General features: G+C 37.8%; 2 protein-coding genes and 1 long non-coding RNA gene across 9 annotated transcripts in view; 2 read left to right on the top strand and 1 right to left on the bottom strand.

The window, feature by feature from the left end:
* The first annotated feature begins 13,669 nt into the window (after positions 1 to 13,669).
* LOC131948582 (four and a half LIM domains protein 2-like) lies at positions 13,670 to 25,044 on the top strand. The gene is made up of 6 exons (XM_059310176.1): positions 13,670 to 13,688; positions 16,034 to 16,234; positions 17,525 to 17,699; positions 22,498 to 22,667; positions 23,155 to 23,341; positions 24,086 to 25,044. The coding sequence occupies exons 2-6, from the start codon at positions 16,064 to 16,066 to the stop codon at positions 24,232 to 24,234; spliced, it is 852 nt and encodes a 283-aa protein (XP_059166159.1). The 5' UTR covers positions 13,670 to 13,688; positions 16,034 to 16,063; the 3' UTR covers positions 24,235 to 25,044.
* A 2,497-nt stretch (positions 25,045 to 27,541) lies between these two features.
* Positions 27,542 to 46,389, bottom strand: LOC131948591 (ATP-dependent RNA helicase DHX33). 6 transcript variants are annotated; one of them, XM_059310187.1, is made up of 22 exons: positions 46,288 to 46,389; positions 46,034 to 46,126; positions 45,205 to 45,271; positions 44,145 to 44,217; positions 43,857 to 44,029; positions 43,462 to 43,512; positions 43,207 to 43,278; positions 42,478 to 42,705; positions 41,921 to 42,019; positions 41,687 to 41,772; positions 41,225 to 41,393; positions 40,730 to 40,827; positions 40,315 to 40,488; positions 39,796 to 39,886; positions 39,248 to 39,322; positions 38,837 to 38,925; positions 38,169 to 38,235; positions 37,674 to 37,778; positions 36,821 to 36,954; positions 32,161 to 32,227; positions 29,506 to 29,615; positions 27,542 to 28,445 (listed from the first exon to the last, which is right to left on the bottom strand). In XM_059310187.1, the coding sequence occupies exons 4-22, from the start codon at positions 44,206 to 44,208 to the stop codon at positions 28,358 to 28,360; spliced, it is 2,040 nt and encodes a 679-aa protein (XP_059166170.1). In that variant the 5' UTR covers positions 44,209 to 44,217; positions 45,205 to 45,271; positions 46,034 to 46,126; positions 46,288 to 46,389; the 3' UTR covers positions 27,542 to 28,357. The 6 variants fall into 6 exon arrangements, with proteins under 6 accessions (XP_059166170.1, XP_059166169.1, XP_059166171.1 ...); XM_059310186.1 differs by lacking the exon at positions 46,034 to 46,126; XM_059310188.1 differs by lacking the exons at positions 46,034 to 46,126; positions 46,288 to 46,389 and adding an exon at positions 45,703 to 45,722 and having other exon boundaries at positions 45,205 to 45,272.
* A 15,278-nt stretch (positions 46,390 to 61,667) lies between these two features.
* LOC131948577 (uncharacterized) overlaps positions 61,668 to 62,918 on the top strand; it is a 3,078-nt gene continuing 1,827 nt past the window's right edge. Inside the window, exons 1-2 of one of the 2 annotated variants that reach the window (XR_009388029.1) lie at positions 61,668 to 61,739; positions 61,891 to 61,972. This is a non-coding gene — a long non-coding RNA (uncharacterized LOC131948577). Of the gene's footprint in view, positions 61,740 to 61,811; positions 61,973 to 62,918 lie in introns of those variants that run through there. The other variant, XR_009388028.1, reaches the window with a different exon arrangement.

The following is a 62,918-nucleotide window of genomic DNA, read 5'->3' as shown; positions in this document are numbered from 1 at the left end:
CTTTTACATTACATAGGTAAGGTGGCTAGTGTGGAAAGATAACTTAGTATGTGATTAGCCGTACACAGTTATCCGTAATGCTAGTTTAACAATGGGATAGTTATTGTCACATATGGTCATATCACATACTCAAACCATCGTCATGGGAACAAGTGGGTACGGCTAATCGATTGGCGCATTCTGTGATGTTCTGGCCCATCCATATGTTTACATATGCTATAAATAATTACAGCAGCCGTTCTCGCCCCCGCCTCCCTCCGTATCCGTGTTTACATAATACCGCAACCCGATCCTCTACAAGTCGACAGACATCGTCACATGAAATATCTGCTTCCTTATCCACAGGACTAGTTGATACGTTGTCATTCATCCACATGTGTTACATAGTCGGGTCGTTGCTCCACATTCTTGGTATAACAGGATATGTTATAGTTCTTACACTTTCTAATTACTCATTTTATATTCTGGTTATAGCCCTATACATTCTAGATATACCTGTGCACATCATAATCATAAGTATATTGTTACACATGCTAATCATAAATATACACACTCCAATTATAAATATACACATTCTAATCAGAAATATACACATTACATTTATACATATACATATTCCAGTCATAACATTGCATGTTCTAGTTATAATAGTATACATTTTGATCATAACACTATATATTTTTTAGTTTAAACATTGTAGTCTAGTTATAGAATTACATTTTTTGTGGTCGGTATATATTCTACAGCACGTATTCCGATTACATCACAATGTAATCTGCTTACACGAGCATACAGTGTCGCTACAGATCTACCGAGTTTTTCAGTGTGCTGCTTGTGTTAACATGTGTGAGCTAATGAGCCAGGACGTGTGTAAGAGTCGGCCACATACCAGGGTGGTGGTAGAGTGGGGGGGGGTGCGACCTGGTATCGGATGGTGGTGCCCCCATGAAGAGACGAGTAGCGCGCCCCTATCCGAATATTATACTCAATTTATGACTCAACATTATAAAATCATTAAACAAGTTTATATTTATTTACGAATTTTAACCTAAAACTTAGACAGTTAAATCGTTATTCAAAACTTAGTCGTTGCGTTACAACTAATATTTTGCCACTTCTTTTATTGTCGCCGCAATAGATTAAAGTATTTTTAGATCACAACGATCAATCAATGCTATATTTTATTTTTTACACCTAGAATTATTGTATCAATGTAAAAGAAACAACTGTTGCGGTTAGGTACAGTTGATAGATCACATAAGGAAAGGGACTCAATTATGTGTATTGTAGAAATGGGGGGGGGGGGGGTAACTATGTTTGTCCATGTGTGACGACAAGGATTACTTGCTCAAAATGCGTGACCAAATTTTCAGGCTTAAAAATTTACCTTTCGAATGTAAAAAAAATTAGCGTAAAATTATGTCACCGGTATTTTTTTTTTAAGTTTAAAAAAAATATTTACTCGTTTCTTTTTCTTTTGTTTTTCTTTTCTTTTTCCTCAATTGCATATGTTTACTTAGCTTCGTCTGTGCAAATTACTCCACTACACTTACGTTTTAATTGGTTGTTTCTGCACGGTGCGGTGTTTAGAGTAACCGGCAGACCTAAGAACCTAATGCTGACGTTAATACCTGCAAGATTTTAAACTCAACGTCTGGACTACGTCTGCTCCCAGCTGGAATGTAGCTACATCTGTACATCATTACGTCATACACAGTTTAAAAACATAAGTCTAATTGTGTAAACATGGTTGACTTTTCTAGACGCGGGCTAATGGTTGTGGGATGTATATATATATATATATATATATATATATATATATATATATATATAATACAGACACACACACTCGTAAAATGTTTACCTACCTTCAATTCCTACTTAGTGGGGAAAGTCCATTTTCATCCAAACAACATTAGTAATTTCCTTTTTAACAGACAATGTAAACAACGGATTCCGGTTGACTATAAATTCCGTGGCACTGATGTTTCGTGCCGTGCATAGCCCTCACAAAACTGCCGCCGTACATCAACCGTTATAATAATAATAAAAATATCATTTAAGTGAGTTGATCAAGTTAGCATAATTATTTATCTAGACGTGACTATTAAATGAAATATTCAACGACGCATTCAAATCTCGCAGTTATCTGTGTTAAACTGAAAAGAAATATTGATGTCTCGGATCAAAGAATTTATGAGATATGTCTAAATAAAACAAATCAAAGGTGTGCAGTAAGATTCCTTTCTAGGTAAAACGTGAACTATTATCTTTTTGTTGTTTTCCAAAAAAAAATGCCGTGTTTATGTGAAAATATTGGCCTTGTCTCAGATACCAAGCTAAATAAAAATGTTGTACTTCTCCCCACACTGACTGACAAACTATTCCGTTGTTTGACTCTCGAGTGCTCTCCCTGTCAGGAAGAAGAGGCAGAGGAGAGAGTTGCATCCCCTTGCTGAAAAGTTGCCATGAAATGTCTACCAAGTTTCTGCTGTTGCCGTGCATTTTAGGAATACCTGAAATTGTCCGTCTGCTCTTGAACTCACCTGGATAGAAAAAATTTAAACTTATCGCCGCCCTGGTGTGCAGGTGAAAAAAAAAGGCCAGTGAAAGAAGAAGAAAAAATTACTTTGGCTTCACATGCTTTAAAAAAAAACATTTTTTTTTACTACAAACGTCTGCGTATTTGAGTTATTTATTCTTAAGAAAACGTCAATAAAAGGGGGATAATTTTCAAATAACAAGGGCTAATCTTCTTCGAGTGGTCTACTTTTTTTTTCTCACGTTAAAATGAAATCAGGATTAATTAATTAAGATGGACGTAAATTGCTCCTAGCACACGTGTGTTAATTAACACCTGCAGATTAATTAATACCTGCACATGTTACCGAAAAAATGTAAATTTTTAAAAATCAATGTGATCTTTTAAAGTCAAATAGGTAGAAGTTCAATTTGATGAATATGTGACACACAGTGAATAGATGTGTGATTCAGTAGCGTGGCGGGGGGGGGGGGGGGCATATGTCCCCGGGCGCCGACCTTAGGGGGCGCCAAAATAGGTTGGAAAAATAAATTGAAAGGTAGAGGGGGGGGGGTGCAAATCGAAATCTCGAGGGGGGGGGGTGCTAATCGAAAGTTTGAGGGGGGGTGCAAATCGAAATCTCGACGGGGGGTGTAAATCGAAAAGTTTGACCCCGGGCGCCGGGAAGGGTCGCTGCGCCTCTGGTGTGATTAAATTCCTGAACACGTGACCTCTTCCTGCAGATCCTGACCTTGTTGTTTTAGCTAAGGATGACCTTCATCAAGGTGACGCTTCGACGCTGTTATAAATTACATTTGGATTCAACAAAAACATAAACGTATTATTTTACCAGTGGAAACTTGAGATTTTGTTCGCAATCGTGTGTGTGTTGGTATATGTCTTTTCTTGTGCATCTGTTCTAGTGTGCGTTTGTTCCTCTGTCTGTGTGTATATGTGTGTTCGTGTGTGTGTTCGTGTGCTTCATGTACCCCCATGCAGACTTCAACATTCCCCGTTAACCCCTTTGCTTTTTATCCTTTCTACTCCACACCCCCTCCCCTACCCCTTCACATCTCAACCCCCTCTACCCCACCACAACTTTTTTGAAAGTTGAAATTTTTATTGAAACCTTGGCACCAATTCTAGCCAACAGCTCATCATCTGTCTGCCTGCTACCCCCACCCACCCCCTCCACCTCCAGCTTCTCCTGGTAAAATACCCCTGGCATTGTGACTCACTCTTACCTACAACTGAAGGTTTGACTTACCTCCAGAAACCTCTAGAAACATTATCCAGGCCTTTAAAAACTTATATTTGACTTTTCAAACAGTTTCCGTTTTCTTTTCTTTTTTCTTCCTTTTTTTTAAATTTTTATACATTTGTCACCACATAAAAATTTTTCACTTTGGCGTTACTTTTCTCCGAGTCTCTAGCCAACGTAGCAAGACATAGATAAAAGTTAGCATGTCTGCCCCACCTTCCCCTGCACTTTCGTTAATGTATCTGCAGCACAGTGCTCTTGTCCTCATTTGTATTTGTTGCCTAAAGTTAAAGTACGTCCACTCTGTAGTTATTTTTAATGTCTTTTTTAGGTAATATTATGATTGATTATTGCATAAAATTGGGTTATCTTTTCCAGACCAAGCGATCAGTGGGGTAGATGAAGTAGAGCTGTTGTGTATTACGACTGTAATGACCAGTCTGTTTTACTTTTTCAGACATTAACTTTACAGACTGTTGACTAAGACATGTTGACTATCATCTTGTAAGCTAAAAATAGTTTACTGCATTACTCAACTACATGATTCTTGTTTTTTTAGGGGAGGGGGTGGATGGGCGATGGTGATTAAAATTAATTTAAAATATAAAAAAATAGGAGATGGCGTCATACAACATAGACTTCGTTAACGAGGTGGCAAGGTGCGTCGTGAAAGAAAAACACTTGCTAATTACTTCCCCTTAAATACGTTCATTTAATTATCTCGCATTTGCCAGAAAAAAGTCGGGTTTGTTTTAAAAACGGGAGAGAAATAATGTGTTTACCTTGTGTTTTGTGCTCGATAATTTGACTGGAGCTAAAACTTGTTATGTAAAGTATGTTAATCATTTATGATGTTTATGTATTGTTCCATTAAATCTCCTAAGAAAGAAAGCAGAAATTACCCTCCCACATAGCAAGAGCGGGTATGACCCCTGCCATATAGAAAGAGCAGGAACGAACCCCCCCCCCTCTCAGTTAGAAGAAACTACAATGACCCCTATCACGTGAAAAGAATAGGAATGACCACATAGAAAACACCAGAGTGATACATCCATGTATTTAATATCTAACGCTCTCTCGGTCCTACTTTGTAATCAATCGTCCCCTATGGCCAGAGGCGTATCCAGGTTTTTGTTGTAGGGGTAGCGAAAAGAGAAAAAAAAGGCGCCGAATTTTTAACACGTTCTATATACGTGTATTATATATATATATATATATATATATATATATATATATATATATATATATATATATATATATATATATATAAATAATTACTAGCTGTATGTCATTACTTTGCTATGATGTAAAATAAATTGAAAGTAGCACTCTGAAGAAATAAGAAAAAACACACAATGTAGGCCGACAAAACAAAAATTGTATCAATCTAAACAAAAAAACAAACAAAATATACACACACTACAACCAAAAACAATGAACGTAACACAATCTGTTTTGTAATTCTTGTAAAAAAATTTCTTACATAATAATTCCTGGGAAATTATTTAAGACAAGTGAAATAGGGGAAATAATCACTCTCTTAATATAAATATGTATATACTACACATTTAATTATAAATGTCAAAACAAATAAATAATTACTTTAGAATATAATGAATTTGTTTAACACTATTCGTGTTGACAAAATGTTTTTGTCTATAATCAGAATTAAATATATCGTCAACATAAATGCTAAAGTATTACAGCATAATGAAAGTTTTTGAAATCAGAGTTGGTATAAAAGCACGCTTTTCGATATTTAAGAAAAACATTCGGAATAACATCGCTTTTCGATGTAATAGAAAAACATTCGGAATAATAGCCTACGTATAACGACTTTTCGGTCTTTTAGTTCAGATCATATATTTTTTAACTACTGCTTCTTTGTGTTCCTTAATGATCATTTTTTAACATAGTGATAGGTATGGTTTAGAAACACTGTATTGCTCACACACCTTTTTACAGACCGGTCACTTTAGGTAAATTATCCAACCCAGTGTATACCTAGGTGTGACATTAATGTCGCTCTACACAATTTAGGTGGTTAGGTGTGTGTGTGTGGGGGGGGATAACCAACTCAGAGTGATCATAGCGACAGTTTTTAGATGACTGTTCTAAACATACATATATATTACACATGTATATCAGAAATAATTTAAATAAGTAGCAGTGGTATTATGACAAATTTTTTTTTACAGAGGGGTCCATGGGGGATGGGGGTTGTAACTGTTTCATATAATTTGTAATCGTAATCACTATCGCCCAAACTGTAAAAATACTACTACTTCATCGTGATGACGTTGTTGACCGTGTCAAAATTTCCCCACCGCTACGCAGCTTGCCCATAAGAAAATTTAAATAGAGGTGCCACATCTGTTGTATTTGTTTATGCATTGTAATTTTTTTTTTAAATTAATCACACGATTCAAACTGTATATATAAAGTAATTATGTGTGAAGTTTTTTGTATAACATTTTCTAATGCAATTATTCGTAAGCAAATACATTATACAGTTGCCTTTAACTTAACACCCCTCTTGCCAAGTGGTACTACCGGTAGAGGATTTTTAAAAATTCCAATGCATCGTAATGGTTGTTTTTAAAATGGCAAACTGATGCAGCTGTTAATACGTGTTGTAAACGTAGACACTACTTGACTAGTACAATAATGCTTAATTGCTGCATGAAAAGAAATCTTGTGATTTACATAGATGTGCCGACCAAAAATATTTTTTAACAAATATCATTGTTTAATACTTTGAGTTTAAAAAGTTTCCAAAAAGGCGCCACTTTGCTGAAAATGGCCAGAGGGGGAGCGGCCGCTCCCCCTGGTCCCCCCCTGCGTACGCTACTGCCTATGGCTGATACCTAACTCAACAGCAATGTTGACTGGTTCTATTGCGATTATACATCACGCGGCTAACGGAAATGTATCGCTTCCTGTTCCAACATGTAGATCTACTACATCTGGCGCTAACGAAAACTAAACTCCAACCCCTAGCTCCCCCACCCCACACCCTTCCCACACTCCCTCTTCCCCACAGACGTAAATTACTTTTCCCCATAAAATTATTCATCAACCATGTTCTCATTTCTCTCCTCCTCTGCCTTTATTTCTGAGGAAATCGACCCAAAACACACCCCCTAACCCTGACCCCTTCCATCCCTACCCTCCCCCCCCCCCCCCCACACTTGAACTACAATCATAAAACTATTCATTAACCATGACCAAATGTAACGCCGCATCTCAGCATCTCTTTTTTTCTACCCCCCACTCCACCCCCCCCCCTCTTCCTTCAAAAAATGAATGCACTTATCTCCCTTTCTCCCCCCCCCCCCCATCCATTACCTCCCTTGTTTGACCCCTGCATCTGTTTTACCCGCCGTTCTACCAGGAAGTGAAACTCTCACTTGGTCGCTCGTGCATGTAAGCTTAGGGTCACGTGACTCAACCTCATCTCCTCCAACGGTATGATGACGTAGATGGGTTGTGTGCGAAAAAAAATGGGGGGGGGGGCGGTGTGGAGAATCGTTATCTAAACTAACGTTAAATCTTGTTCGTTTTGTTAGGGTTATCTTTCCTTACGCAGTACGTTGAGATGGTAAGCAAGGAAGGTTCATATTCCCAGTGGGAGTAAACTAGATGGAGTTACTTCCCTGTTGTTTAATATTTTTTTACTTGTTTTAAAGTGATTTTTTTTCATATTAGTTTACAAGTTTAAACCAAAAAAAATACTGTAAAACATTAAAAATGCTGATTGTAAAAAAGATAAATGCCAATTGAAGACATAAAAATAAAAAAAATTTGACAGTTTGATTTGAATGGTTTATTCTTGCAACAACATCAGCATTAAGCTAGTTCATATCGTCTGCACAAATTTGCTGCACAGATCATCTACAGATACCGGATATTGTTTATCGTTGATTAAATTTTTTATGTTATATCAGTAAGGTAAAATTGACCGCTCCGACCTTTGGCCACTTTCCACACAGTCAGATACTGCGCTCACAATTGCTGAAACCACATCTTGATATCTGAATGCCGCCCCCCCCCCCCCCCGTGCCCCAACTCCTCCGCTGATTGTAGCTAGAGTACAGATCTATTAAGGTCAGAAAACACCTGGTCAGTGAGGTCAATCCCCGGGTCATTGAGGTCAAGTCTCAGATTCCAGATCGCCTTACAGGAGAAGTCTGAGAGTTCTGGTGTCTGGGATGGTACACGAGAAACATTTTGTTTAATGTGTTGTCATAAAATGTGGCAGTTGTCTGGTGGAGTGAGGGGTGTGTAATAGATTGAAATAATTGTGAGGTCAAGGGAACTCACTCTTCTGTATTAGTTATATTTATAATATTGTTATCTTGAGTGATGTCCCTTGTGTACTTCCTTCCGCCCTCTCTGTGTGTATTACCATCGTGGTAGTTAGACCCATTAAATGTGTTATATACAACCACAGGCTTCTGTCGTCAATCTATTATAACTGGCGACGAAGGATAAACATCTACTAGAAAGAGCACCTACTTACGCAAAAAAGAGGTTTGCTAGAGCTTATTAGCTAATTATTTCTAGAATTATGGCGCTGTATGGCCAAATAAATCAATTTGATGCGAATGATGAAATCATTCAAGATTACCTAGAGAGGTTAAGCTTTTACCTTGAAGCAAACAACGTGACGATAGAAGCCAAAAAGAGAGCTGTTTTGTTAACAGTCATAGGGCCTCAACAATTTAGGCTACTAAAAGACTTATCCGCGCCAGCTAGTCTAACTACCAAGAGCTTTAACGAGCTGAGCAAATTGCTAACAGACCACCATGCGCCTACCCCATCAAAGTTTTTATGTCGAGCCAGATTTGACAGTAGGACTCGTCAACCAAACGAGTCAATATCAGAATATGTTGCTGCTTTACGTCATTTAAGTAGATTTTGTGAATTCGGCGAAACGCTGTCTGACAGACTGTGTGAAAAGTTTGTGACAGGTGTAAACAGCCCTGATATTCAAAGAAAGTTGCTGCTCGAGTCAGATCTAAAATTGGAAAAAGCAATACAACTTGCAATGTCATTCCAGCAGTCATCAGATGCGGCGAGATCTTTAGCACCTTCAGGGATCCATGCAGTAAACAGCAGGTTAGTCAATAAACATCAACCCCATCAGAGCATTCCAACTTATGCTAAACAGCCTGCTCGTTCAAATCCTAGATCTAAATCTAGTAATAATTATCAAAAATGTCATCGATGCAAAGGTCCCCATGCATCTCATCGGTGCAAGTTCAAGTCTGCAACTTGTTATAAGTGCGGTAAGCAAGGTCACATTGCCAAGGCCTGCTTTGCAAAGTCTTCGTCTGTTGCTAAATCTAGCCAGTCAAGACAGTACCGCAACCAAAAGCAGCACTATGTCAACTCTCACCAAGACTACCTAACCCAACCAATGAACCACTCTACCTGTGAAAATGCTCAAACTGATTTGCAGCCGGATTTCAACCTGTTCCCTGTGAAATCAGAAAGTCATGCTCCCATCAATGTACAAGTTAATATCAACGGTAAGAGCATCAGCTTCCAACTTGACACTGGAGCATCTCTAACAGTCATAACAAAGAAAGATTTTGACGCTGTCACAGGAGGATCAGTGTCTCTACAGCCGTGTCACAAGTGTCTAACAACATACACTGGTGACAATGTTCCGGTAATAGGAGAGTGTATGGTTCATGTAAATTATAATGGTCAAAGTGTTAAACTTCCTCTTCTTGTGGTTGAAGGAAATGGACCGCCATTACTAGGTAGGAACTGGTTAAGTGATCTTAAGTTAAATTGGGAGAGTATTTGTTCATTGAAGAATGTAAAAGAATCTAGTCTTACTTCACTAGATAAAGTTATATCTGAAAATAAATGTGTTTTTGGTAATCCAGGATTACTAAATGATAGAACAGTGAAGTTAAGCATTAAAGACACAAATCCAAGATACTGCAAAGCTAGAGTTCCACCTTATGCAATGAGGAATAAAATTGAAAATGAGCTAAGTAGATTGGAATCTAATGGCGTTATAAAGAAGGTAGACTATTCCGATTGGGCGACACCCATTGTGCCAGTGTTAAAGAAGGATGGTTCTATAAGAATTTGTGGAGATTATAAAACTACACTGAATAAGCAAATAGAGCTAAATAGGTACCCTATACCTAACATTGAGGAAATTTCTTTGAATTTGGCAGGAGGAGACAAATTCACTGAATTAGACTTTAGTCATGCTTACACTCAACTAGAACTGCATCCAGATTCAAAAGTCTATACGACAATAAACACACATAAAGGACTCTACCAATATGAAAGACTATGTTTTGGCATATCATCTAGTCCTGGAATTTTCCAAGCTGTCATGGACAGTATTTTTAAGGATATTCCAAATGTTTGTGTGTACTTTGACAATGTGTACATAACTGGTAAGAATGACACTGAACATCTTAAAACACTTGATAAAGTATTGAAAATTGTTGGTGAAAAAGGTTTAAAGATAAACAAAGATAAATGTCAATTCATGCTGACAGAAATTAGTTTTCTTGGATATATATTAAGCAAGCAAGGCATCAGACCTCAACCTGAGAAAACAAAAGCCATTAAAGAAGCACCCAAACCTGAAAATACCCAACAACTAAGAGCTTTTTTGGGCTTGATAAATTACTATGCAAAGTTCATAGGAAATCTGTCTGGTAAACTATCACCACTGTACAAGCTGCTACAGAAAAATGCAACTTGGCACTGGGGTAAACAACAAGAAGCTGCTTTTAATACAGCAAAAGAGGCTTTGTCTGCTGACACCTTACTAACTCACTATGACCCAGGGAAAAGACTTATATTAACATGTGATGCTTCACCAGATGGTGTAGGAGCAGTCTTGTCCCACATGGATGAGAAGGGTGACAGACCCATTGCTTTTGCCAGTAGATCTTTGAACCAGGCTGAGAAAAATTATTCTCAGTTAGATAGGGAAGGCTTAGGCATCATTTTTGGTGTTAAGAAATGTCATAAGTTTCTGTTTGGTAGGAAGTTCACCATCTTTACAGATCATAAACCATTGCTAGGTTTATTTGGAGAAAACAAAACCCTACCTGAGCATGCCTCACCAAGAATTCAAAGATGGGCTATCACACTAACTGCATACAATTATGAATTGAAATACAAACCTGGATCTGAGAATAGTGCAGATAGTCTGAGTAGATTACCTTTAAAAAACCAAAGCCTGAGCTATGTACCAGAAGATGTATTTGTTCTCTTCACTATCATGGATAACTCCAATATAAATGTGAATGATATTAAAAGAGAAACACAAAAAGATGAGTGCTTAATAAAAGTATATGAGTACTGTAAGAATGGTTGGCCTGAAGAGTCTGTGAATGATGACTTAAGGCCATATAAAATAAGAAATAAAACCCTTTGTGAAGATAATATAAAAGATGGAGAAGATGCAGTCCATTATCAGTCAGAGTTGCCTAAACAAAGTATTTGTAACTTAATAAATGATTATGGTGATATGGCAATTTCAAATGTTTTAAAGAGAATACATTAGTAAGAAGGAATGTGATCATCAAACAACTTTGCTAACATCATTAGCACTTACAGAAACTAAAAGGGTAACATCAAAAGAAAAGAAAAAGATTTTTGCCATTTAATACACCCACTTCAAATACTGGATCACAGTTGCAAAGTGATATGGTCCAGAATATTACTTTAAACAGTATTTTTGGTTACCAGGAAAGCACTATCAGATTACCTGAGAAAATTGATCAATCAAAGAAATCTATGTCAATTAAGGATCTGAATAATAGCATAATATTTTCAGATGCCAATTTAAAAATAGTTCCATTAAATCATGACAACTCATGCATTGAAAGAGAATTTGGTGTTAATAAGAATGTGTATCTAAGAAATTATGGGAGAAAGGAAAAATGGATACCAGGTCAAATTGTTCAAGGTACAGGACCTGTGTCTTATAAAGTTAAAAATAACTTGTGCAGATAATAAGTGTGAATCTGTCAATCCCACCAAGTCTGATCAGTTCACACCAACTCAGTTTGTTCCACAACCAAGTTCTGTTGATATGAGTGAACCAAGTTGTCTGGAGTCAGAAAATGTAAATTCTGGAGTTAATGATTTAAATCCTAGACCTCCTGAGATAGAGAATCCAGATGGTCAGAATCTTGAGTCACCAAATCAAAAGCCACTGAGAAGGTCAAGCAGGACAATCAAAGTCCCAAATAAGTTAGACCTATGATTTTAAAGGTCAAAAGGACTTTGACATTATTGTTTTGTATCTTGATTATGTTGTAGCATATTGTGCATTGTTTGTAAGGATGTAATCTACCATAGTGTTCATGTTACAATATAATTGGTGATTTTAGGATACTATCAATTGTTCTATTGAGAGATGTGTTATTGTGTTCTAAGGGTAAAGGGATGTAATAGATTGAAATAATTGTGAGGTCAAGGGAACTCACTCTTCTGTATTAGTTATATTTATAATATTGTTATCTTGAGTGATGTCCCTTGTGCATTGTACTTCCGTCCTTGCCGGTTAACAATTAAAGCTGTTTACATACTCATGGCTTCTGTCTCCGTTGTATTCATAATCTACCTCAGGGTGGAGCTATGTAGGAGAGTTTAAGTTAGAGATTGTGTTTTTGTTAGTGTGAGGGTGTGTGTCAAGAGGTAGGGCGACTGTGTGTTATATAATGTGTGTTAGATGATGTGTGTGTTTAAGGGAGAATGTTTTTTAGAAGGTGTGTGTGTGTTTGTCAAGAGGGAGTGTGTGTTATATAATGAGTGTGTTAGATGGTGTGTGTGTGTGTTTAATTGTGACTGTTTGTTAGAAGGTGAGTGTGTTTCTTAGAGCGTGTGTGTGTGTTCGACGGAGTGCTTTGTAAGAGGATATATGTGAGAGAGACAGAAAGGGATATAGTTTTACAGTGAGAGAGCAAGTGAAAAAGTCTATACACATATCGATCCAATGTACAGCATGCATTAGGTTAAGTACCGAGAACCTCAGTTGATCTAAATATAATTGTGAGGCAACAATATAGATGTTTCTGGTTCCTTTGGCAACATCCCAGCTTACTATAAAGTCAGTCGCTAGACCTTCATTGGCCGTGATTATATATCAAATTGTACTAAAATTGTCGGAATTCCCTCAGCAGTTTGAATGATTCATCTATTTACCGAAAGACTGTCTTAATTACCAGCAAGAACATCACGCACTATGCTACTGTTCAATGTTGCCGTCTGTAATTCAACACGCTCCTATTTCCGACATACGTGCGCATCTTTTGCCTGAATCTGACATTCTATCCACCTCAGCTTTAAAGTCTTAGTGTTTTTGAAGTGTCAGTTTAGTCAAAGTATTGACATTACAACTCTCCCTACCCTCACCCCGTCCCTCCCTCTCCCTCACGCCACTGGTTAAAGAGTGAGGTAATGCCGAAGCCGTTATTCCTTCTGTAACACATCTTTATGCTTATCCTCAAGATAAGTAAATATCCAATATTTATCTATTCACTTAAACCTCGTTTTGGCGTAGAACAATCTATTTTTAGACTACCAAGACAACACGCCGTTGCCCATCCATTGATTAATTTTATTACTAGTTACATCCAAGGAATCCCCAGGCGGGTCTCTGTAAATGTCCGTGTTTGATGCAGTTCAGGGCAGCTCGCCATGTTCGGTGTTTGTCCGTGTTTTTTGAGCTCTAGGAGGGGCGGGTTACCCGCCGTGTGAAACGGGATCTTTTGGTTCTGACGATCAATATAAGCTTCGGTCAGCGATACTGGCTGTGTAGGTCAGTGTGTTGTTTGATGTGTAGGCTAGTGTGTTCGTGGCCTGCGTCAACACACAGCGTATGAACCTCACAGTGTCTAACTTTAGTGAAATGTAAGTAAAAGGCTAGAGGGGGACTTATTGTGTGAGATTCAATTGGTTTTTACTATCTAATTTTTGTTTTGATTTCTGAAATCAAATGATTTTTATCTAATCTAGGTGGTCTGTCAGAGGTTGTGTTTTCATTGCGAGAAGTGCTTTGGTATGGCATACCCGTCTACCATTGATTTCGATATGTTTCTAGCCAAGATTAGATTCTAGATCGTTTAGACAGTAAAAAAATATCTGCAAACTTTGGTTTACTTCCATAAGTTACACTGGAACCTCTGTCAACATAACCATAACAATCTAAAATAACAGCGACCTTTAGAATCTTTTTACTGCTATGAAATGTTTTTTAGGAGGGGGAGAGGGGACGGTGTGGTCGAATAATGGAACTCGCACCTGTCACCTCGAAAGTGTCAGTGCTGACTTCCAGACCGTGTCGTTCTTCGTATTCACTCAGATGTCTTAAGAGTATAAAGACAATACATTCACTCAGCTTACGTGGCTCGCGCCTTCTTGAGGACATGACTTGCCTTTTATATGATTCAACTTTCTGTAACTTGAGCACCATTTTCATGATCTTCTCCACCTTCAGACTACCATTGTTTCTTCCAATTCTTGATCTTCTAGCCTTAAGACCAACATTTCTTGATCCTCTACACACTAAGACCACCCATTTCTACCCCTACAGCTGATCTTCTCCACCTTAAGGTTACCATTATCTCCCCTACAGCTAATCTTCTCCACCTTAAGGTTACGATTATCTCCCCCTACAGCTAATCTTCTCCACCTTAAGGTTACGATTATCTCCCCCTACAGCTAATCTTCTCCACCTTAAGGTTACGATTATCTCCCCCTACAGCTAATCTTCTCCACCTTAAGGTTACGATTATCTCCCCCTACAGCTAATCTTCTCCACCTTAAGGTTACCATTATCTCCCCTACAGCTAATCTTCTCCACCTTAAGGTTACGATTATCTCCCCCTACAGCTAATCTTCTCCACCTTAAGGTTACGATTATCTCCCCCTACAGCTAATCTTCTCCACCTTAAGGTTACCATTATCTCCCCCTACAGCTAATCTTCTCCACCTTAAGGTTACGATTATCTCCCCCTACAGCTAATCTTCTCCACCTTAAGGTTACCAATTTATCCCCAACAGCTGATCTTCTCCGCCTTAAGGTTACCATTATCTCCCCCTACAGCTGATCTTCTCCACCTTAAGGTTACCATTATCTCCCCCTACAGCTGATCTTCTCCACCTTAAGGTTACCATTATCTCCCCCTACAGCTAATCTTCTCCACCTTAAGGTTACCATTATCTCCCCCTACAGCTGATCTTCTCCACCTTAAGGTTACGATTATCTCCCCCTACAGCTAATCTTCTCCACCTTAAGGTTACCAATTTATCCCCAACAGCTGATCTTCTCCGCCTTAAGGTTACCATTATCTCCCCAACAGCTAATCTTCTCCACCTTAAGGTTACGATTATCTCCCCCTACAGCTAATCTTCTCCACCTTAAGGTTACCAATTTATCCCCAACAGCTGATCTTCTCCGCCTTAAGGTTACCATTATCTCCCCCTACAGCTGATCTTCTCCACCTTAAGGTTACCATTATCTCCCCCTACAGCTGATCTTCTCCACCTTAAGGTTACCATTATCTCCCCCTACAGCTAATCTTCTCCACCTTAAGGTTACGATTATCTCCCCCTACAGCTAATCTTCTCCACCTTAAGGTTACCAATTTATCCCCAACAGCTGATCTTCTCCGCCTTAAGGTTACCATTATCTCCCCAACAGCTAATCTTCTCCACCTTAAGGTTACGATTATCTCCCTACAGCTGATCTTCTCCACCTTAAGGTTACCATTATCTCCTTCAACAGCTGATCTTCTCCGCCTTACGGTTACCATTATCTCCCCTACAGCTGATCTTCTCCACCTTAAGGTTACCATTATCTCCCCTAACAGCTGATCTTCTCCACCTTAAGGTTACCATTATCCCCTACAGCTGATCTTCTCCACCTTAAGGTTACCATTATCTCCTTCAACAGCTGATCTTCTCCGCCTTAAGGTTACCATTATCTCCTTCAACAGCTGATCTTCTCCGCCTTAAGGTTACCATTATCTCCCCCAACAGCTGATCTTCTCCACCTTAAGGTTACGATTATCTCCCCCAACAGCTGATCTTCTCCACCTTAAGGTTACCATTATCTCCCCCAACAGCTGATCTTCTCCGCCTTAAGGTTACCATTATCTCCCCCAACAGCTGATCTTCTCCACCTTAAGGTTACGATTATCTCCCCCTACAGCTGATCTTCTCCACCTTAAGATTACCATTATCTCCTCCAACAGCTGATCTTCTCCGCCGAGTACACCAAAGCCATGGAGGAGAACTTCCACAAAGACCACCTGGCCTGCTGGAACTGCGACAAGCAGCTAGTGGCCTGCAGGTACATCGTCAAGGAGGAGCATCCCTACTGCATCCCCTGCTACCAGCAGTTGTTTGCCCACAACTGTGACGAGTGTGGCAAGCCCATTGGTCCTGACTACAAGGTCAGTCTGACACACAACCATTGAGATGTATTATACACTTGTGTCTTCAATCCATACATTCATTGAGATGTGGATATACTTTTATTATATATCCTAAACATCCATGTGAATGTGTATACACATTTCTCTTATATCCACACATACAAGATAACTATCCATCCTGAGATATACATACTACATACGTCTTTCTCATTTATCCATGCATGCATTGCCTACATACAGTATTTACTCACTGGTAACGTCGTACAAACAAATGTCACAATAACAATGAAAGCATTTCAATAGGTCTATAAACACATCAATCTATGATGTCCCACCTACAAATCACTCCTTGAGAGAAATTTGCTATATTCTCCACAAAATCCAATGTCAACCACACAAAATTAACTTGATCCATGACAATACACGTTCCTTCACACATCCACACTGACATACATAGCTTACCCACAAATCCCCACCCCCTCAAATCTTTGACCCATGACCCTGACCTCCTGTCCTACAAAGAGCGTCACTGACATATCCAGCTTACACACAAATCCACACCCCTCACACACACGGACCTTTGACCCCTGACCTCCTGTCCTACAGGACCTGTCCTACAAAGAGCGTCATTAGCATACACAGCTTACCCACAAATCCACACCCCTCACACACATCGACCTTTGACCCCTGACCTCCTGTCCTACAAAACACCCCTCACACACACCGACCTTTGACCCCTGACCTCCAGTCCTACAGGACCTGTCCTACAGACCGTCACTGGCATACCCAGCTTACCCACAAATCCGTACCACTCACACACACCGACCTTTGACCCATGCCCCTGACCTCCTGCCCTACAGGACCTGTCCTACAAAGAGCATCACTAGCATACCCAGCTTACCCACAAATCCCCACCCCCCCACACACACACCGACCCCTGACCTCCTGTCCTACAGGACACCCCCTCACACACACCGACCCCTTACCCCTGACCTGCTGTCCTACAGGACCTGTCCTACAAAGACCGTCACTGGCATACCCAGCTTACCCACAAATCCACACCCCTCAAACACACCGACCTTTGACCCCTGACCTCCTGTCCTACAGGACACCCCCTCACACACACCGACCCCTGACCCTGACCTCCTGTCCTACAGGACCTGTCCTACAACGAGCGCCACTAGCTCACACAGCTTACCCACAAATCCCCACGCCCTCACACACCGACCTTTGACCCCTGACCTCCTGTCCTACAGGACATCCCCCTCACACACACCGACCCCTGACCCCTGACCTCCTGTCCTACAGGACCTGTCCTACAAAGAGCGCCACTGGCACGAGTTCTGCTTCAAGTGTGTGGGCTGCCAGAAGTCGCTGGTCGACCAGCCCTTCGCCTCCAAGAACGACAAGATCTACTGCTCTGATTGCCATGACAACAACTTCGCTGCCAGGTGTGACGGATGTGGGGAGCCGTTCCGTGGAGGTGGGTCACGTTGTGTCATGTTTGTCACGTCGCTTTGTCACGCTAAGAGCCATGTTTGTCTCGATGGTTTTTTAATGCTGCTTTTTTCACGATAAGTGGATTGTTTGAATGTTTGTCACGTTGATTTTGATGTGTTTTTTTAAATAAATGTCATGTTTGTCACGCTGTTTTGTCACGTCAAGAGCCATGTTTGTCACACTGCTTTGTCACATGGTGTCATTTTAGTCACGCTGCTTTGTTACGTCAACAGCCTTGTTTGTCACGTTGTGTACCGTGTTTGTTAATTTGTTTTGTCACTTTACTTTGCTACGTTACTTCCTTTTTCTTGTCACATTGCTTGAGTTTACTATTCCAAATGTCCTTACCAAATTTCTTTACTTGTCTATCTATATGGTTTATACCTGATTTTTATTGTCGCCAATAGCACCGAATTGTGCATCGTTTTACTCAATGATATTTCTTTCAAAGCCAGAAGTCTTACTTGAAAGAAAAATATATAATACCTGTTAATACAATTTAAACTATGATTTATCATATTCAAAAAACAGATCAAAATAATTATTATTATTATTTTTATTAAAAATTTTGTCTTAAAAATAATACGAATTACCTGTACATCACATTACATAAAAAAAATCTTCATGAACATCAAATATCAGTCAATGCCCCCTCCCCGCTTAAATCCCGCCCCACCCCACACCCTGCTCCTTTGTTGTTTTGAGCCTGAAGATAAACAGAGCCCGTCTGTTTTCTACAAGCCAGCGAAAATTGGCTGTGGAATCTGATTGGTTAGTCTAGTTACCGTACCGGCCGTTTCCTAGCTGATGAGAGCCAAGTTAACAGTTACCTGTGTCTGGGTCCCTGGCCGTCTTCAAGTCTGACTCCTGCTAGTTTTGTTTTCAAACGTATAGCATACATTGTTAGTGTAATACCAAGACACATCTTTAGATTTTTTTTTCTTACATATGGGGATAAGCAATAAATGCTTTCATATTGTTTTTTGATGATTTTAACCCCACCCCCCCCCCTTTCCCTCCTAAAAAACAGTAACTGATTTCATTCAATTTCGAATACAAACAACAAAAACAGCTACATAAAACACTAAATAACGTCAAAAATCCATACTCTAACATTATTTTTTTTAAATATACAACAGTCAAATTTTCACTCAGTTCCCCCCCCCCCCCCTCTTCACACGTCACAAAATTCCGAACCCCCCCCTCCCCTAGAAGTATGACGTCATTTAGGGACCATCTATTGTTTTTTAAACATATTACATAAAGGCCTACTATTTATCAACTTATTGGAATTCTTATGTTAAAAAATCATTAAACATAGACTGTTATACCGGCTAATATTTCTCGTTATGAGAACCCAGCGTTGTTGGCCCCTGCTTGCGTAAAATCTCACATTTTAACATCTGTTTACACGATGGCTGAATTCAATTTTCGCCTTATGGATTTGCTATTAACGCCTGTAGAAAATTGCTGAATCAGCATTTGCTCTGTAGTGTTAAAAAATGTGTATTATAAACATGTGTTTGTGTGTGTGCGTGTCTGTGTGTATGTGCCACCTGTCATCGTGTACTCACTCACATGTTGGTTAAGATGCACGTGTAATCACACAAGAGTCCATCACGTGATATTGGTTGAGTCATATAGAGGTCAGCAGTTCACGTTTGAACAGCGCCTAATAAGGTGGATAGGAATAATTCATCCAGTCATGTTAGGTGGATAGGAATAAGTCATTAATTCAAGTTAGGTGGATAGGAATAAGTCATTAATTCAAGTTAGGTGGATAGGGATAAGTCATTAATCAGGTTAGTCGGATAGAAGTCATGTCAGGTTAATTGGATAAAAATAAATCATCATTAAGTTAAAGACATGGGATGCTGCCAATGCTAGTCTTGATGATACCTTGTTTAAGACGTGAGTGACGTCACATGTACTCACCCCCCCCCCCCCATCTCACACACCCACGCACTCACGCACTCACACACATAGACACGCACGATAATACAACACTCACTCAAGACTAATTAACTTATCTGAAGATGCCAATTTTCTTTAACAAGATTGGTGTTTTTCTCTCTCAAATTTGGCACCAGACTCGATTTCCTATGTTCTGTTAAAAGGGAGGGTGTGAAGAGGTGGAAAAAGAGAGAGAGATGAAAGTATGTGAATAAGATATTCAGAGAGGTGTAAACAATGTGTGATTCAGGATTTAAATAGAGATGGCTCTGTTGAGTAGAAGGGGAGGTAAGTGTGGGTGGGGGGGAGGTGATTTAGAGCCGAGAACCTGGTTGTTGGTGAGAAACAAGCTCGCGTTAATTCTAGATCTCATCACCTGCGGGGAGGGGAGGGTCATTCACAGGATAGGGTTAATTAGAAAATAGGGTTAATTAGAATGTTACTCGTGACTCCCACCCCATCGCTACCATCAAGGGGGTTCATAGATCGTGTGCCCCCACCCCACATAGATCGTGAGCCCCCACCCCACATAGATCGTGAGCCCCCACCCCACATAGATCGTGAGCCCCCACCCCACATAGATCGTGAGCCCCCACCCCACATAGATCGTGAGCCCCCACCCCACATAGATCGTGAGCCCCCACCCCTCATAGATCGTGTGCCCCACACCCCTCATAGATCGTGTGCCCTACACAATCGTGAGCCCCCACCCCACACAGATCCCCACACAGATCGTGAGCCCCACACAAAACGTGAGCTCACACCAGTTGTTGAACCCCGTGCTCACCATAACAGGCCCTGGCTAGTCACCCCCCTGCCCCCCCCCCCCCCCCGTATGTAGGTGCCAAAATTGAGTTCGATCGGTGAGTGAATCACCACTTACTCATTGTTGACAAAATTTTGCATAGATCGCAAAAATTATAAATAGGCTAACATGCACTAAACAGCAGATTGCTAACGTAACATTTATGTTAACACTGTAAATAGCACATTTGGTTTTAAGACACACGCAAAAGCAAGTTTAAAAATATATAGCCTATCATTGTATTTAGTTTAAAAATTTAGAAGTTATACCTCGGCAGATGAGGCTCGGTAGCTTTGGAAAACTCCAAAATCAAACAACTACTGGCGTATAGTTTGTTCTTGGCCATTGAAGCAAATCCAAAAAGAAAAGCAGGCTGAAATCGGAGTCAACGGTCTATATGGCGCATAACAGGTTGACACATAATACTTAGTCGTGTTGGAAGAAATCCCGTCCAACATTACAAATTCTCTGAAACGAATCTGCCAGCAATTCCTTTGAAATCTCATCAAATCTCAGCTTCTTCTTCTTTATCTTTTTTCGTTCTCAATTGTAATGGTGGACGGGATTTCCTCTAACACAAGTATTTTCGTTGACTCCGATTTCGCTGCTTTCTTTTTGGACTTGCTTCCATAGTCTTTCTTTGTTCCTTCCAGACTTTTTTCTCCGGGGGTGCACTTGAAATTTTCGAAGGGACTAAAATTTCTGGGCGGCGGACACTGTTAAAAGTATATATTTTCTATATAAATTCCATTTCGTTAGGGGGGGGGGAGGTAGACCTTCTACCCCCCACACCCCCCACCCTCCCCCCCGAAGAGATACCTGGAAGAAACTCTGGTCTTTGCCGATTTTGTAGTTTCCTAGATGAGTTGCTGTCGCCATCTATCGAGACTCATCTGCCCTGTGGTTCAAACTCGGGACTTCTCGGTTTAGCTGTTATGAGCTTGACCGACCGACCACGTGGTCTCAGCCTTCACGTCATAGTTCAACCTGCAACCGATAGAAGGCCCACTTTAAGATAACACCCGTTTTAAATTAATCTATTTGAACACGTAACCAGACCCGTTCGCTTTAAATGTCCGACATATTTTTTTCTACCTTAAACCGCACTCAACCTCATTACAAATTTTTAAAAATAAATATCAGCAGCAGATTTAGGGAAATTATGTTTGCCGCAAATGCATGAAACGTAAGAAATAGAAATAGTTTTTTTTTAACTTTTTACATATTTCTAACTGACGGATGTTTAGAATTTTAAAAAAAAAGCAGTTTCAATCTGGAAATATATTTTGTAGGGCATAAAGTGTTCTGCTAACAGTATTAGTTATAGGGCATACATTATTCTGCCAGCAGCATTAGTGATAGGGCATACATTATTCTCCTTGCAGTATTAATGATAAGGCATACATTATTCTGCTAACAGCATTAGTGATAGGGCATACAATATTTTGCTAGCAGCCATAACCATAATTCCCTGCCATAACTCTACCCACATTCTTTTATGTAGAAGTCTTATACACATGTAATACGATATAAACTCTAGTAGAAGCACATCACTACTTTAACCGCCTACTAGTCGGTTACTTACATTTATGCTCGATGTTAGTCATACCTTTATCAGTTTGGAGACGCTGGCTAATTAATGCTTTTGTTTAAAGTTTAATGTTTGTGTCAAATAGTTATGGTTTTTTAAAAAGTAATTTTGGTCAGTGAACGTAATTTAGAAACGTGCATGCAAAAGTAGACGGTATTACAGGTCATTGGGTTAAGACTTTGAAAGTGTGTTAGAAATTATAAGATGAGTAATTTAAAACTAATCAGAGCTTTTTTAAATATGTTTTGTCTGTGTGACGACACCATTTTAATAACCTATATTTATGGGACCCGAAACTCAGTTTAGAGAAATTTATTTTCTTTGTAAACACTGCAATTATTTTAAAACATGTAGGCTTATATATATCGAATATCCACGAGTTTGCATTTTTAATCTGTGGAATGACCCGGACAAATGTTCTATTTCTCTCAGGTATGAAGAAGTTTGAGTACAAGGGCAAGCAATGGCATGATTGGTGCTTCATCTGCACCGAGTGCAACCAGCCAATCGGAAACAAGAGTTTCATCCCACGTGACGAACGTGTCATCTGCGTGCCGTGCTATGAAAGCAAATACGCACAAAGGTGCAGCAAGTGTGGAGATGTAAGCTACCTTTCAGACACAGAATATTTAGATCTAGTAGTACCCCTTACACTTACACCCTGGTATTTTTATAGTAGGGTCTATTCCTTACACCAGACAGCCATAATTGAGGAGGGTGGGGGTACAGTTTGAAGAATAGTTTAAGAATAGTGGTTATATTTACTATTAACCTTTTAGATTTGGGGGTCGTCCATAAATGACGTCACACTGGTAGGGGAGGGGGGGGTCCGTAATTTTGTGACGGTGTGTGATGAGGGGGAGGGGGGTCAGATAGTGTGACGTCACACTTTGGCATCATAACTGTGACTATTAACAGGGGTGTTGGACATAGGCAGCTCCAGTCTGGGCATAGGGTGTTTCAAACAATAAAACGAGGAAGATTAAAGTTCTCAACATACATGTGGGGCATTTTTTCAAGCCTTCAATGTGAGGTAGTTCATGGATATTTTAATAAAGTAACTTTTAATGTTTTAAATCTTCTCTAAAGGTGATCAACAAGGGGGGCATCAGCTACAAGAACACCCCCTGGCACCGCGAGTGCTTCACCTGCACCCACTGCAGCAAGCAGCTGGCCGGGGAGAAGTTCACCTCCAAGGACGAGCAGCCCTTCTGCGGGGACTGCTACGGCGAGCTGTTCGCCAAGAGATGCTGTCGTTGCACCAAGCCTATCACTGGTAAGCTGCTCTTTCTCTCAGGCAGATTTTATTGCCCCCCCCCCCCCCCCCTGAAGAAAGTCCACCCCCCTCTCCTGGAGAAAAAAGTCTGGAAGAAACACTGGAAATTAGCTGGGGACAGCTACCAATATAGGAGAGAAAACTCTGAAATCAATCAGGAGTTGAGCCCCTGAAGTTATAAGATTACCAACCCTGGTTGATTTTTGGCAGCTTCCGCAGCCTAAGTTGGTACCATAGAACTACATCAACAAAGGTTGTGAGAGGGGTCACGATGCGTGTTCAATCCATGACTTCTTTATTTAATGCTATGGTATGAGCCTCTAGGATTCCACTACTGATGTATCCTGAGCAGTGGCGTAGCGAGGTCGAGTGTCACCCGGTGTGGCACTTAATGGTGTCACCCCCCAGAGGCGTAGCGACCCTTCTCGGGGACAAACTTTCAAGTTTTCAATTTGCACCCCCCCCCCTCAAACTATTGATTTGCACCCCCTTCAAGTTTTTCTCTATATATTTTGCTATTTTTTGCCTTGGTGTCACCCCCCTAAATGGTGTCACCCGGTGCGGTCCGCACCCCCCGCCCCCCCCCCCCCTCGCTACGCCCTGATCCTGAGTCTAAACAGAACCTCCAAAATAATTTCCTGCCTACCTCTGTTCATGTAGGCCTACTTTACACATGAAGCTATTGTATATAAGAATATTAAGCCTTTTAATGAACTTATTCTCAAATATTTTCCCAATCTACAGGCATTGGTGGCACAAAGTTTATTTCATTTGAGGAGAGACACTGGCACAGTGACTGCTTCAACTGCTACAAGTGTGAGGCCAGCATGGTCGGCCGAGGTTTTCTCATGAACGGCGAGGACATCGTCTGCCCAGAGTGTGGCCGCAGCTAGACAACATATTTTAATTATATCAAAAATAGCAATTTTTTAAAGAAACAAATTTACTTTTTTTTTAATACGGCAATATACAAACTTAGTAGCTTACAGTTCCTGTAATGATTTAATTTCAATGGTTTTGTTTCTTCTATAGTGCAGTTTTTGTATATTCCATTTTTTAAATACAAGTTTAAAGTTTTAATAGATCTACTTGTAAAAAGAAATTTAAATCAATTTTCTACCAGTTTTCTACTTTTATATGAGCACTTTTAAAGCAAATGTTTAACATGGATGAGCAATAAACTGATAAGAGTTTTAAAAAATTGTATATATGTATGGTGGTGAAAAGTTAATATTTTATTGTATAAATATTCAATGATCTGGTTGGAGCAATTATTAGTAATGACAGCAAAAACTTTTACTTGCTTTCTGCATTTTGCTGCGTTAATATGTAATATAGTTTTACCAACCAATTTAGTTTTCTCTCAACATTTTCTTTTTAAATTCTACCTACTTTATTTACCAAAGAAAGGAAATATTTACCATTGCCTATTTAACTACATGACTGTAATTCCTCAAATATAGACTATTAAATATAGAATATACGAACCAAAATAAAGACCAATAGCTTTTTTTTCTTTTAAAAAGGCATAAAACATATCAAAAAGTTGTACTGGAAAATAGAATGCAAACTTTTTAAGAAACCTATTGCTTTGTTGTTGTGTTGATTACAAACCAACCTCTGTCTATTGCCTGTTTTTGTCAATTAGTACAAGGCTGATAGCTGGTATAGGGCTCTACCACTACAAGCCTGTTAGGTGACAGAGCGCTTCTACTACAAGCCTGTTAGGTGACATAGGGCTCTTCTACTACAAGCCTGTTAGGTGACATAGGGCTCTTCTACTACAAGCCTGTAAGCTGGTATAGGGCTCTTCTACTACAAGCCTGTAAGCTGGTATAGGGCTCTTCTACTGGCTAATTTATTCTGTTCTGTTACTTGTTGACTGACTGATATGCATGAAGCTATTATGCAAATTAATATAGCTGAATATTTGTGGCTTAATGTTAACATCACTTGCAGTTTTTTTTTAAATTGGTTTTAGTACAGTTTAAAAAAAATTGTTTGCTTCAAATTGAGTTAAGTGAGTAGGGGCCTAAACTCTAAACTTTGAGTTTTTATACTTCAGTGACTGAGGAGAGGGTTGGTTGCTGTTTTAAAGTCAAAGCCTACCTAGACACTGGTTACATGTGTAGTAGCAATTAATATTTAAGAGAAAGTTTTGTTTCGTTGTGTGTAGATTTTAAACCAATTTTTGATAAAAAATAAACTGAATATGTTTCTTGAATTTGTCAAAACAAGAAGTAAACAAACTTGTATTAGTAAATTTCTAGTTACACTTGACAGTTGTGAATAAGTTAACTGGTTCATTTAACTTGAAAGCTGTGAATAAGTAACATGTTAAACTTGAAAGCTGTGAATAAGTTAACTTGTAATTTGAACTGGAAAGAGAAAACAAATGGTGCTAAGCTAATGATAATGTTGGCAAGTTGTGTGATGTTACTCTGTGATTCAAGTGTCACAAAAGATGCTGACATTTTTTTTCACATCCAGAGTTATAAAAAACCTGTTTAGATATTTTTTCAGTTATATTATATTTTGCTCCACTTGTAAATTATTTTCAATTCAATTTTTATTAAATGTTAATGAGTAAATCAATGTAAAAATATCAATTTTAAAATAAATAAAAAAGGAAATTGTTTTAATCCATAACTGCTGAATCTGGGTAGAATTCTGCTTTATTTTCTTTAATATCAGTATTTAAAACTGAATAATAGTATTCTTATCTAATATGTATTGCGATTTGTGTGATTGTTTTAAAATTTAAAAAATTGTTATGTTGTGCTAGAGCAATTAGTAAGAAGGGATTTAAGATTTTAAAACCTTACTCTACCCAGTTTTTTGTGTGGTTGAAGTTTATTTGCAGGTCACTTAGATTACTTAGAATATTTATTTGATCAATCCCCACAATGGTTTAGAATAGTTTTTTTCCTTGATAGCTGATAGATAAACCATTTTAGTTATACCAGTCAGAGAATTTTTCTGTTTTATTTTTAAAAAGTTTAAAACACGAAAACAAATCCTGACTAAGCTGTGTGAAATTGTTTCCTTGTGTTTAAACCACAATAGTTATAGTTTTTAGTGTATATATTTTTAAAGATAAAATACTTTTACAAGTAAAGATTAATCTCTTCATCTGGAGATTTTTTTCATTTCTAAAATGAGTTAAATGTGATACATGCTCCATGTAAGCAAAATTGTGTGGACAAATTTTTGCATCATGGATAATCTATAGATACCTGTATTATTTAATTCTCCTAATAGTCAAGTTTTATGTAATGATTTGTTTATGTAGATAATTCTGTGCTTATCCTTGTTTGGATTATGATAATTAGTTGGGAATGGATGAGTATGGTGATGTGGAGTGTGGCTAACTTTTGAAAGTTGTGGCAGAAAGTTCAGACTGTAGTTCTAGCTTACGCAAAATAAATTTTTAAAATTTAACTTCTGCTGTTTTTAATGTGGATCAAAATTAGAGTTTTAATATATTGCACATGTAGTGGGACAGTGTGGTTGGATAGTGGTGCTCACCCACAAGTTTTGAGTTCATATACTTGGCTGGAGTCCACACGACATCCCTGAGCCCACCCAGCTCTAATGGGTACCAGACTCGCGTAAGAAAAGTAAAGGCAGTCACACAAACAGGTGAATGCTACTTCATCAGCCCAGTTGACTGCTAGGTTCATAAGGGTAACTATTTTACACACCATAATAGGCTAGCAATTCCACTCCAAGCTCAAACCTCTCTTCGTTATGTCTAGTTTCTTCTTAATTTTAGTGTTGGAAGAGATTTCCCTCCAACACAATTAAGTATTACATGTCAACTTGTTATGCGCCATTTAGGCAGTTGACTCAGATTTCAGCCTGCTTTTCTTTTTGGATTAGCTTCCATTGCCTTTGTCCAACCAAGAACAAACTACATGGCAGCAGTTGCTAAAGTTAGATGAACTTGTTGAGTTGAGAAAAATCCAACTGCCTCTGTGTGTTGCTGGTAATGAAGCCTCTGTTGTAGAATTATGTTAAATGGTGTGTACACTTGAAGGGATTACTTGAGCTACTGCTAGATCGGTCATCCTCAATACATAGGTCATATCAGATCTACGTGGGCCAATTGTATTGTTTAAGATCTAATAGTCAATTCAGACCACTGGGGGTATTTTATATCTAACAGTCCGAGATTATTTAAGTAAAACAGTTGACTAGTTGCAACAAGGTTTAATGCTATGTACAAGTGGCTTTAATCTGCCATCAAATAAATATATACACATCAGAAAAATATTTCATCTATCAGAGTTCATAAGTTAGAGATAAATGTTAACAAGACATTAAGTGTCATTAACTCAGTTAATTACAATTAGTAAGTACTCAATAATTTTCTATTACAGAGCAAAAAAAAATGAACAGAAAATTTCAAGAACTAATTCTTATTTTACACATTGCATTGATATATTCTAATAAAGTTAAATACTCTTCACACAAACTTTTTAAATTTATTTCTTACAGACTTTTAAATCAAAACAGCCATCCTCAACACACAAACAGTGCAGTTAATCCATCATCCATTCCACTCACAAATCACTCAAGCTGTCTATATTCATATAACATTGTAATCTCAATAACCCAAAACACACATTCAACACAACACCCCCACATCAATTAATACAAGATTGGACCTGCCCTAGAACAACTTCTCTAATGAAGGGCCAATATATTTCATGTTTTCTTATTCAAGGCAATGGTGACACATACAAAGAGATCACTCCAATATCTTTCTTTAAATATGTTGTCCTTTACAACCAACAACAACTGTGCCAGTTTTCTTACAGTTTAAAAAAAATAATATCCAACCCTTTATAACAAAACAAATTTAAATTTAAAAAATAAACACTTAACTGAAAGATGGGAAGAAAACAGTAAAGGGATAGAACTACATACCCGCATTATCCACTCTAGCAACAGCTACAGACCAACCCCAGGATCTACACGCTACTTAAACTAAAAGAAATCTGGAAATCAAAGCTAAGATACTGCTGCTAGAGCTTTCTTTCTCTTGAAGAAATTTGGAGCAGCCTCAAACAGCCAATCAGGATCAACAACGCTCAAAGTCCTGGGAAAGTAGAAACAAAATAGAACGTGAAAAGTAGAAAACAGATTTTTTTTATTTAAGATACTGTTTATTATTTAAATGCGTAAACATTCAACATGAATTATACATCTAACAAACAATTTGTTTTTAACAAACTTTAAATCAGATTTAATTTACTTTGATGTTTAAATCTATTTTATAAATAAAATATAACGATTTGGAGTGCAATTAAAATCTGGGTAGCATCAAATTTATAAGTAGGACAGAAAGGAGATTTGTTCAAGAGATATGCCAAGCTGCCAACCATGGCTAAAATAGAAATGATGCAGCAGTCAAACAACAGTCTTTAGGTCATCCTGTCAAAACTTTTAAACACATTATACTTTAATACACACCTAACTCTCAACTTTAAAAAAATACAACAAAAGCTACCTATCACCTTCATAGACATACAACCTCTCCTATAGAGACCTACCTATCACCTTTAAAGACCTACAACCTCCCCTCTAGAGACCTACCTATCACCTTTAAAGACATACAACCTCTCCTCTAGAGACCTACCTATCACCTTTAAAGACATACAACCTCCCCTCTAGAGACCTACCTATCACCTTTAAAGACATACAACCTCTCCTATAGAGACCTACCTATCACCTTTAAAGACATACAACCTCTCCTATAGAGACCTACCTATCACCTTTAAAGACCTACAACCTCCCCTCTAGAGACCTACCTATCACCTTTAAAGACCTACAACCTCCCCTCTATAGAGACCTACCTATCACCTTTAAAGACATACAACCTCTCCTCTAGAGACCTACCTATCACCTTTAAAGACATACAACCTCCCCTCTAGAGACCTACCTATCACCTTTAAAGACATACAACCTCTCCTCTAGAGACCTACCTATCACCTTTAAAGACATAAAACCTCCCCTCTAGAGACCTACCTATCACCTTTAAAGACCTACAACCTCCCCTCTATAGAGACCTACCTATCACCTTTAAAGACATACAACCTCTCCTCTAGAGACCTACCTATCACCTTTAAAGACATACAACCTCCCCTCTAGAGACCTACCTCATGTAACACTTGCTTGTCTTGACTAGCTCGGTGTACACAACACAAGATGGCTTACACTGGAACAGGGAGGAAGACGGATGGATGGACACTTTGGTCCTAGTGGTCAGCTGAAATAACATGTCAATACCAGATTATCTCAACAGGCAGGTGGGTGGGTGGGTGGGTGGACACTTTGGTCCTAGTGGTCAGCTGAAATAACATGTCAATACCAGATTATCTCAACAGGCAGGTGGGTGGATGGATGGACACTTTGGTCCTAGTGGTCAGCTGAAATAACATGTCAATACCAGATTATCTCAACAGGCAGGTGGGTGGGTGGGTGGACACTTTGGTCCTAGTGGTCAGCTGAAATAACATGTCAATACCAGATTATCTCAACAGGCAGGTGGGTGGGTGGACACTTTGGTCCTAGTGGTCAGCTGAAATAACATGTCAATACCAGATTATCTCAACAGGCAGGTGGGTGGGTGGACACTTTGGTCCTAGTGGTCAGCTGAAATAACATGTCAATACCAGATTATCTCAACAGGTGGGTGGGTGGGTGGGTGGATGGACACTTTGGTCCTAGTGGTCAGCTGAAATAACATGTCAATACCAGATTATCTCAACAGGCAGGTGGGTGGGTGGACACTTTGGTACTAGTGGTCAGCTGAAATAACATGTCAATACCAGATTATCTCAACAGGCAGGTGGGTGGATGGACACTTTGGTCCTAGTGGTCAGCTGAAATAACATGTCAATACCAGATTATCTCAACAGGCAGGTGGATGGATGGACACTTTGGTCCTAGTGGTCAGCTGAAATAACATGTCAATACCAGATTATCTCAACAGGCAGGTGGGTGGGTGGATGGACACTTTGGTCCTAGTGGTCAGCTGAAATAAAATGTCAATACCAGATTATCTCAACAGGCAGGTGGGTGGGTGGACACTTTGGTACTAGTGGTCAGCTGAAATAACATGTCAATACCAGATTATCTCAACAGGCAGGTGGGTGGGTGGACACTTTGGTACTAGTGGTCAGCTGAAATAACATGTCAATACCAGATTATCTCAACAGGCAGGTGGGTGGATGGACACTTTGGTCCTAGTGGTCAGCTGAAATAACATGTCAATACCAGATTATCTCAACAGGCAGGTGGGTGGATGGACACTTTGGTCCTAGTGGTCAGCTGAAATAACATGTCAATACCAGATTATCTCAACAGGCAGGTGGGTGGATGGATGGACACTTTGGTCCTAGTGGTCAGCTGAAATAACATGTCAATACCAGATTATCTCAACAGGCAGGTGGGTGGGTGGACACTTTGGTCCTAGTGGTCAGCTGAAATAACATGTCAATACCAGATTATCTCAACAGGCAGGTGGGTGGGTGGACACTTTGGTCCTAGTGGTCAGCTGAAATAACATGTCAATATCAGATTATCTCAACAGGCAGGTGGGTGGGTGGACACTTTGGTCCTAGTGGTCAGCTGAAATAACATGTCAATACCAGATTATCTCAACAGGTGGGTGGGTGGGTGGATGGATGGACACTTTGGTCCTAGTGGTCAGCTGAAATAACATGTCAATACCAGATTATCTCAACAGGCAGGTGGGTGGGTGGGTGGATGGACACTTTGGTCCTAGTGGTCAGCTGAAATAACATGTCAATACCAGATTATCTCAACAGGCAGGTGTGTGGGTGGACACTTTGGTCCTAGTGGTCAGCTGAAATAACATGTCAATACCAGATTATCTCAACAGGCAGGTGGGTGGGTGGACACTTTGGTCCTAGTGGTCAGCTGAAATAACATGTCAATACCAGATTATCTCAACAGGCAGGTGGGTGGGTGGATGGACACTTTGGTCCTAGTGGTCAGCTGAAATAACATGTCAATACCAGATTATCTCAACAGGCAGGTGGGTGGGTGGACACTTTGGTCCTAGTGGTCAGCTGAAATAACATGTCAATACCAGATTATCTCAACAGGCAGGTGGGTGGGTGGGTGGATGGACACTTTGGTCCTAGTGGTCAGCTGAAATAACATGTCAATACCAGATTATCTCAACAGGTGGGTGGGTGGGTGGGTGGATGGACACTTTGGTCCTAGTGGTCAGCTGAAATAACATGTCAATATCAGATTATCTCAACAGGCAGGTGGGTGGGTGGACACTTTGGTCCTAGTGGTCAGCTGAAATAACATGTCAATACCAGATTATCTCAACAGGCAGGTGGGTGGGTGGACACTTTGGTCCTAGTGGTCAGCTGAAATAACATGTCAATACCAGATTATCTCAACAGGCAAATGGGTGGGTCAATAGACACTTTAATGGTCAGCTGAAAATCAAACACATAATTAAAAAAAACCAACAGATGATCTGGTGCAGGGGGAAGTGAATGATCTCAAGTCCAACAAAAGTCTCCAGTAATGGATTATCTGAAGTCAACAAAGTGGACAAAGATTTAACTTAAGTGGCCAACAATAAGCTATCTGTAAACATCTTTACATTTCAAATTCTTTCTCAAAATGTAGGTTTTTTTTAAAATTAAATTGTGGGTAAAGGTTATTTGATTCTTCAAAATCAATACTACTTTATATGTGTAGAGTCTCAATGAAAAGAAATGGAGAAGAATTGTGTACAGTTCATATATCTGGCCACAGTTACTTACAGTAAAAAAATCTCCTTCTTTAGAAAGCTCAGCTGCGTTCATGAAAAATCCAACTGCAAGACACTTTCTGAGAAAAAAATTATCAAAATAAATAAGTCAGCAAAGGATGATTTTTGGCAGAGTAAAGGTTTATTTTCTATCAAACTGCTCAGCCATTTCTATATAAAAGAAAAATCAGCAAAATATCAGATTTTACTCATTAAAATTTATATGGCATTTATGTATAAAGGGAAATTACTCGGACAATTTTAACACGTTTTTATTAACTCAGCTTAGCGTTTGTGTGTTTGTTGTTAAAATTGACATCGAAAATTAGCCCACTTCTGATTGCTCTATAGATCTGAAATTTGGCATGCAGGTTACTTTCGCCTAACAATTTCAGATGCAATCATAAAAACTAGTAATTAGAGACCGTAATTAGCTTAATTTAGTTACGCCCCAAGGACCATAAAATTGAGGACATGATTTCTAAAGATACCGACAAGACTGGAGGCTTATTGACACAGTTACTTCGGCCCCAATCGATGTGAGCGCGCTGGCCGTGATCGTATAGTGGTTAGTACTTCTCGTTGTGGCCGCGACAACCCAGGTTCGAATCCTGGTCGCTCAAGATTTTTTTAGTCCGTGTATTTATAAACACTTAGTCAATTCATACTTAATCAAGTCATTAGATAAAGTAGAAAATAAACTATATAAAAAACTTTTTTAAAAACCACGTTTTTCATGTGTAGCAACGGACTAAAAAGGAGAAAATAAAATACTTTAAAAAAACTTTTTAAAAAACCACGTTTTTCTTGTGGAATAAAAAGTAGAAAATAACTATTTACATACATTTGATGACAAAAAACGTGGGTCGGGCAGATGGGTCGGGAAATTTGATGGTGAACATACCCACGTTTTTGTCATCAAATGTATGTAAATAGTTATTTTCTACTTTTTATTCCACAAGAAAAACGTGGTTTTTTAAAAAGTTTTTTTAAAGTATTTTATTTCTTTTATTAAGCTATGGGAGGTTGAACACATTGAGTTGTTGAATGGTGCCATCACTACAGTTGTGGCACCTTAAGTTAGGAATAACAGAGCCATGCTGCCATCACTACTGTTGTGGCACCTTAAGTAAGGAATAACAAAGCCATGGTGCCATCACTACTGGTATGGCACCTTAAGTTAGGAATAACAGAGCCATGGTGCCATCACTACTGTTGTGGCACCTTAAGTTAGGAATAACAAAGCCATGGTGCCATCACTACTGTTGTGGCACCTTAAGTAAGGAATAACAAAGCCATGGTGCCATCACTACTGGTATGGCACCTTAAGTTAGGAATAACAGAGCCATGCTGCCACCACTACTGTTGTGGCACCTTAAGTTAGGAATAACAAAGCCATGCTGCCACCACTACTGTTGTGGCACCTTAAGTTAGGAATAACAAAGCCATGGTGCCATCACTACTGTTGTGGCACCTTAAGTTAGGAATAACAAAGCCATGGTGCCATCACTACTGGTATGGCACCTTAAGTTAGGAATAACAGAGCCATGCTGCCACCACTACTGTTGTGGCACCTTAAGTTAGGAATAACAAAGCCATGGTGCCATCACTACTGTTGTGGCACCTTAAGTTAGGAATAACAGAGCCAACTAGAGCACCACATAGTAGGCAGCATGCAAGAAGACTTTCATACTGTTCTGTGGAATAACAAACATGGCAAGCCCAGGGGGTGGGGGGGGGAGGAGTTCAACAGATGTTTGGATCGACATTTAAAAGTAAGAAGACTTGGAGCAAACTTGGCAAACCTTCTGTAATGCACTTCAAATGTGTATGACACATGAAGGGCAGGGTGGGGCGGGGATGTGAAGGGGCGGGGATGTGAATGGGTGGTTTTCAGTGGAGCAGGGATGTGAAGGGGTGGTTTTCAGAAAACTTGGAGGTGGATCAGACAGGTTGGTGCTGATGTCAGCATCTTAGGTGCATATACATGTGAGGGCTGGGGCGGGGATGTGAGGGCTGGGGGGATGTAGGTAAAACAGGTAGGTGTTGTCTGGGCTTCAGAAGAGATTTACAAATTGGCTTACTAGATCAGGCAGACTAATCACAGGTATTTCAAGTTTCAATCCTGACTTTTAACCCACCTGAAGTGGCAAGTTGCAAATTTTTTTACACAAATCCACAGCATGATTCTAATCCTTCCACCATGTTAATTTACCTGTTCAACCATTTCCAAATGTAAACAAACCTATCCTATCCTGCCCCCCCCCCTCCAGGTAATCCAACCTTACCATTAACCCCACCCTTTTAATCCCACCTGTCCTGAACCCCATTCCTCACATATAAACCTATGGGTTATGATCTCCCCCCATTAACCAACCTGACCTAGCCTCCCCACCCACCCCCATTTAAACTAACTAGTTCTGATTTCCCCCACCCACTTTATGAACTAAAAATACCCTACCCCCTCTATATAAACCAAAATTCTATACCCCCACCCCATATAAACAAACCTGTACAACCACATAAGCCAACCGAACCCCCCCCCCCGTACACACACACAGACACTGATCACGCAGGAAACAGGTAAGCTCCCCTGGTGCCACCTGCCAAAGGGCATCCAGATTACACCATACAATGCTGGGGTTGCCTTTCCCCCCCAGAGGATGTGCCGTCTACTCCTGGCATTTAATGGCACGCGCCAGCACTGGCTCTCCGGAGGCCAGGCCGGTAGAAAGGTCGCCCTAACGTCTGACAGGTCACCCGATTACCACAAACGCTGTGCACGTGACGGCCCGTTAGATCCCTGATGAAGACGATTCGTCTCGCGCTCACAACGTACATTACTATCAGACAAATAAACTTTGGCTTATTACTAGGACAATGTGATGTAGTATTTATTTACACATGATGGACGAAATCAGGAATTTCCGTTTGAGTTATCTAAAAATAAGTTGAACCTTGAACGAGCAATGGTTTTGAAATGTGATGGAGAATCTACAGTAGAAGCAACACTAACATACTGTGGATAACTAGCAAGGCTTTTAATAGGTTTCTGTACTCTTAAACAGAAGATGGTATTGGCAGTATGTCTACAAAGTCAAATAAATAAATTTGTTATCAGGGGATGGGCATGTGATCATGATGATCGACTGAACTTCTGCAAAGCTAAACATAGACGGTAGAGTTACAGCTTGTGAACACCTGAATTATGCGAAAGACAAAATTATACACAACTTTTAGAAATATCTGCCCCAAATAAAATGTTTTAAAATGATGCATAAATGGTTTGTTTACAGATATCCATGGCTTCCCATTGATTGTCCCAACCTCTAACACGCCCATGATTTTACCAAAAAACATTTGGTTCTATCTACATAACTGAGGGCTCAACTTTGTGTCTGTATGTTTTCTACCTTTCTACACTTGTGTGCTGTGTGTGAGTAGTGCCAGAACATGTCTGGTCATTACATGCTTTATACAAGGTGGTTTCAACATAGGTGCTTGTAAACAAAAGTGAGAAACCATTAACTTTGGTTGGGTCTAATTAAGTAATGCTGCTCAAATAGAACTTTTAAAAAAAATATTCCTACCCCATTCGTCACACCCCTAAGGTTGTCCGCCCCACCCACCCTCCCCTAGCCACGACTCTGGATGTAGCCATACACACTTATTCATGGGTGTAGCCATACACTTATACAGGGGTGTAGCCATATAACTATTTATAGAGTGTAGCACTGTGCAACACACACAGTACAACAAGCACTCAGATGTGTAGTAGCCCTGTATAACACACATTGATGTGCAACGCCCAAACACACACACAGATGTGTAGCCATGTTCACAAATGTGTAACCTTGAACAGCGCACTCACACACTCACACACAGGTAACCTAATGACATTGGAATCATCAGAATCCCATCATGAACCAGTGTGTGGGGTAACCCAAAATGTATTATGTTTATTTGCTCTTTACCTCTTTAGAGAATTTTCCTCAATGGGAAAAATGGGTGGGGTTTTACCTCTAAAAAATGAAAAATTACACATCTGCTGATATATATTGAGTAAATTCTAGCTGTTTTAACTTGAGCACCAACATATCCAAACTAGAGCACTACATTCATGGCAGCTCTTGTAATATTTTTAAGGGAATTTAAAACAACTCTATTTAATACAGGTCACTGACCCCTAGGTTAATCTAGCCAGTGTGTAACTAAATTAGGACAACAACCTGTATTTAACTTTCCTGTAAGCTGATATGTTGTTTCACATTTCCATGAATAATAAACAGAAGATAAACTCAACATCAAAGATTTGGAAGATAAGAATCAACAAATATTTTACCATATTTTATGTGCTTCATATTTAGCCCCAATACAATGATCACTGGTTCTATAACTGGTGCAGGTTAAATGTTTTAGGTTAATTATAACAAATTAGGGTTGTGAATGTTGGTTAATTAAGAACTGGTTAATGATGTGGTTCAATTAGGTTTAACCAAATGGTTTGGTTTAGGATTTAGAAGAAGAGACATGTACTGTTAATATTAACTTGTTAACGAAAAGTTACCATGACTTATGGCCATGGTTAGGTTAGGTTACAGCTGCTTTAGAAATTGTTAGGGTTAAGAAACCAGGTAGCTCTAATTTTATGGCTACAAAACCTTGTCTCTCACCTTATGGCTGCCGTGTCTCTGCCACATGAGGAAAATGTCATCTTGTTGCGCTCACAGATTTCTCGCAGCTGTTTCCTCACTTCCTGCGCTGTGTTCATGTTGCGCGCATTGACAAAATTATCAAAACACCAACTCTGGGGAAAGTTACAAACATTGCCTTAAGCTTTACATTACTTTAAGATTTACATTTCTTTAAGACTCACATTACTTTAAGCCTAACATTAAGCCTAACATTACCTTAATCTTAACATTTAGCCAAACCCCATACTTTTAATTTGTAAATTATTTTACATTAAATGAAACTCCATAATTGTGATGTGTTCATTTTAATCATAGTTTGATGTGATATGTGATACATGCATGAATGGTTTAAATTCACAACATAAATCAAATCATAGGACTGAAATGCTTATGATCTGACAACTGACTACATGTAAGACACATTGAGGTGGAGTTTTTTTTAACTCCTGAGTTGAAACAAAGGCAGTGTGACCCAGACTAAGGGAGGCAACAGACTTGTGAAAGGTAGGTAAAAAGAAAAAATGTTATAAAATCCAAAAATTGTAAACATATTATGAAAGGAAAATGTGGCAGCACAGTTGTGTTTTTAGATTGCCACAGTGCAAACAGTGGACTAGAAAACTATGGCCTGAAGGTTTGGGTGTGCCCCAACTAAATAAATCAGTCCTGTGCTTATCAGTTAAATCATACTTGGTCATTGCAACCAGCTTAATATTTAAGATCTGAAACTTATTACCAAAGTCAGGAATTATTTTCTATCTGGCTATTTTCTGTTTTCTATCTAGTGAAGCGCCGAAAACTTGCTAGAAAATCTTTAATTGTATAGAACTACCTTATTTCCATTGACAGACTTGTAGGCCCTGTAGATGTTCAACAATGTCACATGATCCCCATCACTAGACATGAACTTCTGATGGGCTTCTAAACATTCTTTACGCTGAAACCAAAAATTCGTTAACTGAGAAAAGGAATTGGGCTTTTACATGATTTTATTTAACTTGCTTCATTTGTCTCTTATGGGTCGAAACTTGTAAACAAAATTTCTACTACTTCTACTGGACCGATTTCTTTCAAACTTGGCACATTAAATTTTTAAAATAGTGGTTCATCATATACAAGCTCTTATGAAAACAACTTTCCTAATATTTTTTTAAAATTTATTAAAATATCTACAGATGGTGTTATCTCTTACAATATGTACAGATTTTTTAGTTAATATCTACAGATATTTTAGTTTCTAAAACTAGCATTGGCACTTTAATTTTTTAAAATAGTGTCATGAATGTAAAAACCATGCAACGTGTGAGATAGTGAAATGTGTACCAACCTTACTAGACAGGGTGACTAGAACAGAATCTACTGAAAGGATGGCAATGATGCTGAGGATCTCCTCCCTGGGAAAAATTTAAAGAAAAATTACAAGGTAATTTTGACATAGAAGCAGGCTCCTGATCCATAACTGATGGACAACCACCCCCCCCCCCCCCCCATGACAAACTATTAATTTATAATAAAACACTGGCTTTTTCTTTAAGTTTATTTTATTTTTAAATATGATTTTTGGCTCTCATCATCATTAGTATATGCTAGGGTTTTTTTTCCAGGGGATTTATGTCGAAGGTTTATTTCCAGGGGGATTATGACTGGACACAGAAATGAAACAGGCAACTAGACATTACGAGAAACTGCTAGATAGTGCATTAGACTGTTTTGCAGAAGACCAGAGCAAAAACCGCTCTTGGTCAAATTTCTACTTTTTAATAAAATTATGTTGTCATCGGGCAGCCTTTACTTTACTTTAAATGATTTGTTTTTAATAACATGGTTGTGAAAACCTCATTATTGTACCAAACATCAGGTTTTGCCTTGAAATGTGTCAGATGAAGTAGATAAGCATTAGTATGTGGTGAAAAGAGATTCAAATGCAAAACTATGGGCAAACCTATCTTATTGTATTAATCACAACATTAAACATTTAACTGTGACATGACTTACAAGCACTCAAAATCCTTAGCCAGCAGAATGACTTTAGCAAACCTGGGATCCAGAGGAAAGGCGGCCATTTGTCTGCCCAGTGTTGTCAACTGAAAAAACAGCAAAATTGTAGTTTGGGGATTCAAATACAGAGGTAGGTTTGAGGCGGACAATATTTTTTATTACTCACAAAAATCTTTAAAATTTACAATTTATATCAAACCAACAATTGTCATTAGAAATACTTATTGAATTTTAAAAATAGTAATTGAATTTTCTATGAAATATTTATTATCACTAAATTTGGTAACTGCTTTCCCCTGAGCCAGTGCAAATCCCCACTTTTGAATAGGGTTAGAGTCTAAAATGATGAGGCTACTAGTCAAGCACCCCATGCTTAAAGTAAACCACCACCTCCTATTAAAATTTTACCTTCAACATGTCTGAGTTGGCCTGTCTTTCTAGAGCACCCAGCAGCACCAGCTCCTCTAGTGCAGCGTTGATTGACTGAAAATTAAAACATGGCATACAACTAACATACACAACTCAATCATTTTTGTAACAATACAGGACATTTAGAATAAATAAAAAGAGATCCACTATAAATTTGAAATTGTCCGAATCATTTGAAGAGCAGATTAATGTCTTGACACCCTACTCCAACAAAGATTACTGTTGAACTTAACAAAAAGTTAAAGTTTTCCCTTTCAAACCTGATGGTCTATGGGACAAGTGAAGTATAGTTCACCTATTTCTGTAAACTTAGCATATGAAGGCATAGTGTGGTCAGCACTATGCCCAGCCACCTTTACTTTCCCATCAGAGTTAGGTACCCATCAGAGTTGGGTGGACTCAGGGACGGTCTACTGACATGAACCCGGATTCGAACTCGAGACTTATGGGTTAGCAGTCCAGCTCTCTACCACTAGACCACTCCGTCCCGAACTTAACAAACAAGAGAATGATTGACTTGTGTTTACCTCTGGTGCTGGCTTGTCCATGAAATCAAAAGTTGAAACATCAGAAATTCCCAATGCCATCAACTGGAGTACAACACTTGCCAAATTGCATCTAAAAGAGATTATTTTTTTAAAAACTTGTTTATGTAAATAATTCAAACCTTTAAAGGTCTCAGAATATTGTGCTTTTAGCATTGCCTTGTGCCAAGGTCTTTGAGTTACAGTAAACCTTGGAAATGTTAAAGATCAACTATGATGGCATTTTAATATAAGGAAGCAATTGTGATAATTACAACATTACTGACAAAAAGAAACAGTAATACAATAATGTATTGGTATACCACAGTGGTTCTTAACCTTTTTGAAGGAACCGAACACCATGAATTTCATATGTGCATCACCTTTCTTAATAGTTTTATCATCCGCACTGCCGAAATACAATTATGAGCCGGGTGTGTCAAATCTCTGAGACTGACTCTCCAAGGCTCAGTGTTTTGATCAAACCCAGGATAGGAACCACTGGTCTAGCAGCAAACTCACCTTTGAATCTCTGGAATTGTATTTGTGCTCATGTTTTGGAACTCCAGTTCTGTGAAGAGCCTGTAGCAGAAGCCAGGTGCCTCGCGACCTGCACGGCCAGTCCTCTGCAACACCTGGGCCTTTGATGCTGTCACAACTTTTAGAAGGTCAAGGCTACTATGAGGGTTGTAAACTCTGAAACAGGACAAAAATTCTTCATGATTTAACAAAATAAAATCTCTCGAAACATCTAACAAAAATGTATCACTTAAATTTAAATGAAAATCATTCTTCAAGTCAAAAACAAACAAAAACTGAACACAGAACATGTCAATTTCAAATAATCAACAAAAAAAATAAATAAAAAAAAACAATGAAAATACCCCAAGGTATAATTACAATTACTTTCAATCCGTTACAGGAAAGATTTTCTTACTTGGCTTTGACCATGCCGCTGTCAATGACATATTTGATTCCATGAATGGTGATGGATGTCTCAGCTATGTTGGTGGCAACTACAACTTTACGGTGACCCTAAGAGAGACGTAACGATAGCCAGTGTAAACATACAACTTTACGATGACCCAAAGGTTGAAGTAACAACAGTCAGTGTAAACATACAAGTTCACGGTGACTAAGGTTGAAGTAACAATAGCCAGTGTAAAGCTCCACCCAAGATAAAATGTAACAATCAAGTATGTGCTTCAGCTGGGAAACACTGCTTTGGTTTTTCCACCAGAAGCCCCAACAGCCCTTTTTCTGACTACCTAGTCAATAACAGTTTATATTGGTGTCAATCAGTTTCAATTTTTAAATATCACTATTACAACATGATCATCTACTTCATATAACAGATTATTGTTACCTCAAATTCTAAAAAATTAAAGGGTTAAAAAATTCTACAAAAATGTACTTTGAAATAAAATCTTACAGGCGGGGTTTTGGCAAACACTTTGATCTGTACTTGTGAAGGCAGGGCTGCGTACAACGGCAGGACCGTTAACTGTGGAACATCCTTCAGGTCCCTGGCCAGGTCAGTGATGGTTCTCACAGCTGATTCAATTTCTTCTTGACCAGTCAGGAATATCAAAACATCTTCCCTACAGGAGAAAACAATAATGCAGGGGGTGTTAAGATGGTGAGAAAGAGACTTGCGTCTTGCTTCCAATCCACTAGTGACCTCATTTCCATGGTAATGGCGATTCTTATTTTTTTATCAATAGCTAGATTCTGATTTAAAGTTGTTTTTAAAAATACAGACCACAATATGAACTCAAAAGTCAAGACTAAAATTTTTGATATCCAAAAAATTATTTGTTTAATTCATTGATTTAAGAAGTAAGCATTTATGCAACAAGTTACTGAGAAATACACAACTATAAAATATCTCTACCCTGCTGGAGCCTCTTTGTGAATCTGGAAGAGTGTGACAAGGGAAGCAAAGAGGTAGTCACTCTGGGGTTCTTTGGTGTGCATCACCTGAGTTGATGGATGGGTTGAAATTTACACCTGTACATTAGAGTTTACATTACAATTCCTAAATCAACATCTTGTATCCCCATTTGACTTGTCTCAACATAGCCAGAGAACTCAACTCAAATAAGACAGACATAACAAGTCTGTGTACCTGTATAGGATACTGTCTTCCTTCTAGGTACAGAACAGGTGCTTTGTTGAAGTATTCTGAGAAATGGTCGACGTCCATGGTAGCTGACATGACAATTATCTGCAGGTGTCAGAGTTGTAATTAATTACAGGAAGTAGAGTATGTTAAAGGTAAACCTAATAGCAATTAAACATGATAATGTATTTTAAATAGGTTATTTTGTCCAATATGTAATTGCATTGTTTTTGTTAAGACAAAAAGAGTAAAGAAATTATCTTTACGCTAGATAAGCTACTTTTGTGTTAGTGGTTACCAGCTGTTAAATTGCTAGAAGATACACTTCAGATATGATTCATAAGAATTTCTATACTGGTATAAACCCAAACCAGTGATTCAATAAAGACAGTTTGATGTATAGATGTCAGCAATAAACCAAAGAATTAAATCATGAACAGCATTAGTTTTAAAGTATTTTCTTCCTACAGGAAGAGTAAAAACTCTAACGAAGCGTTTTCTTTGCAATAGCTTTATTTCAACCAGGCAAAAAGCCACTTAGTATTATTAAGAACTATGCAAACCTTAAGCAGCCTCTGTCCAGTCTTAAGTCTCCGCCTCTGGGCAGCCTTGACTACACCAAAGAGAACATCTGTGTTGATCGTCCTCTCGTGGGCCTCGTCTAGGATGATGATGGAGTAGCGGGTGAGGGTGGGGTCCAGGATGGCCTCTCTCAGTAGCATGCCGTCTGTCATAAACTTCAGCTTTGTGGCAGCGGAGGTCACGTCCTCAAACCTGACACAGTAGCCCACCTGGACACAGGCACATATAAAATATTACAACAATACTAACACACCCGGGGGCAGACACGTACATTTCAACAATACTAGAAAAAAGGAATAACTCAGAACAATACTTCTTTTTCTACATCATAATTAACAGAACATCTAAGGAAAATAAATAAAATAGAACAAAACTATTCAATAAAGATGAAAATCTCCCTAATTTTGTCAGGGCAAAAAAAAACACAGCTCCCCTAACTAGTCAAGATTTTATGTAGTTTACATAAACATAAAAAACCTAATAAAAGACAAAATAGGTCAAATAGAGCTCCGAGAACAATACTAGACAATTAGAATAGCCTTCAGAGAATAAAATCATTACTCCAAGCACTAAAATATTTTAAAGTAAGTCATTGCTTTCTGTAATTATACCGGTTTTCCAAATTACAGACCAAGGGAAATAACTGGGCACAGCTAAAAAAAACAGCTGAGTTTAAAATGCAAAGAATAAAAAGGTATAAACCAGCTTACAATGTTTCCCACTGTCGTGTTTTTCTCTTGAGCTACTCTTTGTGCCACTGATATAGCTGCGACTCTGCGTGGCTGAAATAAAAATTGTAACAATTTAAAATACTTTTGTCATCTTCTACACAAGTTTTCATGTAACAAATTATTGTCAAACATTTAATAATTAATTTTTTAATAAAAAGCAGGGCACATAGCAAATACTATTTTTAGAACCAGAATAAGGAAAAAATGTAAGCGCTTTAACAGCTGTCTACTTACTTGTGTAATTGCTATAATGGCACCCTGATTTACCCCAGCCTCCAATAAATACTGAAACAATGACAAAACATAGTCATAAGCTAAACTAGAAAATCCAAAATATGAATAATAAAGGAATATTAATAACTAATTACATTTGTACATCCAAAATTAAACCATAAAACATACATGTAAAAATTTATCATCAGCTAATGACAAACCAGCCCATACGAAATGTTTTAACTTTATAACATTGGACGGTTGTGATTTGGAGTCCACAGTTCAACCTTAAAGACAGATCCAATGGATCTCCTTATGATTTTACAAATTTAAATGTGTGTAATATTTGAATATGTACTAACTTAAGCACTTCTATCACCAATACAAGAGCAGACTTATAATCTTGAACAAATTACCTGAGGTAATTGTGTAGTTTTACCGCTGCCCGTTTCACCAATGACAATTGAAGATGAGAATTTTCTGATCTCCGCAATGATCTTCTGCCTGGCTGGATAAATGGGCAACGCCCTTCTGACATTTTTCAGTTCCTCAAAGCTGTTTCCCCGGGAAGCAAACTGCTGGGCCTGGTCTGTAAAGGAGGAAAGAAAGACATTTTTTTTTAAATTCTTCGAGAATTTTGCTTGGAGGACTTAATATATTTTCATTATACTAGCTCTACAATTCACAATCAACACATAAATTACTTTGTTGTGTGTGCATCAGCTTTGGCTTCTTCTCTGGAGGACCAGCCTCTTCAGGATTTCTCATGGTGAAAATCTGGCGATTAAATGATAAATGTACCAATTAGGGCCTAATTATCGTAAACAACTGTAGCTGGAGATTTTAGTGATGTCATCTAGATTTAAGTTAGTGTTAGTTATTTGACTAATTCATTAGGGACTTATGTAGATCATGAGTTTTGTCTGTTTTATTTATAGTTTATAACGATATCAAGTATCATTGCCCAGCCTTATTACATTTAGTTGATTATGAATGGTTGGATCAACTTAGATCTATATTATAGGGCCTAAGCCTACTTAAATACTAAATTATATTCTATTTCATACTGATACTGTTTTCTTCTTCATCTGCATTCTTAAGTTTAGTGTTGGAAGGTGTATCCTCCATGACAACTAAGTATACATGTCAAATTGTTATATGCAATATAGGCCGGTCGACTCAGATTTCAGCCCACTTTTCTTTTTGGATTTCCTTCCATAGCCTTTGTCCAACCAAGAACAAACTACATCAGCAGTTGTTTGATTCTGGAGTTGTCTCACTCTAGAAGAGTTGGTGTCCCCAGCTGTCGAGACTTTTCAGTTTAGCAACCATGAGCTTTACCGACCACCACACGGACATACTGCTTTCTAAGTTTCTTATTTCTAAATAGTTAATTAGCCTTAAAATTAAATCGTCATTTTATGAATAGGTTAATTGTAATTAAATGGATAATGTTAGCATCTTCACAAATTAAAGAGAATTATGCCTACTAACTTGTAGGCCGTAATGCAGTCTTTAATTTGTGAGGATACTAACAACACTACTAGATCTACTGCTATGTTTTTTAAATACTAGATCTAGATCAATATGAGCATATGTCTAAACCTTAGTGCAGCTAGATCTACAATTTTATGAATTGGTAAATCTGATCCTCCGACAATTAAATTAATTACTATTAGGCCTAGATCTAGATCTACTAAAACTTAACAACTGTAAGGCCTACTTAGTACTTAATATCGGGCCTACCCTACTAAATCTACTTACTGTGACTAGAATCTAGATATCTATGTACTGTAGACTGATGTCTCAACTTTGAAGAAATTTCTTGGGCCTAAAAATAAAACCCAACCAAAATCATGCATGGATAAATTGTAGGCCTATAGAATCTTGAATAGGCCTGCTTATTACTTAAAAATTAGTTATGTAGTTATGATAAGTACTATAGGGTAAAACTCCAATTTTAGCGTATTTTATTCGCCACTTCACGTTCATCTCGGGTTTTATTATAAACACAACCGAAACACACAAAAACATTTTTTTTATGAATGAGTTTTAATTAGAAAAGGTAAAAATATATAAAAAGCATTTGGACAGTTCCAATTAAATAGTCACTAGTAATAAGTGTGTGATCGTCAGCGGGAGAAAAATCCCAACATTTTATTTATGTAGGCCTCATGCGTGGGAGATACTGTAACAATACAAATACAAACTTAACTTATCCGCCTTGCAATTGTGAGTTTTATACTTCGCCCATTAGTAGTCATGAAAATCTTATCTGACACACGAACACAGCACTTTTCAATATTCCAAATTCAGATTTTTCTCAAGTCCTGACAAGTAAATTATCAAAAACTAAAACAAAAATTCATAAAGAAATAAGTTAATATGCCCCATGTTTTCCTAACATTATTGTGTTTCGGTTGTTAATAATTAATAAAATTTTAATATGCTCAACTGGAGGTGACCGTGAAGCAGGGAATAAAATACGCCAAAAAGTAAAATTGAAGGCCCTTCTAGGAGTATGAATGAGGCCTATGCTAAAAAAATTATATTGAGATGTAAATCTAGACGGCAAGCAGCTGTGTAGACAAACCAATCAATCTTGTTTAGTTTTGGGATCGATCGATGGGCAGGATCACAGAGTTAGAGCAGCTTTCTTTCACTCTTTCACTGTGCGTAGCGTAAACTTTAAAAAACTCAACTTTACTAAAACGGAAAACCTGTCCTAAACTACAACAACCATCGCAATCGAATATGAGTCTAGATCTAGAACTACTGTGTGGCTATAAAGTGTATACAGTTACTGCCCCGCTACAGTAGATTCCAAATGTAGACTAAAGAGATTACATTTTTTTACACGCTACGTGGAAACACGGGCACACGTATCACGCTGACTTCTCAAATCACGAATGATTTCGATATGCTTGCGACATGTGTTAGTTTGTTTACTTCCTGAGAGCTGAACTAAATTCCGGAAATTAAAAAATCTACCGAACAATACGATCACTACTGTTTTTATTTAAACAACCAACAATGCAAAATGGCTGAAGTTTTTTTTAATGCTTATAAAGCTCCCAAACTATTTCTGCACACGGTATTTTAAGGAACAATTCCAATTATGTATATTATTAATGAATTTGATAGCTGCGTTTTTTTACCCATTTAAATTCGCAAGGACATCATTAAAAGGAGATATATCTACTATCTAAGCTCAAAGTAGGTTACTGTGTAAGCCTAATATTTCGACTTTTAGTCAACAAAGTAATACTGAATGATTACTTATCAGTTAAAAATTCATTTGGAGCAGTCGCGGACAACGGCGTAGCTAGAGGGGGCGGGTGGGGTGGCCGCCCCGGGCGCCGACCCTAAGAGGCACCAAAATGGGTGGTAAAATTAATTTAAAAGCTCATTTTAAGCTGAAGTATTGAATTATACTCTCTAGAAGTTACGAAAATAAACGACAACAGGGCTTTACACATTGCTTTAACTGTTTTCTATATCAATTTCATGGCACTGAAATAGAAAATGTTACGGGTAAGAAACGTCACAAACCTCTCCATCTAGGAAGGGGGAGCGGACGTTTTTTCGCAGACAGGAATAACTATATATAGAAATGGGAGGAAGGGACGCAAATTTGACAAGGCGCCGGAGTAGGTCGCTACTCCTCTGGTCGCGACGCGGAACTAGAAAAAAACAGTTCCCCCAGCAAAAAAAATATATTTGCCCCACCCATATATATATATATATATATATATATATATATATATATATATATATATATATATATATATATATATATATATATATATATATATATATATATATATATATATATATATATATATATATATATATATATATATATATATATATATATATATATATATATATATATTCTCTGAGGGTGGAAGTGCCGCACCGGTTGACACCCAACCTAGAGACGCCACTGTATGATTTCCATTTTCTTTTAAATTTCTACGGTGTATAAGAAAAAAAAACCTATGAAGAGAAGTTATCATGTATAATAATTGTGGGCGAGGGGGGGACGACGACTGTATATGAGTGCTATTCAGAGATAAAAACTTATTCGGCTTTTTTATTTCGCGAATTGGTCTGTAACCAGAACAAGGACTTTTAAAAAGAATCGATGTTTAAAGATCGAAAGAAAAGTAATATAATACCTCACATATTGTCGAGGTGTGCGAATGGTTTTCATGCCATCTCAAGCCTTCTAAAGCTAAGTAACGTCAGACAAACAAATATGCACGGAATTTAGTTCAGTTTTCGCAAGATAAGCACATTTCATCAAGGAAATAAACATTGATTACTCTAGAATAATATTTGAGACAACACCAGACAAAAATTCTTCAGCTCTGTAATGAAGGAACTGTAACCGATACCACACTGTATTTTTAAATCAATATCTTTAACTTATTAATGTTTTCCCCCTAGATAACATGAAGGCTGACAGTTGAATATCAGGTTGATTTTACAGCAGACGTCACACTAGAGGTCACCCGTTGTCTCTGGGTACGGTCATTCTAAAAATAAACTTTCAAAGTAAAGCGGGGAAAAGTTTCAAGGAGAAAAAGTCACCGGAAAAAAGTGAAAATATAAAAACTACATGAAAAACAATAACTGACACATTTTCCGAGGGGCGGAATATATTTTCCGGGGGGGGGGGTGGGCACTGGTAAACGTATATATTTTCTGTATTAATTTCCATTTTGTTCGGGGGGGGGGGAGGGGTTAGACTGAAAGAAACAGTGATATTCAGGGATAACACAATAATAAGTGACGATGACGTAAATATAAAAATCAACGAAGTCTTATTTCTTTTTTTGTGGGTTTATTCTACACCGATGATAAATATATAGTTTTAGAAAGCGGATTTGGACCGTGTGGTCTGGAGGGAGTGCGTATTATGGCTAGCTCCAAATTTCCCGAGCTCAGATCCCTTGCGCACAGGAGGATCGTTAGCTGGGTAGCAGCCCATTTAGGTGATGTTACTCTAAAATCAAAGATCTTTGACTAGTAGATAGTTCTTAAATAGACTAAGACTATAGAAGGGAGTATAGAAAGAAGAATCAGGCTAGAGGCAGAGTCAATGGGCCATATGAAATATAACATGGTGACATGTAATACGTAATGTGTGTTGTAGGTTATCCCCTTTAATTTGTAAATACACTTTTGCTAATCCCAGTTATGTGAAACGTTCTTATACATATTTTCTCGTGAGATTTACCTTTATGCACTGAACTAAAATATTTTTAACGTCACCCACACACTCTTCTGTTTTTAGGTTTGACATCGGGGGGGGGGGGGGGGGGGGGGGGTTGCGCTTTTACTGAAATTTAATCTCAGCATGATTTTACTTAAATATTGAACCCATTAAACAAATTTTTTTCAAGGGACGACTGCCTATGTTGAAATTCTATGAAAAATTTAACTTGAAGAAATGGTACAGGGGTGAATCCAGGTAGGGATGATAAAGGCAATAAATAGACAAAAATAACGAGAAACTGTTAAATAAATGTAAAAAAAGGGGCTTTTTTTGTAATATATAACTAGATGAGGGGCGGATTAAGGTTGAGCAGGGCCCCCGGCTGAAATTTTTTGGGGGCCACTATATATATATATATATATATATATATATATATATATATATATATATATATATATATATATATATATATATATATATATATATATATATATATATATATATATATATATATATATATATATATATATATATATATATATGTGTGTGTGTGTCTGTGTTGTGTGTGTGTGTATGTGTGTAAAACCATTTACTGATAAAAAAAAAGCATGCGTAGGTCGGTTGTGTTGAAAATTGGATTAAAACAATAAAATTAATTTTAACTATTGACAAGGGAAATATTACAATGCTAAATATTTACTTGAAGAAAATATTGTGTTTCAACCACACCGTTATGCACATTACGATTAGGCTTGTAATATTATGGCTAAAAAATCTTTTTAAGTGAACCATTTCAATTTCTTTCAAAAATCTTCACACAATGACCCAGTGCTAACCACCCCTAACGAAAAAACTAACTTTTTTAAAAAAAATTTCAATCCAAGATATTTATTTTCAATCCAGTATGTTTGTTTTTAATCTAGGATATATTAAAAACTTTCACAAGGTGATGACACCAGTGGGGATGGAGTGGGGAGGGGAGTTGCCACATAATCGAATATTGCAGATACAACAGAGTAGACAAAGCTAGTCAAGGTTAGATTCACAACAGATGGCGGTCGTTTGCTTTACGATTCGTGACAAGAGAGACTAGTTTTTCACTTTCACTGCACGATATGACGTGACACAAACTTTTCTCCATCATGGCGTGACACTAATATTTCCCAATCACGACGTGACACTAATATTTCCCCATTACGACGTGACACTAATATTTCCCCATCACGACGTGACACTAATATTTCCCCACTACGACGTGACACTAATATTTCCCCACCACGACGTGACACTAATATTTCCCCATCACGCCGTGACACTAATATTTCCCCACCACGACGTGACACTAATATTTTCCCATCAGGATGTGACGTGACACTAATATTTCCCTACCACGACGTGACACTAATATTTTCCCATCACGATGTGACGTGACACTAATATTTCCCCACCACGACGTGACACTAATATTTCCCCATTACGACGTGAAACTAATATTTCCCGATTACGACGTGACACTAATATTTCCCCATTACGACGTGACACTTATATTTCCCCATCACGACGTGACACTTATATTTCCCCAACACGATGTGACGTGACACTAACTTTTCCCCATCACAATGTAACACTAATATTTCCCCAACACGACGTGACACTAATATTTCCCCCTTACGACGTGACACTAATATTTACCCATCACGACGTGACACTAATATTTCCCGATTACGACGTGACACTAATATTTCCCCATTACGACGTGACACTAATATTTCCCCATCACGACGTGACACTAATATTTCCCGATTACGACGTGACACTAATATTTCCCGATTACGACGTGACACTAATATTTCCCCATCACGACGTGACACTACTATTTCCCCATCACGACGTGACTCTAATATTTCCCGATTACGACGTGACACTAATATTTCCTCATTACGACGTGACACTAATATTTCCCCCTTACGACGTGACACTAATATTTACCCATCACGACGTGACACTAATATTTCCCGATTACGACGTGACTCTAATATTTCCCCATTACGACGTGACACTAATATTTCCCCATCACGACGTGACACTAATATTTCCCGATTACGACGTGACACTAATATTTCCCGATCACGACGTGACACTAATATTTCCCTATTACGACTTGACACTAATATTTCCCCATCACGATGTGACGTGACACTAATATTTCCCCATTACGACGTGACACTGATATTTCCCCATTACGACGTGACACTAATATTTCCCCATCACGACGTGACACTAATATTTCAGCATTACGACGTGATACTAATAATTCCATAACCCGATCACGACGTGACACTAATATTTCCCGATCACGACGTGACACTAATATTTCCCCATTACGACCATTACGACGTGACACTAATATTTCCGTATCACGACGTGACGTGACACTAAAATTTCCCGATCACGACGTGACACTAATATTTCCCCCTTACGACGTGACACTAATATTTCCCGATCACGACGTGACACTAATATTTCCCGATTACGACGTGACACTAATATTTTCCCATCACGACGTGACACTACTATTTCCCCATCACGACGTGAAACTAATATTTCCCGATTACGACGTGACACTAATATTTCCCCATTACGACGTGACACTAATATTTCCCCCTTACGACGTGACACTAATATTTACCCATCACGACGTGACACTAATATTTCCCGATTACGACGTGAAACTAATATTTCCCCATTACGACGTGACACTAATATTTCCCCATCACGACGTGACACTAATATTTCCCGATCACGACGTGACACTAATATTTCCCCATCACGACGTGACACTAATATTTCCCCATCACGATGTGACGTGACACTAATATTTCCCCATTACGACGTGACACTGATATTTCCCCATTACGACGTGACACTAATATTTCCCCATCACGACGTGACACTAATATTTCAGCATTACGCCGTGATACTAATATTTCCATATCACGATGTGACGTGACACTAATATTTCCCGATCACGACGTGACACTTATATTTCCCCATTACGACCATTACGACGTGACACTAATATTTCCGTATCACGACGTGACGTGACACTAAAATTTCCCGATCACGACGTGACACTAATATTTCCCCATCACGACGTTACACTAATATTTCCCCATCATTACGTGACACTAATATTTCCCCATCACTACGCGACACTAATATTTCCCCATTACGATGTGACACTTATTTTTCCCCATCACGACGTGTCACTAATATTTCCCCATCACGACGTGAAACTAATATTTCCCCATCACGACGTGACATTAATAGTTCCCCATCACAATGTGACGTGACACCAATATTTTTCCATCATGATGTGACGTGACATTAATATTTCCCCATCACGACGTGACTCTAATATTTCCGTATCACGATGTGACGTGACACTAACTTTTCCCCATCACAATGTAACACTAATATTTCCCCAACACAATGTGACACTAATATTTCCCCATCACGACGTGACACTAAAAAATTTTCATCACTATATGTATATGACATGTGATACTACCTTTTCACATCACAATTCGTGACTTGTAAAGATATAAATTGGCAATTGACAACCCCGCATGTTTGTTTTTGGTACTATATTTAAGTGTCAGCATTTAAGTTTGAAAATTGAAGTAAAGTTTTTGGCATTTTTCTTCTTATTTTGCAAACTATTGTTTTCTTCTAAGAATATAACTGGGTGGATAGGGGCACGTCTGCATTAATTGTCAAGTTAAAATCCCCCTCCCCCACCCCCCAGTTCTGAGCATGATTATAGCGTCTGGACCCCATTATCAGAGCTGTGGATTTAAATGGCGAGTTGACTTGTAATTAAAACCCTGTTTGTTTATTAGGTTGAAATATTTTCAAGTCATGTATAATTCAAGATTTATTGTTGAATTTTTTTTTGGCATTTAAATTTGAGTGGGAGGAAAAGGTGGTTGAAAATAGCATACTTAGGTATAGATTGGCATTTATTGCATGATGCTGGGCCCATAGTTAATTGGACCTAAAATTTCAAGTACAACTACAAGGATGGGGGAATAAATTGTTAATTAAACCATAAGCAGTATGGTTTTTGTTATTATTATTTTAAAAAAAAAACGATCAAGTTGAAAGTGAACTAGTTTAAGATTAACTTTAAACAAAGATAAAATATTTAAGAATAATCTAAAACAAATGTAAGATTAACTTAAAACAAAGTTTTACAAAGCACAAGTTTTGGAGGATCAACTTATCAACTTATCATCCTCCGCCCACATAGAGTAAGATTTAATATATTCAAAGTTCACTTTGATAATAGGGCAAACATTGACTGCGGCTAAGCCTAAACTTTTGTGATAGGATAATGTGTGGTGGTACTAGCGATAGCTTCATAGAGTCATGTTTACACTGAGACTATTGGGGTAAGGGGGTCGTACGGGTATACAGAGTTTCATCCAGGCATCTCTTCGGGGAGCAATGCTTCTTCCAGACTTTTTTCTCCGGGGGGGGGGGGGGGGTGGGGGCACTTGAAATTTTCGGGGGGGGGGGGGGTGGTAGACTTTCTTCGAGGGCGGGGGGGGGGGAGCGGGCACTGTTAAAAGTATATATAAATTATATAAATTTCATTTCGTTCGGGGGGGGGGGGGGGGGGGCGGTAGAATGTTTTTTCGGGGGGGGGGGAGCGAGATGAAATTTATATAGTAAAAATTTTCTATAGTAAAAATATACTTTTACTAGTGTCCGCCCCCCCCCCCCCCCGGAAAATGCTGACACCCCCCCCCCCCCCCCCCCCGAAAATATCAAGTGCCCGGAGAAAAAAAGTCTGGAAGAAACACTGCGGGTATAACACCAAGCGAATTAACTCGCCCATCCCAAAGATGCACCTAGGTGGTCAAGGAAAGCTCTTTGTATTTATAAATGTAGCAGCGTGCCTCAAATACAATATTATCTAGGCGACATCAGACATGTCCTCTGCTACTTTAAAACAGCTTTAAAAATATCTGAGCCATATGTGACATAGTTTATGGAAAAACCCCTCCCCCAATCCCTGCACCCTAAATATGTTGCTCAGAGTTTCTTTCAGGCATTTATTAGCGATTGGGGGGGGGAGTGGCACTGCCCTGGCTCTTGTTTTTTTTTTATAGATTTTGTAATACTGGGACAATGACATAGGGTATTGACATCAAGCTTCAATCTTTTGTTTTCTTTCCTATTGTTTAATTTTGTTTGTCTTTGTTTTCTTTTTTTCTTTGTGTTGTTTCTTTTTGTTTACTTTTGTTTTCATTGTCATACTGACTCTCAAAAGAAAGGCTATATCCATTACGTTTTAATTTTAAAGATCCGTATGATTTTTTAACATAATAAAACTAAAAAATCAAGCTTCGTAAACTCTATTTTTTTATTTCTTAACACAATAGCTAATTAATGTATCATTAGTGTAATCGAAATGTTTCGAATTTGTAAACACAATAGTAAAACAATACACTTATTCATTAATAAAAGCATCATTTGACATTTAAAAAAAACATTTTAAAATATATTTTATGGGCGAGGTAGATCTAAACGTGGTATGGGTAGCTTTTACCGTTCAGCCATTTTAAAACCATGTTTATAAATCTGCTTAAAAATAGATTTTTTCCAACATATGACCCAGACGCTTAATTAATTATTAACATTTAACTTGAAGTTTTGCATTTCTTTTTCTTAAAACTGCTATATTGGCTAGTATTTGTATTTGAAATCAAAATTTAAAAAAATTCTAACGTATGAACCAGAAAAATGACGTGGATTTAAGAATATGTGCCTGTTTCGAATGTACATTGATAAAGTAATACATTTTTGCCATTTAGGCTTTTCTTCAAATGTTGGTCTTTATAATAGGGGTGTTCTTGATGGAGCTCCGTGGTTAAGTTGCCCTGAACTACATGAAACGATCCTGCAGATTTTCTGTTTAAAAGATTGTCTTGGAAATCTGAACTTGTTTCAGACAGAAAAAAAATATAAGATAGCTGGTCAGAAATATCTGTTGTGGATTAATGTGTATGTCACCCCGGCCTAACAGGACATTCCGTAGGACTTCTTGCACAATACGTTATGACAACCTAGTCCCTCATGACATCCAGTGGGACATTCTGGATATTTAGGACATTATATAGTACTTTTTATACACATCCATTACGTCAGTCTAGTCTCTTATTAGTGGCGTAACAAAGCAGGGTTTGGGGGGGGGGGGGGGTTCAGTCAGCAATGGATAACACAATTTAGACGGGTGACACCAGGCCGAAAAATCGTAAAGTTTACTGTCAAATCAATATTTCATCTAGTTAAGTTAACAAAAGAAATAAACCGGGAGTGATCTCCCCTAAACTTTCTCGAATATTCTTATATAAAATAACAGGGGATGGGAACTCGGGCTATAGACATGATTTTTAATCCATTTTAAATACTTAAAGTTTTAAAAATAGAATAAAATCTCGTAGACAAATTAATTGCACACCAAGTGAACGCGAAATAAAAAAGCGCATAATAGTGCGCAATATTATTATTACTTTTAAAATTTACATTAGTTTTTTGAGAAATCGGAAGTAGCGTAAAGTACTACTTCCAGTCAACGGAAATGACTCAAAATTTAATAGAAGGTAGAGAATTAGATCTTTTACTTACGTATGAAATTTCATTTATCTATCTGAAATAGTACTCAAGTTATAGGCTTTTGAAAAATTCAAAGTAGGAAAAGTACCACTTCCGGTTATCGGAAATCGCTCAAAAGTTGATACGGATCTACGATTTTGATAAAATACTTATATATGAAATTTCATCAACCTAGCTGTAACGGTACTCAAGTTATCGTGTTTACACACGGACACACACACACACAGACACACACACAGACACACAGACATACGGACAAGATTGCAAAATTATGTTTTTCCGTATCAGTGAGATGCAAAACGTCGAGATTTGCAAAAATCTCGATTTTTTTTTTTGCACGATTACAAGACTTTCTCTATACTTCGTATATACGAGAAAGTAAAAAGGAGCGGGACAGGGGTGACACCATACAAAAATTGCAAGATTAGTTAGGGGTTAGGCACCCTCAGTTTCCGCACCGTGTGATACCCAACCAAGTGACGCAACTGTTCTTTATGACATTCACTAGGACATTCTAGACATGTAGGACATTCTAGACATGTAGGGCATTCTAGACATGTAGGACATTCTAGACATGTAGGACATTCTAGACATGTAGGACGTTCTGTTAGACTTCCTTTCCAGTTCATGTGATTGGATCACGGCCGAGAAGCACATCGCATAGGACATCCTGTGCCTGTGCGCATCATGTAATGCATCCCGATCCAGAAGCATTTCCTATAGGACATCATGTAGGACATTCTGTAGAACATTCTAGGTAAACACAGTTTATTCAAACTTCCTTTATTGTTTTACCGCGTTCTAACCTTTTGACATTTAGATTTTTGCGATGCTTCTCTTTTTAACCACTTTCTATTTTAAAGACAGCATTTTACAGCATTCTAATTTTACGACATCCCAAGTTTTATAACGTAAAAATGTACGTAGGCTTCTGAGAGGGAAACTATCACTCAGATATCTAATTTCTTTATATTGTTTTTCGATAACAATAAAGGAAACTTCATTATCAGTTTTTGGTCTTAAGACAAATCCATTCAGCTTCGCTTTGATATCATGCAAGTCTTTCTAGGCCTACTAATCAAAGCAGTGACGTAGGCAAGAATTGGTCATGCTTATTTTATCTCATCTTAACCTAACTCTTATTTCAGTCCTAGTTTCTTGAGATCCACTTCGCCGGGGTAGAACTTTCTAGAGATGACCGGACCTTCATAAACCTGATGTCTGGGTTTAGTTCATATGTTTAGGATGTCTGTATACTGTGATTTAGGATACTGTAAATTAGTTAAGGATGTCCATATGAATGAATACGAATACGATAACCATATGATTTATTTTAGGATAACCATATGATTTATTTTAGAATGGCTATATGATTTATTTAAGGATGGTCATTTGATTTACTTTAGGATGGCCATATGATTTTTTAGGATAGCCATATGATAAGATAAGATTTATTTAAAATGCGCGTATAATTTTTTTGCATATGATGAATATATAGTTTTCTTTTTGGATTTGCTTCCATAGACTTTGTCCAACCAAGAACAAACTACAAGGCAGCAGTTGTTTGATTTTGGAGTTGTCTCTCCTAGATTTGGTTAAGGAAGTACGAAATTTTAGCCTTAAACTACATAAAAGAAAATCGCTCTGTGTACTTTGTCATTTGTCTTGGTAAGAAAGAAAATAAATTAAGCAGGCACTCTTTTATGATGAAACCATAGTTTTCATCAATAAACATCCAACATTAAAAAAAAACCTGCAGACAAAACGTGCCTGAATAAACATCAAGGTAACCAATTTGACCTATAACCTGCTCAATTACAGAAACCCATGCAAAAATGATAAAGATCATTAGCGTGTCTAGACATCAAATAGTCGTCTAGAGTTGATGGATGTATACAAAGTCGAATCCTTAGTTGTATCGATACCTATATGCTGTATACTATAAGCATATCTTTACATGGATTGTATTCAAATACCATGGCAAATTCCTATTTTAGTCGTCAATTTTAAAAAACCGCATGCGTATGCATGATTTCGATACTTGATCCTGCTTTCAGTTTTTTTAAAGAAGAACGTAAATTTCTGTTTTGAGTTACAAGACAAAACTTGAAGTGTAATAAAGTTGACTACTTTTTTAAAAGCTGCATACTGAAATACATGATTCCAACTTTCTTTTTAAATAGTTTTATTTGTGTGAAGAAACTTTGTTCATACGAGTAGTTTCGTATCTAAGTGTACTAACACAACAAGTGGAATTCAGTTCCTCGTTCTTGTGACTAGGCTCAACAAAGCTGTCTGAAGGAAACAATAGTCTTTTATACGCCCACATTAATTATTGACTGTTAGAATCTTTACGAAATGCTATTCCTATAAATAACATTTTTAAACTTCGGGTTAACAAACATACACACATACAAAAAGATAAACACCCTCGCACACACACACATAAATACACACGCACACACACACACACATATATATATATATATATATATATATATATATATATATATATATATATATATATATATATATATATATATATATATATACATACATATGTGTGTGTGTATTTATACATTCATATAATTATATGCGTTCATGCATACATTGTGTTTGTGTGTTTTGTGAGTAATTGTTTGTACGTGTACCTATTCGTGCGTGAAAGAATGTGTATGTGTGTATTCTTTATTGCATTATAAGTTGGCACCATTTGCGATAGGTGTAAACTAATTAAAACACACCACGAGTAGACAGGAGGTAATTAATACATCGATGGTCTCAGCAATCACACATTCTTGAATGAGGTTGTGATGAAATAATATCTTGTCAGTCAGCCTTCAGTAGTTAAATTGGTAGACTAATTAAAAACACAGATTTTTAAAAAAATGTCTACTTTATCAACTTTATAAATGTCTTCTAAAGTATAATAACATACACGTCTTAATTTTAAATCTTTTTTTTTTAGCTTACGATTCTTAGTTGTCTAATCGATACCACAACCCCCTTTCCCAACCTTACCAAATGTTTTGTATCTATAACATGATAGAAACAGCCATTGTGTATACCGTTCTGTGATACCTTTTCACCCAAAAACCTGCCCAAACTGAATCCTTCCCTAACTTCGCTTCCTGTACATTAAAGAAGAGTTAGTCTGGGTGCCAACCAGAAACACGCTAGGCTAGACACTACAGGATTTAGCTAAAAGCTTAAATTTAAATATGTATATTTATCTCAAATCCAGAACCTATAAAAAGTTAAAAACCCGCGGTCTAATGAATTTTAAGCCATAAATCTTAATCTTAAGCCAGTGACGTTGCATAATGTGCATTAATTGTCTGGTGGAGTTTAAAATCTTCAAATTTGCTATGTAATACAAGACTTGGATTTTTAAATCTTTCGTTACGACTTAGAAGGGAATATATTTTTTAAATATACCGGATTAAGGTAAGTGCGGTGTTGATCGGTAGTTTTTTTTTAAAATCTTTTTAAAAAGGTGTACAGGGGACGCGTCGGTGTGCGTGGATGAGGTGGTTAAGTGGTTAGTTCACGAGACGTGTGATATCTGAGAACATCACCATGGCAACGATTAAAGAGTCTTACGCATTTCTCGTAGTTTAAAGAGAGCTGTCTCGCTTACCGCCGGGGCAATGTGCTAGTTGTTTCTATCATCTCGTCTTGTAATGGAAACCCGGATGAAATTCTGGAACAAACTGAACTCAGGTTTGTTTAAGTCTGGTGGCCTAGTTCACAGCCGGAAGAGGGGGTGGTAGGAGGGGGAGGGTGTTGGCTTCTGTGATGATATTCTACATAAGGAGGTGTGGTGAGTAAGACATGGAAAGTAGGAAATTAATAAAAAATTGAAACTTCTTTTTTTTCTGCGTTCTTAATTGTAACGTTGAAAGGGGTTTCTTCCAACACGATTAAATATTACGCGTCAAATTGTTATGCGCCATATAGGCCGTTGACTCAATTTCAGGCTGCTTTTCTTTTGGGATTTACTTCCCTCGCCTTTGTCCGACCAAGAAGAAGCTAGTACAAGGCACCTGTTATTTGATTTTGGAGTTGTCTCTCCTAGAAGAGTTGCTGTCCCCTGCTATCGCGCCTCATCTGCCCGAGGGTTTGAACTCGAGACTTTTCGGTTTAGCTACCATGAGCTTTACCTTCTCGACCACAAAGTGTATTTCTGTGTCCACCCTCTAGACTACATCGATCCATTATTACATGGGGCCAAAACTGACAACCTCGTATGTCAGAGTTTCTTTCTGGCATCTCTGCGAAAATAAAATAAAAAGAAAATATATAATTTAAACACTCTCCCCCTTCCACCCGGAAGTTTCAAGTGCCTTTTGGAGAAAAATGTATCAAAGAAACCCTGATATCAATGAACTCTGAGATGAAAAATATTTGAACACTGTACCCCCCGTATTACCCCCTTGACGATACATACCTAGTTTTAAATGAAGCAAAAACATTAAAAGGCAAGCTCGTATATCAATTAACTCTGGAAAAGTAGATTTTTTTTTCATGATTCATCCATTAGCTGACCAGCCGGATTAAGTAGTGTTAAATTACTGGCTAGGCTTTAGACTTGCATTGGTTGTCTGTTCTTGAAAACCAACAAAAGTGCCATCGAATGAGACGAGAAACAACTGTTTAAAATGTTTTCTCAAAATTTACCGCGTTTTTACCCATTAAAATATAAATTAAATACATTTTTGTATTTATGCCCTAAACAGTTTTGCTAGAATGGTCTATTTCAATTATTCATTTAGTTTTTTTTTATATTTCATGTTGATACAATCTTTTATTTAACTTGAAACCTCATGCGGGCTCTGCCTCTCATAAAAAACACAACTTACTAACGAAATGCTAGTAAACAGGATGATTTTTGTGTGTTAATTTTGAATCGCTTGGATTTTTGAGGCGTTGGTAAGAAAGGTCCCTACATAATACGACAGTTGCTTTAAAATAAATATTCCACGTAGAACTTTTTAACGAAACCTTGACATGTCCATGTTACATACAGTTAAACCCACTATGTCTGTTAGTTTTACAATCCCTGCAAGTATTTCATACACTCTCTTAAATATCACCTACACTTTTGTTAGTAGCGATTCCTCTCCCTATAAGAATCAGCTATACTCCCAGAAAATATTACTTACGTTCCTCTAAGCTAAATGAGACAATATAGTATACCCCAACAATTTATATCTATCACACACACATTATACGAAGACTATGCATGTCAGGTAATCCATAAAGGAAAACTAACAAACACTTTTACAGTGAAGACATAAGTGAGACATGGATGTATGATTTCGCCTATAATATTCTTGATAACAACGCAGAAGACTACAGGCAACGACACAGGCATCCAGTGAATCTTTACCAACAGGCTGGAGAGTTTTGATTTTGCCGATGACATCATTCTGCCACTATCTCACAAGCATGCACAAACCAAACTTAATCGACTGTCTGAATTGTGACTTAAATTCCACAGAAATTAAAAACAGAGGTCACCAGAAACAGTAACAACTAGGACCTGCCTATAGAGCTTAAAGGAGAAGACTTACGAGAGATAAAAAATACACGTATTTAGGACGTGTGATTAATAATGATGACATAGTTCCACAAAGATAAAAACAGAGCCTTCAGCATTGCTATATTGTCCGGAGACCTGGAGGGTTATCAAGTCAAGTACAGTAATTGTTCAATAACAGATGTTTGCAACAGATCATCAAGATAAGAAGATCAAATGAAGATCTATGTCAAGCCACAAAGCAACAGCCAATCGACAGGGATATTAAAGCCCTCAAATGGGGATGGACCTGGTACTTACTGAGAAGGGGACAGCATCGCGATGCAAGCGTTAAACTGGAACTCCAAGGGGAAAAGAAACGTAGGCCGACCTAAGCATTTACCTGTATCTGAGGTTTACATAAAACACCATGCAATGTATTTTAAGTGGAGCTATGTTAGATTATCGAGCCTCATATCTTAAAATAGATCATTTAAAATAATCACCTCGATGAACATTGAGTAGATTTGTCCAATTAGAAAAGCCACATGCAATCCGGATTCAATTATGACCTCCACTTATTGCCTCGAAGTATCTGTGATGACACGTATCGACCATTAGACCTTGCCCTCGAGTGAACATATTTTACTTTAAGCTGGATTGATAGCTTACCTTGTTAAAATCAACCAATAGAAATGAGCCTCGTTTGATAACGAATATATAAAAGGTGTCTGTAACCAACAATAAAACTCTGTTTTTTAATTGTAATTTAACTTTATACTATACATTAAGTTTTATTTTGCATCAATTAATAATTTTATATATTGAAATCATTTTCTATCGATAATGTTAAAGTAGTTTACAATAAAAGTATATGATGATTTTTTTTAATTTTCTGGTTAACGAAACATTAAATAACTATCTTAAAAATTGCTTTTATGAATAATAAACTATTAAATATATTAACTCAGTGTAATATCGTTTTGCTTTAGAAATAACACAAGCAAATGATATTCTTTAGTATTTTTGCAGCTCCTTAAAATGAAGCTCGTGGTTCTCTTTCTTCTGGTATGTCTTGCAAGTCTCGTGGCTGTATCCGAAAGGTAGGTTACTTCATATTTTTTCAACTAATGTCATTGTAAACAAATTTATTTATTCAAATTTATTCAAATTTATTCAAATTTATTCAAATTTATTCAAACAACGGTTACAATTGTAGGCACAAAGGCCTTTTTTCACATTGGCCGTTTAAACAAATAAAACAATTCAATAACACATAGCAGTAACACATAGCACTAAAAATGTGGAATAAAGAAACAATGGTACATAGTTATCATACACAATGAGATAAAAAAGAGAATATAATAGATGAATGAGAAATGTTACAATGAGTCAGTTAGGTCATTAAATAATTTTAGTTTTAGTTTAGATTTGAATATATTTTCAGATCTAGATAGCTTTATTTTATTAGGAAGATTGTTCCACAAATTAGAACCAGAGTAGGCGAAGCTATGTTTTTGGAAAAAGGTTGAATAAGGGAATGGTAAATTAAGACGACGATTTAATTTTATGTTAAAAGAAAATAGATCTGATAAGTAAGAGGGGGCTGTTTCGTGGAATATTTTATATAAGAAAATTGATTTAGTATATATTATCTTTTTATTTAATGGAAGTATTTTAGTAGTAAGAAAAGAATCCAGACTACTAGACAAGCCAGTAACCAGTTTTATAGCCCTTTTTTGTAAAGAAAGAAGAGGACGCTGCTTATTTATAAAGCTGCCGCTCCACACTACAGAAGCATAATCCAACCTGGATTGAATAAAAGCCTCATAAAAAACCAGCCTGCTCCTATAGTTGAGAAAGTTTTTTATCCTTGCCAATTGAAAGGTTGTCTGTAATAAGGACATTCTTAGAAAATGAATATGGTCAGACCAAGTGAGGTTGTGATCTATAAACAATCCTAGGCATTTGTAACTGTCTACCTGTTCAATGTTTGAATTGTCTATAGTAATGTTTAATGCGGTGGATGGAAGACGAAGGCGTTTCTGA

This window comes from Physella acuta, unplaced genomic scaffold, assembly GCF_028476545.2.
Source record: "Physella acuta isolate Inbredline_101_S28 unplaced genomic scaffold, ASM2847654v3 ptg000650l, whole genome shotgun sequence".
NCBI classification, from domain to species: Eukaryota; Metazoa; Mollusca; class Gastropoda; family Physidae; genus Physella; species Physella acuta.
Note: the sequence above shows the minus strand (reverse complement) of the source record. Positions and strands in the feature narration are given on the sequence as shown.

Bases quoted from the DNA above. Each gene is read 5' to 3' on its own strand.
- LOC131948582 (XM_059310176.1), top strand. From the start codon at position 16,064: ATGGAGGAGAACTTCCACAAAGACCACCTGGCCTGCTGGAACTGCGAC. The intron at 16,235-17,524 runs GTCAGTCTGACA...CCTGTCCTACAG, and splicing joins CCATTGGTCCTGACTACAAG to GACCTGTCCTACAAAGAGCG. The intron at 23,342-24,085 runs GTAAGCTGCTCT...CCCAATCTACAG, and splicing joins TTGCACCAAGCCTATCACTG to GCATTGGTGGCACAAAGTTT.
- LOC131948591 (XM_059310189.1), bottom strand. From the start codon at position 44,208: ATGAGAAATCCTGAAGAGGCTGGTCCTCCAGAGAAGAAGCCAAAGCTG. The intron at 43,279-43,461 runs GTAAGTAGACAG...TTTTTATTTCAG, and splicing joins CCATTATAGCAATTACACAA to CCACGCAGAGTCGCAGCTAT. The intron at 42,706-43,206 runs GTAAGCTGGTTT...GCCTGTGTCCAG, and splicing joins ACACGACAGTGGGAAACATT to GTGGGCTACTGTGTCAGGTT.